The sequence below is a fragment of the Anastrepha ludens genome, chromosome 3 (assembly GCF_028408465.1).
Source record: "Anastrepha ludens isolate Willacy chromosome 3, idAnaLude1.1, whole genome shotgun sequence".
NCBI classification, from domain to species: domain Eukaryota; kingdom Metazoa; phylum Arthropoda; class Insecta; order Diptera; family Tephritidae; genus Anastrepha; species Anastrepha ludens.
Window position 1 is genome coordinate 82984057 of NC_071499.1, and position 70209 is coordinate 83054265.

Genomic DNA, 70209 nt, shown 5'->3' on the forward strand with positions numbered 1-70209 from the left:
CGTCCCACAGCGAGTCGGTCGGTATCTCGTAGTAATAAAAAGTTGTGATATCACGCGTTCTTGCTTGCCAATCCACTGGTTCGAAACGAGAGATAAATTGCTAACCGAAATAACTACGCAGTAAATCCATTGTTTCACGGGCTGTATGGGGAGTAACACCGTCTTATTATAGCCAAGTGTTATGGAGATCACGAACTTTAATTTTCGGGATCAAAAAGTCGCTTATCATGTCACAATAGCCTTTGCCATTCACTGTTACATTGGTGCCAGCCTTGTTTTTGAAAAAATATGGGCCGATGATTCCTCCAGCCCATGAACCGCACCAAACGGTTGTTTTCAATGGATGAACTGAATGTTCTTGAATAGCTTCGGGTTGTTCTTCAATCCAAATTCGGCAATTTTGCTTATTGACGTTGCCATTAAGCCCGAAATGGGCCTCATCGCTGAACACCATTGGTTATCCTGAACGCGCGATGAACACTTTTCACAGAGCGTCGATTTTTGTAATACAATTGTAAGATTTGTAAACGTTATTGAGACACTCCAGCACAAAATTGCACTCCAGCTCTTTCCAAAGGTTTAATAGAGTTGCAACAGACCGCACTATCCTACGGTGATATTTCAACATAATTAAACCCTTCAAAAACAATGGTTTTCAATGCTTTTAAAAGTATTTCTGTGTTTAAAACAGTAGAACACGCTCCCAGAAAAAACAAGGTGCGAATTAACCAGATTTATAGGATGATCGTTAGATTGTCAACATAGAATCTTAGAAAGAGTGCTGCTGGCATCCATTGAGAAACTTTTGTTCACCTGGTAAAGCCAATATCGGAAAGAATAGTGGCTCTTCGATCGTCAGAAGTAGAGCTTCACGGTCGACTGGCACGGAAGAAGCCACTGATAACAGCATCGCAATAGCACCGATGAATTGGATTTGCTCGTGAGCACATATCTTGGATTCAAATCAGTGGCGTTTTTATTCAGAGATGTAACGAAAATAAGTACATATTTAGTAGTTAGTTCTATTGTAATTGCTTTGTCATTTATTTTAATTGGAACTGCAGTAAATTTTGTTTTCTTAGTAAATATAACCTGTACGGTGTTGTCTCCATTTATTTTTAGGCACCAGTTATCAAACCATTCCTTAACTGCGTTTGTGTATCGCTGCAGTTTTTAAGTAGTAAATTCACCTTTTGTCTGATGCTAATAGTATTGTATCGTCTGCGAACGTAACAATTGAAGAATTAGTTTCGTCAGGAGGTGGTATATCTGCGGTCAATAAAACAAATAGTAGTGGTCCAAGAACGCTTCCTTGCGGAACTCCAGCAGTTATTTGATGGATATTTGAACATTGATTGTCATATTTAATACAGAACCTTCGGTCGGTTAGGTAGCTTTTTATGATAGTAGTCAAAAGGTAGCACTTTATTTATTTTGTTTTGTATAAATCCAAATTGATGATCCGGTATTATACGTTTTTGGTCTAGAAAATGGCTTAGTCAATCATGCAGTAATTTTTCAGCAATTTTAGATATTGTCGATAGTAAGCTTATACGTAGATCTATATGTTGACACGGTAGTGGGATCTTTACCCGGTTTTAGCAATGCAATAATCTCTGCCATTTTCCAGAGTCTCGGAAAATATTGTAAGTGAAACATTGCATTAAAAATGTTTCGCAAAAATATATATGCCTTGGTTGGTAGCTCCGTTAATGCTTTTCCTGTTAGCTTGTCATATCCGGGTGTTTTATTCCTTTTTTGATGCAAGCTATTATTTTGTGCGTATTCGTCCTTTTTATTTTTATAAAATCATAGTGGAAGTTGTGCTGGTTGTGATTTTCTTTTCTTCGTCATTTGATAGAACTTTTTCGAAGTAATTAGCCAAGTGTTCGCTTTTGTAACAGCCCATGAATTGTCATCTTTTTTTAATGGTGGTTGATGTTTTATTTGAGTTTTTAATTTGTTAGTACATTTCCATAAAGAGTTGTTTGTATCTTGACAGGGAGTCAGATTCTTCAAATAGTTTTCGATTTGTTTGTTATTTCTCTTGTTTAAGGTATCTTTTAGAATTTTTGTAGCTAAGCTTAGTTTTCTTTTGTCGTCAGGTGATCTAGTTTTTTGCCATCTTTTTCTTAACTTTCTTTTCTCTATAATTTGCTTCTTAATAGAAATGTCAGTTGTTGCTGTGTTTGTTCTATTTGCTTGCTTTGGTGCCGATCTGATCCCAGCTTCTAGAACTACGTCGTTGTAATGGATAATGGCATGTTCAATGTCAAGTTGCGCTTTTAATATCACATTTGGTATAAGTTGATCGTCAACATAGTGGCGGAATTTTTTCCAGTTGGTTCTGTCATTAAGTATGCGAAAAGATGTATCTATAGATTTAATAAGACTTACATATTCAGGTAATATCGGCGAGTGATCAGAAGAGAGTTCATAGCACGACTGAATTGTCAATTTGTTATGGCTTATGTTTTTGGTTATGTAGAAATCGATCAAGTCTGGAATTTTTTTCCCGTCAGTTGGCCAATAGGTAGGTTCTCCGGTACTTATAAATCTGCAATTGTTTTTGTTAATTGCGTTAATGAGAATACGCCCCTTTTTGTTGGTAAGTCTTAAGCCCCTATCAGTGCGTTTTACATTGAGATATCCAGCTGCAATAAATCTATTGTTAAGCGTCTTTATGTATTCGTCATATTGATCCGAAATTATTATATGTCTAGGTGGGCAATAAAGGGAGGAGTTAGATACTCGTCCATTTTTGTCATAGATTTGTAGTGTCGTGGATTGAAGATAAGGCGTTGAATACTTTGGTGCATTAAATGAAATAATTATAATTTTTCCTTAAATTTCTTAAATAAAAAGCTTGACACAGATTGAAAAATTTAAATTTATAAAATAAAACCTGATATGAAAACAATTAGGTGTTTTATTGAAAAGAGTTTCAAATGAAGAGAACCGGGTATCGCTCTTAAGTAATTCGAGTAAATTCAAATAATTTGTGAAATGCTAAGCTGAAAGAAGTTCTCTGATTGTGTATGATTTTTTTTTACTAACGTTAAATTTTCCCTCCTCAATAATATCACGACTACAACTAGTAATAACTACAATTGAACATTTTAGCAGCAATATAATAGTTCAACAACCAATTTACATATTAAAAGGCAACAATTTTAAGCCCTCATAATTGAGCTTTGGCGTATTTCAAAGAAAGTTCTCCTCTTCATCAACATCTCGTATCCATCTGATGATTGAAATTTGCTTACGTCAACTGTCTAAGACATTTTTAATTAAACCTAACTGCCACACCTTCTCAATATTGGACCAGCTTTTATTTCATCCTACGAAATGCAACTCGCTAAATGACAGCCAGCAACTCGGTGTTGGTAGTGGATTGAAAAATGAAAATTACTCATACGACACGTGGTACATGCAAGGGAATTGGTGGCCAGGCATCAGTTTATCCATTGCATTTGTCACTTTTCGATGTTAGAAGCCCCAACTGACATCCAACAAAAGCAGCACAACTATGGTTGTGACAATAAAAGCAACAACACGAACATAATCTCCAACGTCATCAACAGCATCTATTCATGTTGCCGCTGATAGAATCTTGTTATCGTTGACATCAACACGTGCAATATATGATGATGTTGCACTTACTGTGCGGCGCGCACATTCATTCACACATACGCACCGCAACGACCATCACCAGCAGTCAGTTCATCAATTCGTTTCAGCTTTGCTCACTTTTCCGGTCAGTCAGACGCATTTCCGTTACGTATTGTAACCGCAATCGGTGCATTGCTCACATCAGCATATTATTGGTATTTTTGTTCTTGTTTTCTTATTTTTTGTAGGCAGATGCTGCATGAGCAAATTTTAATGTCACTTTAATATGAAACGGAAATAGCATGAAATTGCTTCGCCCACATACCGTAGTGGATAAGAGGCTGCCACGAAGCGAAGCACTGCGTGAAAACGGTTGATGAATATACAAATAGACGAGCACATACGTACATATGGGTGTGTGAGTGTGTGTTTGTGAAAAAGTTTGTAAGTGCACAATGTACGCTTGATTACGTGACCAGCGATGGATCGCCTACATTTCGTAACAGTCAGCTGGCGACCAAACATACGAATATTTGCATGCATACATACACAAATGCATTTTTTTATGCTGGCCTTACTGTGCAACAAAACCAATTTTGCTTTGCCCCTACCAATTATTCTTTAGCTCCTTTCGGCACCTTCCTGATCATTCCGCTTGAGTCGATTTGTATTGTGCGGTAATATCCGGCGCATCGGCGCTCATCAATTCATTTCACGGAAATGCATCAGACCAACGTCAATGCAGCTGCTTGTTTGTCGTTTTGCTTGTGCAAATATGTGTATGCGCTGGAGTGTGCCGCTGTTTGCTACCAGGAAGCGAAAGTTTATTGTTTGCACCCCACATATTTTCATGTTTACTGTCCAGTGTTTGCAATTTGCTCTAGCCGGTCTTCAATTTTCAATAAAAACACAGCGACTTAATATTTTTATTATTTTCTATTTTTTTTTTTTTTGTTATATCCTTTTTTCCTTTATTTTCATTATTTTTCCTTTCGCTTGTTTAATTCGCTTCCTTTCATATTACGAGTAAAGAATAAATTGCCCTTTCTGTGAAAATCAAGCAATCGACGTATTTTGGTATTTTGTGGATTCGAATTTGCCATTTACTTCATAAAAGTTTTTAAACTGTTTGCCCCCTGCATCGTAGCTTAGCAGACAGTTGGTTTTTTGAGCGTCTGCTTTGTTTTTATATGTCTCCCTTGTCCGCCAATTTCTGAAGCAGTGCGTTTATTCAATCCTGCAAGCTTCGCCATTTCCGTGACGCTGGCAATATTTCCGCTATTTTTTGTCCTTTCATTGGAAAATTTTTGTTGCGTTTCATTCAGACAGACAAGTGAAGTTTCGTTTCATTGTTAGTCCTTTGTTTTATTGTCCGATAGCTTTACCGGCCAAGTTCGTTTTGGATAAATTAATTCTTTAATCTAACGTTTTGAAAAGATCTTCTGAGTGTATATATTTTAGAAAAATAGTACTCTTCTTTTCAGTAGTTAGCCAGCCAACGGTCTGAAAGATTTTTAATGTCAATGATATGCGATTGGCCCGAATATCTCCCGTTTCCCTTACCAAATTCCTTGAATCAATATTGGATTAATTCATTTCTTCGCATATTCAGTTACAGTCGAGTAATAATACCTTATCGGCCGAGCTTAACTAAGCCTATGGTAATAAAGAGCTCATTTAACCAAAAACAAATGCACATCCATACAAAATAAATAGCTTTTTTCTCTGCACTTCCAACGTTGCTTCTGCGCTCATACAAAAATACAAGAATTAGCAAATCGCATGGACTGGCCACTACTAGAAAGAACTTTCTCTCTATCACTTGATGTGGTATGCTAAGGGCTCCGAACCTATTATCGCGAAAACCTACTCGAATATAACAGCCGCCGTGCGTGCTAAAATAGTGTTAAATAGTTGAAATTCTTTATGAAAAACGAGTTTTTTGCCGCTTTGTTACTTTTGAATTTTATTCTGAAATAGTTCGAATTTCTAAGGTCAAAATCTCGTACAATAAACCTATATGTACCCATAATTCTGAAAGTTGTATGAGTCATATATTTCTTCTTTCGAGATTTTTAGTGAGTTGCGTTGAACGAGTTAAAAAATATTTTTATATTGTACAACATTTTAATTTATAATTTTCTTAGTCTTGATGCATGGAAATTTATTATCAATATGAAATTTTGTATGGATTTCATACGAAAAATTTTGGTTTTAAGGCTCTAATTGACTTAGACCATTTTCAAAATTAATTGAATGTCCTATAAATGACTTAATGTAATAAGGAACTATGACTTTTGAAGCAATAACTTTAATGAAATAATGCAGGAACATTTATTAATTATTTTTAAGAAGTAATCCATTTTTATACAATAATTTTTCTAGTTTTTAAGATTCTTAAAAGGTTCATGATAAACTGGAGGGATGTATGGTAGTTGTTGACGCGGATTGCTTGAAGAAAAACACAACCGTTTCGTTTCAATAGATTCTTATATTTAATTTAACAATTAGCGCGGCTGCATTTATATGCATTCCCTAAAGCGGTAATTATGCGGTAAAATATGCGATAATTGCGGGATGAATAACAAAAGCAGTAAATAAAATCTAAGTTCAAAGACCTCTAATTAAACAGCAATAGGTACCTACGCATGTACATATGTGTAAGAACAAAGGATATAGCAGAAAATAGAATATAATAAAAGCGATTAAGTGTTTACATTGCTGACATTAACCCTTGAGTAATATTATAAAATTAAAACTTAAATTAAATGCATAGACGGACTCAACAGTAGTAAACATATAATATCTTTATGTTTTTCTTCCGTTACTGGTTTAGGAGTGGTGTATGATGGAAGTAATTTAATATTTTCGTCTATTTTTGGGATTCCTCTTTTAGGTGACGGATACAAAACGTGGAATTTAGTATTATCTAAAGAAGATTTGTAGAACATTTTATAAGGTTATTTTTTCAAGAAACGCATCCATTGAATTTTCAGCCAAAAGACAGATTCGCACGCGCTATTTTTACTCTTTTTGTTATTGATTATTCCAGTGACTTCGTCGAAATGAAATCCGGCTGCGACATTCGTTTTACCGAAAATAGCTCCTTCCTTCTACACTTTTCTATCACTTCATAATAATGCTCAGGGTTATATAAGTAAGTTGCTTTTATATTTTCATTTCTATCAAACCGAAATCACGGTCATTCGGTAGAAAGGAATGATCCGATATCAAAAATGTGTGGTCTACCGTTTCAATATTTTATTATTTGACTGAGCAATATCAATGGCGGCCGCCGTAGCCGAATGGGTTGGTGCGTGATTACCATTCGGAATTCACAGAGAGGTCGTTGGTTCGAATCTCGGCGAAAGCAAAATTAATAAATAACATTTTTCTAATAGCGGCCGCCCCTCGGCAGGCAATGGCAAACCTCTGAGTGTATTTCTGCCATGAAAAAGCTCCTCATAAAAATATCTGCCGTTCGGAGTCGGCTTGAAACTGTAGGTCCCTCCATTTGTGGAACAACATCAAGACGCACACCACAAATAGGAGGAGGAGCTCGGCCAAACACCTAACAGAAGTGTACACGCCAATTATTTATTTTTATTTTTATATCAATTAATTAATTTAACGCTACTTTAATGTACGATTTAGGCCAGAACAGGCATCACTGTAAGCTACTACGTAGTTATAATATCCTCCATATACGCTAAATTATAGGGTGGGCCATGTAAAATTTGCTTTTTGAATCGGCTATAAAAAAAAAAAAAAAAATCAATATTTCTTTACAATTTTTTTTTTTTTTAAAGATTGAACATTGTCATTTATGAATGAAAAATAATATCGTTCGTGATCAACCCAATTTTTAAGCACATTTTCGATTGTTTGGGCTCCAATTTCATGAATGGCAACTGCGATTTCGTGTTTTAAGGCATCAATCGTCTCTGGATGGATTGCATAGTCCTTAACAACTCCCCACAAAAAATAGTCCAACAGGCTTAAATCACAGCTCCGAGGCGGCCAATTGATATCGGAATTTCGGCTGATTATTCGGTTTTCAAAAACGGTAGCCAAAATTTGGCCGTGTGACAAGTTGCACCGTCCTGTTGAAACCAAATGTCGTCCATGTCATCCTCTTCAGTTTTTGGAAACAACTCGTTGAGCATGTCACGGTAACGCTCGCCATTTACTGTAACCGCGGCTCCTCGCTCATTTTCGAAAAAAATGGCCCGATGATGCCGCCAGACTAAAAACAGCACCAAACAGTGACTCGTTGTGGATGCATTTGCTTCTCCACAGTAACGTGTGGATTTTCTGAGCCCCAAATCCGAAAATTTTGCTCATTGACGTAGCCACCAATTTGAAAATCAGAAAAGAAGAAGAAGACTCACCACTTTGGAAATAGGTTTTCAATATTTCCCAATTTTGTTCAAGCGTATAGCGTCCCATTTCGTAAATGTCAAACCCTTAAGTAAATTATGAACACATTTGACATGTCATTTGTGTTACCCTTCTCAAAAAAATAGGTGGTTCAAAAAGCAAACGCTATATGGCCCATCCTGTGCTTGATGCTACTTCCTGTGCACCCCTTGATGCTGTTGTCATTATGCAAATTATGGAAGCCCAAGTTATAAACATGCATATTTCGCTAATGACAGGCTAACGAATCAGTTGCGGAAGTGCTTTTTGTAAATCAAATGAGAATCCATAGTATTCGCTGGAATTTTCTTTGGCTTTTTTCTGGTCCTCTGCAAGACAGTTCCTAGCTCCTTCGTCATTTTGTAAATGTACATCATGACTTTCTTTAAGGTATAATTTCTCGTGTTGTTGTTGTTGTAGCAGCATAGACATTCCCCCTAAATAGAAGTATATATGGGGAATGCTGCTGAAGTGACAGTCCTTGGCCGAATATAAATCCGGGTCGTTCCGGTAACATAGAACCGACTGTCGTTCCCACGTTCATTATTGCTTGCTTGGATTTTTCTATTCAGTAAATATAAATTACATGTAATTTCTTCAAATTTTTAACTTAGACCACTTTCATAATTAATACTAAATGAATGCAGTATAACTTTGAAATTACATCCACAATCTATTTTTGACGATATCGTGAAAATTATATTTAAGATAATTGCAGCCTTGAAATCCAACGAAGAATCTCTCTTGCCAACAAGTGCTACTTTGGACTAAGTAGGCAACTGAGCAGTAAAGTCCTCTCACGACGAACAAAACTAACACACTACAAGGCTCTCATCATGCCCGTCCTAACATATGGCGCAGAAGCTTGGACGATGACAACATCCGATGAAACGACGCTTGGAGTGTTTGAGGGAAAGATTCTGCGTAAGATTTTTGGACCTTTGCACGTTGGCAACGGCGAATATCGCAGGCGATGAAACGATGAGCTGTATGAGCTTTACGACGACATAAACATACCGCAGCAAATAAAGATCCAGCGGCTACGTTGGCTGGGTCATGTCGTTCGAATGGATACCAACGCTCCGGCTCTGAAAGTATTCGATGCGGTACCGACTGGTGGTAGCAGAGGAAGAGGGAAGCCTGCTCTGCGTTGGAAAGATCAGGTGGAGAAGGACTGGCACCAGTTATCACGAGAAAGATATGCGGTTCACTAGACAGGGCTAACACCCTTCTCCCTCTAGACCCAACCTGTCGAAACAGCATGTTTCCTGGGCCTATCTTTAGATGAGCTAGACGAAGACGACCAGTGATATACCCTACACTGACAGGGCTTGTATTACTGCTACAACAACAACAACAGTCACGAGAAAAAACAACTGGCGCGCTTTGTTAAACTCATTACTCGGGATTCCCGAGTCAGCTGAAGCTCTTCGTCTACAATAGGTGGGGTCGGAAGCTTAGGAAAGTGGTAAGAGTCTTCTGATGGATGTCGTTTAATATCTCTTTATATACTGTCCGGTCCAGCAGTTGTAGTAGTGTTCGTCCAGGATCTCGTTAATATAGTTGAAGAGATGCCTTGTGACATGTTTGCGAGATGGCCCAGTCTCTAGCAAATGTCTGGAGTTACAGACATTTTCGCCAACATAGGAGACCAGTGACACTCTCTCTGGTAGTTGGGGGAGCGTCGAGATGTAGAAGTTGAAAAGCAAAGGTGAAAGGCAAGATGCACCTTTATCCTTCACTGTTTTGAGCTTTGATCTCGAAAGACGACTGAAAAATGCCGGCACCTCTTTAGTCCCGACGGGCAAGTCGACTGTGGAATATCATCTAGTAGCGTGGAGTAGCTGACTGTGCCGAAAGCCTTCTTCAGGTCCAGCGCTACTAGTACAGTGCTCTCGCAGGGGCGGTTTTGGTTAAGCCGCACTTTATCTAGAGAAAGTAAGTGGCGCACGGTTGTTCGACAGTTTGTGCAGCACAATGCTTGGATCTGGCGACAGAAGGATGCAAAATAAATTGCCGGCTAAAAAATCTAGCGCCTCTCTTCGGCTCCGACGAGGTACAGCCGTTAAAGGTGTTTGCCACCTTGTCATTGACGGATTCGATAGGGACCTTACAGTGGACGAAAGCTTACTCTCACCAGTGATGAAGTTGCATGTCTTTAAGTTCTCCTTCCATTTGGCCCGCTTAAGCTGGGTGACCAGTTGTTGAATCTCCAAATTGAGATCCCTTATTCGGTGATTCCCACGCTAGTTTGCTAAAACGGCTGCGTCTGCTGGAAAATTGGGATCCTTCCGGGAAGCCGGCCTAATTATAGTTTTGTTAAAGTTAACATAGGTTCAGTGATTCGCGAAAACAAAGGGTACAGGTCTCTTAATCGAGACGATAATGGGCACATGGTCTGATGCCAGAGATAGCAAAATTTCATATTGTTGATAATTGTTAATAATAAACATTCCAGCATATTAGTTATCAGGCAACGTTAAAGTAACTGTTATGGGCTGCGGAAAAACTATTTATTTTATGTATATTAACAGTTATATATATACACTCTTTTTGGGAGTTTGGCCTCCTATTTGTGGCGTGCGTCTTGATGTTGTTCCACTAATGGAGGGTCCTACAGTTTTAAGGCGACTCCGAACGGTCGATTTTTTTATGAGGAGCTTTTTCATGGCAGAAATACACTCGGAGGTTTGTCATTGTCTGCCGAGGGGCGATCGCCATTAGAAAAAACTTTTTCTTCATTTTGGTGTTTCACCGACATTCGAACCTACATTCTCTTTGAATTCCGAATGGTAGTCTCGCACCAATCCATTTGGCTACGGCGGCCGCCGTAAACAGTTATAAAGCAACAAAAAAGGGTTAGGATAAGATTCCTATTGATGAACTAAACAATATTTCTAATCTAATAATTGGTATATAACTTTATGTACCTTTATAATCAGCATAAAAATTTCTCTCGAATCTCATTTTCGAAATTTTTCTGGTGAAACCATAAGTATTCTTTACTTCAACCAAATATTTAGGTTTATTTTAGGTTTTTCGTTTTTCGTTTTACTTTTATTTAGGTATATATATTTTTTAATTTATTAATGTATTAATAAGAACGGCCTTAATGTTCATACAGTTGTACAAATTCATATAAATATATACAAGTATATGCCCGAAGATAAATATACAAATGTACATATACATAATTTGTTATATGCAATTGTCTGAAATGTGTACATAAAACCGGCACCGTTGATCAAATTGCAATACTCGTCGCCTTCGCTCTTTTACTCTCACTTTAGCTTTATTTATTAAATTTATTTTTTTTTTTCGCCGGTCAGGCAGCTGTTATTGTAGATATTTAATCTAACGTTTTATTGCCAGTATTCTTATAAACAAATATCGCTCTCTTTAAAAACTTAATGTACGCAGAGAAGTAGACTCCTTGAGCATACGGTTGCTTTATTGTATCACTTCGCAGCTCCTTTTAAAATTTGCAAATTTTCATTTTTTTTTTAACTGTAGGTAATAGACAAACGGTGATTGACTTTTTTGCAGGGCATTAGTCTGTGAGCAATCGTCGCCGTATCGCGTCTACCAGTGGCTAGTCAGTGTTTTTTGTTTTTAATTAATAAAAGTCCAATAACAACGTAATCTAAAATACTTGTCATAATGTTAAGTAAGTGTACCTTAATTGCAGCCATACGTTTTTAAAAATATTCTTATAAATACCTACATTGATACATAAATACATACTACCTCAGGAGCACCCAGCAGACTTACCTTGAGTGTTGCTATCGGTGTTGGTGTAACCCTTGGCTACTGGTGCTACTGGTGGTACCGGCAATGGAAGAATTGCAGCTCAATGCCAAAAAAATGGCGTCGTATTGGCACTTTAGACCAAATCAACATATTTCCCCTAAACTTTGGTGCACCATTACAATTTGATGCTGACGCTGAGGTCGATTGCGATATGTTTGGCTTAAAATTAAATGATTGTCGCGATCGTGCACTTGTAATAGTCAGCGATGAAAATGACATGATCACCGAAGAAACTTATCCACGTACGATGTTGATTAACACAAAATTGGTGGGATCACAGCTGGAATTGAGTGCGCCCGGTATGGAGACGATTACGTTGGATGTGAGCATTTTAAAAACAGAAAGAGAACAACTTGAAATGATGACGCGGCGCATATACATAAAAGTGTACTTAGTTGGAGCCAAATATGACAAATGGTTGTCCAAGTTTCTTCTAAATAAAGATAGTGGCATACGACTGGTCCACTATCCAATAAAGGAACGCGCTAAGCCAATTGATTCAGGCATGGCTCAAGGGCCAGCTATTTTGAAAGATGATGATGTGAGTTGAAAAATTGCCTTTATTATTGAATTTCTATTCTAGAAAATATTTGGTTTATGAAAATAAAAAAAGGGAACCTTCAACGACGCCATCAACTTCGTGCTAATAAATTTATCATCTATTGAGCAAATAAACGCTCGCTTACGACAATCGGTAGATCCGTTGATGTTTCACGGCAGTTTCCACCTGAAAATGGACTCTCATGATCCCTTTGCTGAAGAATCCTGGAAGTGGATAAAGATTGGGGATAATGTAATATTTCGTGTGATTGCAGATAACGAACCGGGCATTGCGATAAGAAAGTGGGTTTCAAACATAATTTAGTAAAAAATTGTTACTTCTTTTTTATTTTGGGATGTCGCCTTTCCAGAGATCTTCCTTTTACATCATTTATCGTTTACTTGGGCTTACGCGCCGCAGGAACTATCAAGAAGGGCGCAGTGATTTACGTACCGAATAAGTGAAGAGATTTAATACAGCGATAGTGCCTAAGAATATTTATTTTTTCTTACATCATTTTTAAAGATTTGCATATTGTATGCACACATCTCTTAAACGATCTAAATAATAATTAGAATGATTCTATAAATAATTAAAATAAAAAATAATACTCATTGGAAGAAAATATAAATTTAATATCGTCCAGGTACAAAATTGAAACTTTTGCACAGTTTAATTTTTTCTTGAAACGCTGGAAAAATGCATGCTTCATTTGCGTGAGCATCTACCAAGTATTCCATTATTTCTGAGCAAACGCGGCACCGTTGATCAGATTACAATGCTCTTTCACCATTGCTCTTTTACTCTCACTTTAGTTTTATACTAATGCATAGTTAGTTTTTTGTTTTAAAGCCGGTCAGGCAGGTATTCAATGTACATATCTTCTCTAACGTTTTATTGCCAGTATTCTTGTAAGAAAATATCTCTCTCTTTAAAAATTAGTGCACGCAGAGAAGTAGATTCCATACCCACATATCGTGATTTATTACACCACTTCGCAATCCCCCTTATGAGTATATGCATTTCTCTCGTATTCCAGTTAGCAAAATTGTATGCTCTCAAATTTCCAGTTTACTTTTAGATAATAGACAAACTGTGCATGACTTTTGTTGCAGGGCATTAGCCCGTGAGCAATCGTCGCCGTATCGTCCACATTAGCGGCTAGTCAGTGTGTTAAAATTAACAAAAGTCCAATAACAAACGTAATCTAAAATACTTGTCATAATGTTAAGTAAGTGTGCCTTCTTTCATTGTTAAAACATAAATATATATGTACGCACTATCTAAGGAGCGCCCAGCGCAGTTACCTACAGTGTAGCCGTCGGTGTGGGTGTAACACTCGTTTACTGGTGCTACCGGCAATGGAAGAATCGTATATCAATGCCTAAAAAATGGCGTCGTATTGGCACGTTGGACCAAATCAATATATTTCCCATTAAATCTTGTGCGCCATTAAATCTTGATGCCAACACTGAAGTCGATTGCGATATACTTGGCTTAAAATTCAATGGTTGTCGCGATCGTGCACTAATGATGATCAACAATTCAAATGAAATGATCACCGCGCGTGTTTATCCTCATATGGTGTTGATTGCCACAGAATTGGTGGAATCGCAGATATTACAGATCAGTGCCCCTGGCATGAAGTCGATACAATTGCACCTGAGCACTTTAAAATCAGAAGGCGAACAAATCAAAACGATGGTGTGGAGCACATCAGTAAATGTGTATCTAGTTGGAGCTAAATATGACGAATGGTTATCCCAGTATATTCTAAATAAAGATAGTGGCATAAGGCTGGTTCACTATCCATTGGAGAAACCCGTTAAAGCAATTAATTCCCGCATGGTTCGGCAGCCATATATTTTGAAAGAGGATCGTGTGAGTTGAAGAGTTCCTTAATAATTGAATTTTTATTCTAGCAAATATGTATATAAATAAAGGGAACCTTCAATGACGCCACCAGCTATATGCTACTTAATTTATCATCAATTGAGGAACTAAGCACTCGCTTATCACGATCGCTAGATCCGTTGCAATTTCGTGGCAGCTTCCACCTGAAAATGGACTTTCCCGAGCCTTATGCTGAAGATTACTGGAAGTGGGTGAAGATTGGTGATGATGTAGTTTTTCGTGTAGTGGCCCCATGTACTCGTTGTATATTCCCTAATATAGATGTAAAGACAGCAAAGCGTGATCCCGATGGTGAACCGTTCAATACGTTAAAGAAGTGGGTTTCGAACATATTTAAGTAAACCATTATTACTGATTTCTTTATTTATTTTAAGGTATCGCCTATTCAAAGGCTATGCTAGTCCAGCACTTGGCATTCACTTGGGCTTACGCGCCGCGGGTTCTATCAAGGAGGGTGCAGTTATCTATGTTGAGGATAAGTGAAGAGATTTTATGCAGCTATAGTAAACAAGAATATGTAATACACAAATACATATCTTAAGATCCAACAAGAAAATTAAGTGGAACTGTGAAAAATATGTTTATTTAACGATCTACATAATGATTATAATAATTCTATAAATAGCTAAAATAAAAATAATACTGGTTGGAAGAAAAAATATATTCAATGCCCTTCGTAACGTTTTGTCGGCCTACCAACTCCACGTTGAAAAACAGTGTAGATCAAACAATAGGTAAAATAGGTAAAACCTTATTAGTTCAGTTGGACAGAGGTAGCTCGGAAGAGAGTTTAGTTAATTACTCACTGAGTTGAAAAACATACTGCAAAAATTGCAAATCAAATAAATGCTTTGCACTTTATTTTGTATTAGACATAGCCTAATCTCATACCTACATATATTATATGCTTGAAACCTTATAAATTATATAATGTTAAAGAAAGTACATGAATTTATTACCTTTTGTATTTAAACTTATGTATAATTGGTTATCAAAGTACTGAACAAACAAAATTGTAAATAGAAGATGTGCAATCTTACGGTTTAAGGAATAAGGACGATTTCATAGATACTATCTATAAATCTAATTAGGCGCAAAGTGATTCAATAAACAAAGACCGAAAACTATTTAATGAATTACCAAGTAATATAAAACATTAAGACGGATAAAAGGTTATATTAACGAAACGTATGTTATTTAATAAATACTGAAAGTTTAAAATAGATAAACAAATTTTCTAACGAAAAAACGTAATAGCAAGACTAAGTTATTAACACCGTCGCGACGAGTCAAGATTAAATCAAAAAGTAGGAAGTGGGATACAAATACCAGAGCTCTCACTTAAGCTAAGCTTCCGACTGCCATACCACTGCATTGTTTTCAAGCTGAGCATGCAGCAATCAGAGGGCAACCCTCCCCATATAAAATCAGCCACTAGTTTCTGAAATAACCAAGCGACCATTAAATCGCAGCTAAACATTTGCGACAATTAATGGACCAAACAGTGTTAAGAGAGACAATAAACGGCATTCAACGGGAGAAACTTACCACTTTCTTAAGCTCGCGGCCCCGAATGCCGTTATCGGAGTCCAACCCCCACCCATTGCAGACAAAGAGCTCCAGCTCCCACGAGAGTCCCGCGTAACCTTGGCACAATTACGTTCTGGATACTATAGCAGGTTAAACTCCTACCTATCCGAAATTGACCCCGACAACTCAAAATTTTCCAAAACTGAGTTTTTTGCATAAATTAATTCAGAGTACACATTTCTAACTGCTGCAAATATTTCGTTCACATAACTATCTTCTTTAACTGGAAAAATACTGTTATGTCTATTTTTATGTCAAGTGTGTTGCTTTTACACAATCAACTAAAGAGAATTATTTTTAGTTGCGTTAATGGGCTCACAGCTGATTACTTTTATTACACATAAAGAGTTTTATTTTGAGTTCTGCCTCTATAGCTGCAAAAAGTGATAAATTTCGTGGTATATTATTTTGCATTGTGCTTCTTTAGTTGTGAAAAGTGAGTTCAATTAGGTTAGGAAACTTATAAAATTAAAACATTTTATCAGTTAAAAAGGCGCAACTTAAGATAATATCACTAGTTAATTGAAAAAATTTCAGCTAAAGAGTCATAAATCAAGATTTTGTTTTATTTTCGCAAACATAATATAAAATTGAAAAAAATATAGTAGAACCTTCTTCAATGTTGTATATTTTCATGATGGAACAATATTTTCTTTAAATATTAGAATAATTTTTACTTAAAACGTTTTTCGTCTCTCCTGAAAATCTTAGTATTTTGAGTTGTGACCCTTTTGTATTTAGGGTGCGATATGTCGGGCATGTGAAGGGACCCCCTCGACACTAACCACCTTTTCACATGCCCCAACCAAGGTGGATTTATTAAGGTGACAGCATTCACCCAGCTGAATTTTTCACCGAAGGTATGGCTTACGTCAAAATGATATGCTTTGTTTGTATGTATTGGTATTTTTACATTCGTATGTTTACATTTGCTTGCTGATTTTGATGTGATGGTTGCACCAAACGCAACAACAAATACATGTAGGGTTTTACTTATACATATGTGTTTGCTGTCACCTGTAATAAATTCGCCTTGGCCCCAACAAACCCACTCTCCCTCTGGACCTAACTTGTCGAAACAGCAAGTTTCCTGGGCCTACTGTTAAATGAACTAGACGAAGTCGACCGGCGATTTATACTACACCGACAGGCCAATTATACTGTTACAACAACAACAACAACTGCCACAAAGCCTATCAAGCACAAACGAGAAAAGGAAACTCCCTCTCTGACGTCAGTAAAGGCAAACGAAAGATGGTCGGTGAAACTCACTTAGGACAGCATAATAAATCTGAGATAAAAGCAACAAGGCAACATCTGAACATTTTACTTACTCAGAGCGTCCTCTTCTTCATGAAATAATGGAAATTGTCTTTGCGGCTCTAACGGGCGCTAGACGACTTTAACTTCATCACTGGTTATTTGGTTGGCTATGGAACCTGAGTTCAGCAAAAAACCTTATTTTACTTTTTGGGAGTGCACGAATGAGCATCTAAAACGATATTAAAACATACAAATTGAGACTAAATCCAGAACTATCTAGGATAAGGATCAATACCCTTACCCATTCTTAAGTTCTTCGGTTCAGTTAGTGTTAGTTTATTCAGTAAATTTTCATGTCATAATCAAATCTAATTTTCATATCATAATCAATCAAATGCTACAGAACAATATTTTCCTAAATTTTCTCTACAAAATTGGAAAATTGAGCGAGTGACAGTGAATTTCCGGAGACGAAAAAAATTGTTTACCGAATTTCAAAAAAAAAAGTATAATTTTCTATTGTAAAGCTAATAATTATTAAAGTATTTACAAATAAAAAAAACTGCGAGTAACACTTGGTGAGTTGCAAATTTTCACAACGTTGAGTCCTGTAGAATAAATAACAAATTTCAGAAAAACGCTTTTAAGTGGAGCAGGATGGGCTAAATATTATGCGTTCATTTAAAAAACCCTAAAATAAATTTAAAAAAGTTTTAGCACCTTATCCCGACGCCGTTAACCTTATTTAAAATCTAACTACATACATGAATAATATGCCGATATCTCTTAATTGACGGCGAACGTGCTACGAATTTCGTAGGGCTTCAGCAGAATGGACCTGCGTCTCACTAACCATGGCAAATTCTTGCCTTTTAAAATAGCATCTAGTTCAACGCAAATATTATATATGCATTGTATGTTAAAACTCATTAGCCGCCGTAGTCGAATGGGTTGGACCATTTGGAAGTGACCGGGTTCGAATCTCCGGGCACTAAACACCAAATGATAGAAAATTTTTCTAACAGCGGTCGCCCCTTGGTAGGCAATTGCAAACCACCAAGTGTATTTCTGCCATGAAAAAGCTCGTCATAAAAAGCCATCTGCCGTTTGGAGACGGCTCAAAGCTATGGGCACTAAAGTATATTCCGACCAGTCAAAGCGTTATTGAGATTCGTCATTTTTTATTGGGGCTCCAAACTAAAAAAATTTGCCTCAATTTGTATGGTGCTAAACATTAGACCCTTTTTGCGGAGCGCCTCGCTAGTATTTAGACACACTTGTTTTTTCGTTTTCATGTTTGCTCATTTTTAAACACTGGGCTACAAGTCTGTATACTAAATATTGTATGGGCGGATGCTGCATCAAAAGTAGCTAGATTGGCATATTCTGCATTCTGTGAAAAAAGGAAATCATCGTACTCTTGTGCTAGGTATTGCTTCACTATTTTGCAATAGATTAGAATTATTACTTTTTATTTTATTACTAGCGGACCCTCTGCCTGTTTCGCTAGGAAATGAATAATGAACACTCGATTTAAATTCACTCTATGTGTATTTATTCTTTTTTTACAATATAAAATTAATGTTAATTTTAAACTTGAACTAACGCAAAGCCTTTTCGTAAACTAAATACATTTTTTGTTTTGCCCTGAGTTGTGGTATAAATAAACAGAACTGATGGCTCTTCTACACGTGAACATGACACATATAATTGTCCGTGGGAGAAGCATGGATAATCTAAGTCAATTCCGCATAATTCCAGCGATTGTCCTTGTGCTTTGTTTATTGTCATTGCAAATGCAAGACGTATTGGAAATTGCTATCTTTTGAAGTCAAAAGCTAAATCTGGTGGAATCAGAGGAATACGCGGAATCAATACGTCTTCACCTTTGAATTTTCCTTTTAAAATTGTTGCTTCAATAAGATTATTCATGACCTTTTTGACTGCTAATCTTGTTCCGTTACACAATCGTGGCTGATTTAAATGTTACAATCTCACCAGACACATTATTTAAAATATGCGCAATCAATTGACCAACATCCTTATTTTTCGCAGCCAGTATTGCTCTTTCAGCTAACCAATTGTTATTTTGATAATTTTGCGCAATATTTGGAAAAGTACTTGAAACTATATTAATTCTTGTTTTGTGTGTGCGAAATTACAAAAATTATCTGGCAAAGTGATTAAGCCAGTAGCAGCATCAATAGGAATTTGTCCATTTCCTATCTTCAGAAGTTGTCTTGAAAATTCGTCAGACGATGCATAATTTTGCAAATAAACTCGCAGATTTGTTTTTAAAGTCAAAGTTTTTACGTGCCTCCATAAATGGTATGTCTTTAAACATGCTTTTAATTCATCTGCTGGTGTTGAACGGGGAATTACTGGCAAAGTTTGACGAAAATCACCAGACAATAATATTAAAGCGCCACCAAATATTTCTTGATTATTACGTAAATCTTTCAAAGTTCTATCCAATGCTTCCACTGATTTTTTATGTGCCATTGTTCATTCATCCCACCCAATTAATTTGCATTGTTTGCAAAACTCTTCCCATTCCAGAATTTTTTGAAATGTTACATGTTGGATTTTCATTAATTTGCATATTCAATGGTAATTTAAGTGCGGAATGCGCTGTACGGCCACTATCTAATAATGTAGCAGCTATTCCAGACGATGCAAGCGCTAATGCTATATTGTTTTGTGATCTTACAGTAGTAATAACAACGAAATCAAAAACGTTTTACCGGTGCCACCTGGCGCATCTAAAAAAACATTCCTCCACTTTTGTTTTGTATAGCTTGCATTATAGTGTCATATGCATGTTTTTGTTCTATATTCAATTTCGGCAGATTCAATTTATAAATGTGTTAAGATCATTTATATCGTATTGTTGTTCACGTTGTATATCTTGATTAAATACGTCATGCTTTGCTTGATTAGGAGGTGGTAAACCTAATTGTGACAATAATTTATTTGCAACTGCTAAGCACATATCTTCAATAATAATCAATGCCTCGTTATACATTTCAAGTGTAATGAGTAATTCCTGATTTGCATAAATACGACGCATTCTATTCAAGATATTTTCGGTCATATAAACACGATAACTTTGCCACAGTTCGGTCCATATTGATGGATTTCAAAAAATCTATAGATTCAACCGCTGAATAATTTCGAATATTTTAAATCCATCTAAACTTTTACATTTGCGCATTTATATATACATATGTATTTAACATTTAATTTAAGTAAACGTTTCAATATTTGTCCAAAAACTTTGAACTTCGAAAAATACAGGCTTATGGTTATTAATGGAATCAAATATATTTAACGAATTTTTATTTTATCTAAATCATAAAACGTTCAAATGAAGCTCAAAATATTTTTCCAGTTCAAAAAAAAGCAATGTGCTTTGATGCCGTGTCCCGCATGCATAAAAAGGAAAGAAAAGAGAGGACAACTATTGCGTTACGAATAATACAGTCGCATACGTCACTCGACATCGAAACAATGTTATTCATGGCTGTGTATATTCTATTCATTTGCGTGTATTCTCATTCCGTATACGTAATGTCCGTATATGGGAAACACGCAAATATTGTATTTTTCACACTTACACAACGCACGCATACTTTTACAGATTTCTTTAAAACTTCACATAAACCATCTATGGACCAATACCAATGATCTGTGAAAGTTTGATTGGAATCGGTGAATGCGTTTAGGCGTGAATCGGCGACTAACGAACACAAAAAACCGTCTCCATTTTTATATATAAGATTATGCTACATCCTGGTGTAAGGAAACAGGTTTCATTATTTGAGTATTTGCCAATTTCGTCTTTCCTGGTGAATATTTTATGCCCAATTTTCTTTTTCCTACATTTCAGCATTTTTCTTTCAGTTTTTTTTTGATTTGTAAACAAGCAAGTGTGGGCAAATTTGGGTTGGTGAACAATTTTGCTTTTTCTTCTCTTTGGGAGAAAGTTCTCGTTTTAGCTCTTGATTGGGATTGATGACTAGTGATGGCTATTTTTTTTCATCAAACACAACTAATATTTATAACATTTTAAATATATATTACACAATATAATACATGCGTACATTGTTAAAATCTAAACATATCTAGAACTACAACTGATCACCTCAAGTTCTTGTTTTCTACGAAAACATATTTTTCTACATTGTTTACCTTAATTGTACATTTCTTATATCTATATATATTGAACATAAATTGGATCGCCTATTTTTAACAGGCCACACTTATAAACATTAAAATAAACTCCCATAGACGGTTCTTTGGGACTTTGACGTAGGCGATATCTACAAAATAAAATAGAGGTAAACTTATTTCACCAGTTACGTACTCTATATGCGCTATATTTACTTCTTTAATGTTCGAAGAGGTTCAAAATCAGGATTTCTGGTATAATCCTCCACGTTTACGTTAATCAGAATACAACGCAAGCAATCGGAATTATAGCTCATGATCGTCGAGCATTCTACATCGTTGCCTATTTTCAGCCACATCCAATTATCCTCATTATAAGGTTGTACATCTGTATTACTGTCAACAACTAGATTACCACGAAACTGTTGACAATCCACTGGTTTGTTTTGCCCACTCAGACGTTTATTCAAATCATGTACTGAACGTTCATGCATTACCATAACGGGGAAAAAATCCTAAAATGTATGTGCAAAAGTAATTTAAAATTCACCTTATTTAACGAATTTGTTACACAATCTCACCCCTACTTTCCCTTTTGAAGCCTTCAATTTCACATAAAACTTCAAGCCGCTCTCACGCTGCAGTACGGCACGCGATAGCCACTCGTGATGTTCGACCCGACATTCAACTAAACGCTTGTTTCCTTTTTCCAACACTTGATATGGCTCTCGCAATAACTCATTCAAGTCCATAATAATTGATGGCATATTCGGCGCCTCTAATCGCAACACTTTTTCTCTCACGATCACTGATCGTATGCTCAGCGTACGTGGATAGGAACCAGCAAACACCACAGCACCGGAGTCATCGTAAGCAACCAAGCAACGTTCCCACAAACCATTTAAATGCAGCCCGAATTCTGCACATTCCACTTGTTCCAAGCGTAAGGGTGCACCACCTTTGACAGGATAAAAATTTATGATTTTCAGTGAGCCCAGATGTTGCCATCCATCGGCATTGGGATGTCGTTTACAACTACGACATCGCTTGCGGTATGCCAGCCAAACAGTAACGCCACCCACCAAAGCCGCAATGCTAATGCCAAACCAAGTGTTAACCGCTACGGAATGCATTTCTATACTAAATTTAAGAATATACTCGTTATATTTATTTATACTATATATGAAGAGTTTAATTATCGCATGAACGTGGATGTGGATGTGTATAGCTGATAAGGCACTAGTCTCTGCTAGTCAAATGTATGTGCGTTCATAGAAATTTTAATGAGGGGGTCGTAATATTAAAATAAAACGCTCTCAACTATAAGTTTTACAAAACTAAAATAAATATTGTATTATGCACTTTCATGCATACATACATAGATAATTTTTGTAACAGGTAAGTCAAGTCGTTTCTCTTCCATCTGGAAGAAAACTCAACTTTTGTTGCTGATGGACTTCATCGAATTTGTGAAGAAATAGGGTAGTAGTTTCTTTTGGTTGGCCGACAGATACCTGTAAACGGCCATATTTTCCCTGATTTTCATTAAAATTATTTAAAATAAAGAAGTCCATATATTTTTTTCAAAATTGGCATACAGTTCATTTATACATTAAAATAATATACAATTTTTTTTTTGTTTTTGTTTTAACCATTTAAAATGGCGTATGTACACTCAATTCTTCCAGAAAGGTCGCAACGGGGCTTCTCAATCGGCAGTCATTGTAGCATCGGCGTCAGTGACCTGAATACAAAAAACCAAACAGTTTTTTGTTTATTAATGTCATAATTTCTTTTTTCATAATTTCTACATGAATTAAAAACAAATGAAAAACAAAAATGAATTTTAGAGCGAATTTTCCTACTATTTTTGCCTCGAAAAAATTATTTTTCCAAAAATTTTCGGAAACTTGTAAATTCGCATAGAAAGTAATATCATAAAAAAGATGTGTGCAAAATTTCAGGGAGATCGGTCAATAACTTTTCGAGTTATCGTGTACGCCAATTCGAAAAATATAGTTTTGAGGAAAACGCGTCTAAAGTTTGAATACTTGAAAATTCAATGATTTTTGTGACTTACCGATTAATCAGCAATTTCAGCGCCATATAATTGTCCTTCTGAAGCCTCGTAAACGCATTCTGTTCAATTAGTTGCTGTTGACATGCTTTACGAGCTTCTTTAGTGGCTAATGAGCTGAGCCGATTTCCTTGAATCACTCTCTTTTCATTTAAGATTTACATTGTCTGCCCCTTATTATATTTGTTTCTAAAATCGGTGTATATCCTTCATTGAATAATCCAGCAGCAATGTATGAGACTATTTAAAAAATTTTTGAACCCGAACGTAGGTATTTTGGAGCGAGACAGGTAGAAAGGTGAAGATATTCAAGAGACAGGTAAAAAGTCGGCAACGGAACTATACCTCCCCCAGCACTCGAACGCAAAGAATAGAATCGTCACGGTTGACGATCTATAATATAAGGAATACTTAAATTTACGTTCTAAAAAATTTTTGACATATTCTTAAAGGATTATATTAACAATTTATGAAAGAAAAAATTTTACAGGTATCTGTCCCCTTAAGCAATCCGCTCCAGATCTACCTCGCTCCACCCACAATAATAGCACTATGTGGGGCATGGCGTCAAGCTTTAAGATCATCAGTCAAATTATTCACTCTCTTAACTGTGAAGGTGCGATTAAATTAGCTCCGGATTTATTGCGCAACAAAAAGTTTCAGCAACTACAATTAATTTTATGTAACTATTTTAGTTGTCAACAAATATTTAGTTTTCGATTTGAGCTTACTCGTATATTTATTTCGTGTGGCCAAGGCCAGATTAGCATTAAAATAATTTAAATTACTGTTTTTTGCTTTTATTTATTTTTATTATTTTTACACGAGTAATTACAATTTTTTTGCCAGAATCAATTTTGAAAGTAGGAGCAACAGTTGTGACAAACAAGCTAAAATCAGTTTCTAAGAAAAAGAAGGACTTTGCTATATGAAAAATTATAGCAAGCCAAATTGAATCCGGCAATTCAATTCATCTGATTGAAAATTATTGAACGACTAAAATTTCTGCGTTTTAGTTTGCGCCAATTACCAACGTAGTTGAAAAAGGTGTTTTCCATATTTCAGAAAGTATTTCGCAATTGCAAGCAATAACTTATTTTTGAAAGTGAAATATTTTTCACCAACAATTTTTTGATTAAATTCTAAAATAAAAATAAAATAAATAATTGGCGCGTACACTTCTGTTGGGTGTTTGGCCGAGCTCCTCCTCCTATTTGTGGTGTGCGTCTTGATGTTGTTCCACAAATGGAGGGACCTACAGTTTCAAGCCGACTCCGAACGGCAGATATTTTTATGAGGAGCTTTTTCATGGCAGAAATACACTCGGAGGTTTGCGATTGCCTGCCGAAGGGCGACAGCTATTAGAAGAATGTGTTTCTTAATTTTGGTGTTTCACCGAGATTCGAACTAACGACCTCTCTGTGAATTCCGAACGGCGGCCGCCTAAAATAATGTCAGTAAATACGTTTTGAATTAGTAATATTTTACTTTTTAGAACAAAACTAGAAATTTGTAGAAGAAAACTTGTTCTATTTTTTTTTTAGATGCATATTTCAACATCTTTTTGATTTGTTTCGTTCACATTTATGCAAATTTTCGGCGTTCACAATCATGTTATACGGCATAATTTTGGTTGTCCAAATGATTACTCGTACTATGGGTTGGTGCGTAACTACCATTCAAAAGTGTGCAGGCTCGAAAACCTGGGAAGGAAACACCAATTGATTGAAAAGGTTTTTTGGAATAGCGGTCGCTCTCCGACATGCAATCCCAAACCTCCGAATGTATTTCTGCCATGAAAAAGCTCCTTAATTGGACCTTATCAGTGTGGCTTTAGAACTGGAAAATCCACAATCGACCATATATTCACAATACGCTAAGTTTTGGAAAATACCCATGAAAGTAGAATGGACACACACCATCTTTTTGTCGATTTTGAAGCTGCATTCGACAGCACCGAAAGAATTTGTCCGCATGCCGCGAAGCCTAAATTTTGTATCACTGCAAAACTGATACGGCAATGCAAAATGACGTTATTCAATACCAACAGAATTGTGAAGAACCTCTCCGAGCCATTTGATACCAAATATACTCGATGCACTCGCGTATCGGCACCCACGTCACTGCTGACAGTTATGATTTCGAGGTTCTAAGAGACTTCGTTTATCCAAGAACCAGCATTAACATATTTAACATGTCAGCCTTCAAATCCAATGGAGAATCTCTCTTACCAACAAGTACTACTTTTGACTAAATAGGCAATTGCGTAGTAAAGTCCTCTCTCGACGAATAAAACTAACAGTCTGTAAGTCTCTCATCATGGCTGTCCTAACGTATGACGCAGAAGCTTGGACGTTGACAATATCCGATGAGGCGTCACTTGTAGTGTTTGAGAGAAGGACTCTGCAAAAGATTTTTGAAAGTTTTGTGCGTTGCTGATGGCCAGTATCGTAGACAACGGAACAATGAGCTGTAAGAGCTGCTTCGTTGTCCGAATAAATACCCGTAGATATAGCCGCAATGCTGCAGGTGCTTCTATAGCTTTGACTGACCGGTTTCGGCTAGTTATGCTTTTCCAAAAGTTGTTATGTAGAGGATGCGACTCCGTTGTGATTGATTTTGCAACCAGCTTTGCGGATCGACTTCGGAGTAGCCATTGAAAGTCGTTGTAGCGCGCTTAGCTCCGAGACACGCTTATTCATGCTGTCTTGTCACTATTTTGTCAAAAATTTTCGATAGTACAGAGAGTAAGGAAATGGGTCGGTATCCTTCGGTTGAATTCTGGTTCTTACCCGTCTTCGGAATGGGCGTTAGTACTGCTTGCCTCCAGTCATGTGGATAAATACCTGTTTTCAGAATATTGCTGTAAAGTTTTCACAATCTTGTTTGAAGGGCACTTGACGATTTTTTTATCATGGTATAAATAGTTTTGTCCTTGCCAGACGATGTTCCTTTTGCATTTTGGAGTGCAAAATGTAATTCTGAGAGTATTACTGTGTCTATAAAAAGGTTAAGGTTGTTTCCAGAGCATTACAAGCTGTCAATGTTCATATTTAATTTTTGTTGTTCTATCGAATTTGGCGTTTGCCCCTATTGCGCTTCATGCTCTTGCTAGGTGATTCTCTTTTTGTTCCGGGAGTGAGATAACGGTGTTTTCTGTAAAGATTGGTGGAAAACTGGATATGGTATTGGATTTAATCTTCCTTACTTTGCTCCATATTATTTTAGCATCTATCGTTGGGCTTAAGGATTTACAAAGCATTTCCATGTTTCTTGTTTTGCCTTTTTGCAAGCTCTTCTAACCTGTGCACACAATCTTTTGAAGTTAAGACTTCATGTTGGAGTCTCTTTTTCGCTAACATTTTTCCAAGCTTTCTTTTTTTCGCGTATAAGGGTGCTAATTTCTGCGTTAAACCATACTGGGGAGTTTTTTTGTTTCGGGCATCGGCTGGTTGGCATGGATTCATTTGCACATTTTCTAATTATCTTTTTAAGTAAGGCAGCTTCTTGGCTGACATTATTTGATTTAAGAAATTGATTGTCAGAAAGTTCTGTTTTATTTCGGCAAAGTTCCCAGTTTGCTTTGTTTTCCTTGAAACTCCCTATGAATTTTTTCTCGATCTTGGTGCTTCCATTCTGTATAAAAATTGGGAAGTGGTCACCTACGATAGGTTGGGATGGACAGCTCCAGAACAAGCAGCCTGCCAAATCACTTGAAGCCAAAGATACATCTACTGAAGTAAGTGTGTTCCTTGTGTTGAGGAGTGTTGGTGCACCATTATTTAAAAATACTAGATTGCGAGCATGTGCAAAGGACTGCCACATATTTCCTCTTCTTGAGTTGCATTGAGATCCCCAAAGAGTATTTTGAGCGTTTAGGTCCCCTGCGACTATATGATGTCCTGAGTTTATTTGTGGTAAGTTTGCAGCAGCTGTTGTGTTAAGTTTATTTCCGCTTCTTTGTAGATATTTATAATATGTAAGTCGTTTAGTCCGTGTATGGTTATGGTTTAATGCAAAAGTTGGTTAGTGGATGTTTTATTATTTTTTATTAAATTTATTATTAATAAATCCCTGAATATTCCATTGTATTATTGAGAGGTTTAGGCCAAAATCCATTTACGGTATTAAAAGAATGAATCGGTTTTTTTTCTATATATTTCGGCGGTGTCTTTCAGTGTGTATTAGATGTGATGTCGTTTAATTCAGGTAGTACTAGTTCCCTGCTTGGCGATGTTTCCATATTATTCTCTTCTGTGGATATGTTATTGTGTCTGGTGATCGTGTTGTATCTGATGGTGTCTGCATTTGTTACCTTAGTTGCTTTGTTTACATCAATATTCTTTTGTGTGCTGTTAATTGTTTAGTAGTTTGTTTGGGTTAGTTTTTGTGTTTGTTGTTTCGTTTTGTTTCTCTGGGTTTTTTGTTATTTTAGGTTTGGTATTTTTAACTATTTGTGCATTGTTGGTTTTGTTGTTCGCTTTGTGAAATTCTCGAATTGGTAAGCGGAAGGGTTACTGCTATATATCTTCCATGCTTCTCGTGCGGTGCAGCGACGTTGGATTTTTATTTTGTAGACTGCTTTGTGTTTTAGGAAGCTGAGGCAGGCCTAATCATAGAATGAGTGTGTGGTGCTGTCACAGTTTATACAATATTTTCCGGTACATTTTTCATGTGAAGCGGGCGTTGCGCACTCTTTACAAAGTACCATGTTTCGGCATCTTTTTTTGGTGTGTCCAAGTCTCTGGCAGTATCGACATTTGGGTTGGGAATATATTCTTGTACGCGAACCCATCCAAGCTAGATTGTGTCCAGTCTACGAACCAGATCGAAAGTAACTACTGCTGCTCCGGTTGGTATTAGTTTATCTCCATACTTTTTCATGATTTTCTTTACCTCAACCACTTTTTGACTAGATAGACCTTGAACTAATTCTTCTTCTAAGAGATTGTTGATATTCCTGGAGAAGATTCTTCCTTGTGAGGTGTTAAGTCCTTTATGTGAAACAATCTTTACCGGAAGTATTCCTATTTATTTTCTGAAACTTTTGAGTTTAGGGTTTTGATGAGTAGATCTCCGGATCTTAGTGGAGACACTTCAGAGTAGTCAACGCATATGTGTTTAAGCCCTTTGTCGATCTGGAACACATTGTATGACGAAAGAGGTCGAATTTCTTCACAAACTTTTGGTCCCACTGCAGTCAGTCACGAGATATCGCGAATGTGATCATCATTCTGTTTGTGTTGAGGGAGAGGTACGAAATCGTCAAATCTCGTGCGTTTGCCAGGTTGGTCAATGTCCGGGTCAAGTAGCCGAAACCTGTTTGAAGATGGGGGGTCAGCCCCATTCGTTTTCACACTGCACTGGCTTTCAACTGTTTGTGCTACTATAAATTTTAACCGAAAAAAAAGAGTGTGGTGGATTTGTAAGTGAATAACTAACACTAAGCACTAAGGGAAATCAATAGTTTTTTTTTAATCACAACGGAAGAGCGAAAATAACACGTCTTTGCGCGGAGATTGCCTGAACTAGACAGTGATGTATTATATTATATTTTATGAAATTCTGAGTAAAGCTGCAATTAGTGGTGCAATCCGCTGTTCTGATCAGGCATATGGGCATCACTGTAAAGCGCCATAGCCATAACCGTAATCGTATGCATCTATTGAGTCTATTGCGGCTATTGCGTTATGGCTAGGGCACCACCAAATACAGCTTAAAGTCCAAAGTAGAGGTGCCATAACCATAACGCCATAAATTGCTGATCGAACCAACAAATGGCCAACACTGTAATCGATTAAAGGTGTCATGTCATAATTCCGTAGTCATAACCATAACCGAAGAGGCCAATTGAAGTTTGGTTATTCGCCGTAACCGTAACCAGTTGCATGGTGTGGCATTGTGATTTGTTGCATTGTAGTAAATTTGTTGTTATCTTTTCTTTGGTTTATACACTTCGAACTACACAAATGTGATATAATATGTAAATATCAGCTGCTTATGGCTATGACACCAATAATTTATGACATAAATATCGTTGTGGTTATGCCGTTACGGTATGGCACCTCTACTTTGAGCTTAACACAGTTTCCCATTCATGAGTTGCCAGGTCTATGCAATTTTTAACTTCACATCACGGACTGCCAACACATACTTTTAGTTAGATTTGTTTCGAAATGACTTACGGTGCTCACACTCACCAACGTAAACTTACGCCCGTATCAGCTGACACGATGAAACAATCATCTACGATACTACGGAACGGACCGGTGGTGAGAATTATGCTGAAAACAGTGAACACCGCACGGAATCCCTTACCGTGCACAAAAACTCACCCTCGAGAACAACTGTGTTCTTTTAATTACATATTTACACAATACATCGGTTTGTGTGTGTATGCGTTTGGTTGCATCTATACAATGCTGCCATTAATATTTTTGCTTACACACTTTTTCACACATCCGCGTTATCAGTTACAATTTTTCATTGTTTAATAAACCAAAGCCAAAAACCAACAAATGCAAATAGTTCATTTATCTATAATCAACATTATTCAACAGTATTTTTAAGCTATTTTAACAAAAACTATCATTTTTCTAAGCTTATTTTGTAAATGATTTCGAAATGTACTGCTTGGCAACACTGTGTGGTGAGAGAGCAATCAGCTGAAAGGGGATAAAATCTACGGTTCTACGATACGGAAGGAACTCATTTTTCATATACATGGAGTTCTCATTAGTTTGATCGGAACAGCTGACTGGGGATTGCGTTTACGGTGTGCACTGTTTTCATTACAAATAAAATCTACGGTACTACGATACGGAAGGAAGGAACTTTTCATTTACATGAGGTTCTCATTAGTTTCATCGGGATTGCGTTTACGGTGTTCACTGTTTTCAGCATTAATTACATGGGGCTCTCATTAGTTTCATCGTGTCAGCTGTTACGGGCGTACGTTTACGTTGGTGACTGTAAGCACCATTATCGAAAGGCGCATAAACACCCAAAGCCCGTTTACTACCCCATACATCCGCCCCTGCTTTTGTATTTATTTAAACAACAACGAAAGGTGACATACATACATTTGCAAATATCCATATGTATGTATATATGTAATTTTTTGTATATGTATGTAGAGTCTACATTGGAGAGCAATGTAGATTAAGTTATATTGTCATGAGGAGGACCACCATGAAAAGTGCGAGCAAAATTCACGTTTTCTCAGTCGTTCATCAGAAACAGTTAAGTGAAGCCAACCACATTTGTGTTGTAATTTAATACAAGAAATCAAGTGGCCCCCACATCAAAAACAAACTGCGCAAAATGTCCAGTAAATAAGAATCGATTCAGTACATTTGCTTTTATACGTTTTTATTTCACGCCTTCTACCCTCAGACCCATCGAATGGACTATCCACCAAACTGCTGGTCAGTATCGGCATTGGTGTTGGTGTAACAGCGATATCAAGTGCCACTTACCTATATTACAAATACTGGAAGCAAGATGTTATGCCAGAAGAATGGCAACGAGTGGGAACATTGGAAATGTTGGAATTCTTCCCATTGAAATCTTGTGCACGGCTCAAAATACCAGATGGCACCGAACTAGATTGTGACGTGCTTGGCCTACGCTATCAGGGTTTTCTCGATCGCGCACTAATGCTAGTGGACAGTACTGATGTAATGATAACGGCTCGTGGCTATCCTAAAATGGTACTCATCACTTCGACACTGGTAACACCCACAAAGCTTGAAATCAATGCACCCGGCATGGATACATTGGAATTAGATTTTAAAAAGCTCGTCAAAGAAGCACCGGGTATAAATATACACACAGCAGTGTTTGGTGCCAAATTAGATGCTACGTTGTGTGGTGAAAAATATGACAAATGGTTTTCACAATATCTATTAGGTCAGGAAAGTGGATTGAAGCTTGTCTATTATCCATATCGCAAGCCGTTTAAGCCAATTGACAAGGATATAGCCAACGAACCGCATATCACAAAATCAGATACGGTATGTATTTTGTTCGGAAATCTTAGAATATCAATTAATTAAGTTGGAATATAAATAAAAATCAGAAAACTAATTTGAGAACTAGTTTTCGGTGCATCTTATTGTTGTAACAGCATAAACATTCGCCATACATGTACGGGGAATGCAGCTACAGTGACAGTCCTCGGTCAGATATAAATCTGGGTAGTTCCGGTAAAGTAAAACCGCCTTTTGCCGTTCGTTGCCTGTTTACCTATAATGATTTTTTTAACTCAGTTTGATCCCGGCTTTTAAACTAAATGTAGTTGACAATCAAAGTTGAATAAAAATACAAACAATTGGCTTACAATAAGCCGATACACTTTGGAAAAAACAAAACTCAAAATTATCTTATCACGTTGTTGAGACAACTCGTAAACAATCACACGTTCACAGTGTGCAAATCAAATGTTTTAAATAAATTTTAATACTACCCTACTAATAGAATTTTTATTATTTATAGGGTGCCTTCGCGGATGCCACCAGCTACATGCTGATGAATTTATCCTCTATTGATGATCTCAATAAAAGACTACCACGCCCGGTACAGTCAATTCAGTTTCGTGGCGGTTTCTATTTGAAAATGGATAAAAGTGAACCCTATGCTGAGGATGCCTTTGATTGGATTAAAGTTGGCAATGAAGCAGTGTTTCGTAAAGTGGCACCATGTCGTCGTTGCATTTTACCAAACATCAATCCAGAGACTGGCGAGCGCGACCCAGAGAACAACCCTTTAAAAACGCTTAAGACGTAAGCCGGCTTGAATACATTTTCACAATTTCAGAAATGTGTGCAAACCCACTGTGTTTTCCTATTTCAGGTATCGTTGCTTTGAAAACAAACCCAGTCCTGTTCTTGGCATACATCTAGGTTTACGTAAGGCAGGAAAAGTGAAGCGAGGAGATGTGATTTACTGTGGCGTGCAAAAGTAGTTGAGATTTATTTGATTTTGGACTTGTTCGAGTTGCGATGACGACCGTTGTGTTGCACGAATTTTTAAAGTATCCCGTTCGCTGTGCAATTCCGGCAACTTTAGCTAACTCAAAAATTCAGCACGATTGTGTTATTCTTTTCTTTGTAATTCACCGTCAATATACAAATTATCATCAAAAATATTTAGAGAAAGCTCCATTATATTTTTTTACAGTGTAAAGTTTACAAGTGCTGACTACTATTTGATTACGTGCCTCGAACGCGGCCTTTGCTATTGCCTTTCATTTATTATATTTACTGCCTTCCACACAATGCATTAACCAAGTTATCTATACAGGATGGTTTTTCATTTTGATAATAAATTTTAATAGTATATAATATTTAAGCGGAATTGTTTGTTTTACTTTTTATTTAATTAAATATATTTTTAACTTGCACATACTTGCCTACATATGTGTGTATGTACCAAAAATACATTCTCTGATTAAATATAGCAATGAATATTGGATTATGTTTCATGCACTGAACCTTGTCAATGATTCGTCCCGTGCATTCGCCGATTAACAAATGTGTTGTTTAATTAAAAAGAAGCATATACATAAATAAAGATTACAGATACAAACAAAAAATTAAATGAATATGAATGCGGGTCGCAAACGTAGTAACTAAAGATATTTGACGAGATATATATTTTATGTCGAACTTTTTATATTCTCCATTTTTTTTTTTTTTTTGTTTAATTTGCAATACAACTCTGCCATGCCAGGCCACCACAAAACATACTTATGATCACATAGATAACAAAAATTATTATGAGCACTACCACGACGTAGACGCGGACCTTTTTCCAGAACATTTGTCGTGCCAAATTTCGAGAAGCTTTGCGGAATGCAACGGACTAGAAAATGAAATACATAAGCATGATAGTGAATTCATATTTGTATACAAAGTGTATATATTACTTACATTATTACTAAGATTTTCGGTTTTATTAACGAGCAATTCCAGTCTTTCACCTCGATCGCGCAGACTATCTGTTAGTATGGGAAATATAAAGGGCATTTAAATTTTGTTTTACTAAAAATTGCAATATAAAATTACACAACTAAAAGGCTCTTAAAAAGGTTAATCTATTTCCCACTACTACTATTTGGGTGCATATTGTGCCAATCAACATACCGATATTTTTTACCATAATATCTTTCAATTCATCAATTTGTCCATGCACTCTTGAAATCATGTCCACCTCGCGCGATTCACTGAAATGTGCCATCTGTTGCGCTAGAACTTTTGAAAATTCCGTATTCATTGCATATGCAATAGCGGTCGCTACTTGTAGTCCATAAGTTTGTATAAATTTCTGTTTGATATCAGCCAGGAAAAGGAAGGCGCGCGTACGATCGAATTCCTGAAAGTAAAATTGTTCGTATTCTATCAATTTTTATATGCATTTATTCCATTTAGTTCTTACGTTGTCGGTAATACACATATATATAATGCGATTCTCACAAATGTAATGTATTAAGTATTCTCCATGCGAATAAGTCAACTTATGATTTTCTATCCCTATTTTCGAGATTATCTGTTCGGTGACTTCTGCGAAATTACCCACACATTCGGCATATTTAGCCAGCACCGTGCTACCTCGAGATATTACACTATAAAGAAGAGGCATTTTGTGATGTTGTTGGTTCTTGTATTGGTATTGGCGACAGGAAGATCCAGCTTCGGCGTAAACTTGGTCACTCCAAGAAGCCACTCGGTTACTTAAGCACTATGAATTTTATCAGCGAGAGTATTTTATTGTTAATAATTCAGTGTCGGTCTATATATTTTCCCTTTGCTTCTTTCTGTGTTGCTACAAGAATGCTGCGTGGAATAAACAAAAAATAAAAATTGAATGACAAATCGCAATTGAATGTTACAACTCGCTGGCCAACCAAGGGGACTCCCCTTTGCGATAATACACAGAGGCCGTCAAATACTCAGAGTACCCGTGGATTATCATATTAACTTATACATATATATATATATAGGCTCGGAACTTCAGAGCCATCATGACCGCAAATTTATTGACATAATTAATGCAAAACACACAAAGCTGTCTATTATGAAAGTTTAAGACTGCCATGACAATTTACTGTTGATATCAGAAAAAACACGAAAACTAAAATGCATATTTGGAAATTTGTTCAATTTTGCCTATTTCTGTCCTTTTTTGTCCGTACATTATTATTTATCTTTTATTAAATCATTTTACCTCAGTTTGCTTACTTAATTGCTGAGCAAAAAATTGCATTATACTAAATTCGAAGAAAATAAAAAATGCAGATGCACTTTTCCACTGACAGTCAAAATATTTTTGCGTTGTATTGAACAAAAATGAATCCAATAAAACAAACTACAGGGTAACTATGATTAAATAAACATACAAGGAGACTACATTGGTTTATAAACGTAGTGGATGTCTATTTTAACTTACTTTAAAGTACATTCACATATGCATTAATTACTCGTTCACATATGGCAGATTAACAGCAAAGTTGACAATCAGCTGTCAATACTGTTGTGAAGCGTTTTTCTTCATAGAAATTGCTTTGGGGGAATATTTTGGTTTGTTTAATTATTATTAACGATATGAAGAAAAGACATGGGGAAGGAATAGCTAAATTAATTGCGCCATTGGCAACTACTAAACAGTTGGAGGAAATCCGTAAACGAAGTTAACTAAGGTTTCAAAAAAGTATGGCAGCAATACGCATTCGAAATTCGATGTTACATTTTATAATAAGTAAAAAGAGGCCACACGCTTTTTTTCTGTTATATGAATGCATGGTTTATCAGACCTAAGAAACATTTTATTAGAATTATATCTACAAAATTGTTTTCTTTGCCGGCAGCCATTTTATTTAGTTTTTACTTTGACGTTTTTCTTTACACGCGTAAAAAATTGATCTACTACATAGAAAACACAGGGTTGTATAACGAAAAGTATGGTTATTATCTAGGATTATTTTATAATCTCAGATTCTCGCCAAGGTAAACGTACGTTCCGCGTCAGCTGTCACGAAGTTACATTTAATAATAAGTAAAAAGAGGGCAAACGCTTTTTTCTGTTATATGAATGCATAGTTGATCATACCTAAGAAACATTTTATTAGAATTATATCTACAAACCTGTTTTCTTTGCCGGCAGCCATTTTATTTAGTTTTTACTTTGACGTTTTTCTTTACACGCGTAAAAAAATGATCTACTACACAGAAAACACAGGGTTGTATGTCAAAAAGTATGGTTATTATCAAGGATTATTTTATAATCTCAGATTCTCGCCAAGGTAAACGTACGTTCCGCGTCAGCTGTCACGAAAATCATATGAGAGCCCATATAAATGAAAAGTTACCACCATTCCGTTCTATAGTATCGTTCCGTAAAAATATGCCAGCTGATTGCTCTCTCACCACACAGTTATTTATAGATAAATGAAATATTTGAAAGTTTTGGTTTTCGACTTTGGTTTATTAAACAATGAAAAATTGTAACTGATAACGCCGATGTGTATAAAAGTGTGTATGTAAAAATATCAATGACAACATTGTGTCGATACAGCGAAACTCAAACCCATACTAACTGAGGTATTGTGATTTATCCAAACTCAAAGTTTTACTCAAATTTGTGTATATCACGGGCAACAGACAGAGACGACGACAATGTCGGTGAGTGTGGGCTCCATAAATTTTAGATGTTTTTAATGATCAATTGCAATGAAATAGCCTATCGAGACAGCAAATTGAAGGAAGTGGTCAATTTATGTTATGAAATATTAGGCCTCTATGTCTATGCTTGATTAACTTGACGAAAAACATGCGGGTGAAAGCAATAACAAGCTTAGCGAGTATGGATATACCTCTTTAAACTGGTATAACTCACTTTTTTACAAACATATGTAGCTTAAGACAGATCGATTCCCGCGCTGCCAAGATATGTTCATATATACCAGTAGCTTTATCTATTCACCATTTGCTAAAATGAATAGGCCTATTTTAAGACATATTTTGCTAACATTAATGAAACAATAAGCCTCTTCTTTTCACCAAGTGTTAGCAAGTGGAGATTAGATGAAACAACTGGTATAAATGAACATATATTGGTAAGGCGAGAATAGAGCCGCCATAAATTACACGTGTTTGTAAAGCAGCGAGTTATACCAGTCTAATGAGTTACAACCATTAGCCATAACCGTTAAAAACGAGAAATAATAATAATTATTACAGTGTTCTTGAAATTCAAAAAAAATTGTAATATTGATTTTATGATAAATTTTACTAATAACAATCATAAACAAAACCACTCGCTACAATTCCACTTTCAAAATAGGCGCACACATAGTACGGAATGTAAACAAGCTCAGATTAGCTCAAAGGAAAATTTGAATGGAACATGGCTGGCAACCCATTTTGTTGAAAGACCGTTAACCAAATTTTACTCTGGCAGTAAATTAAAACTTTAATCAAAAATCGCCTTATGTAAACAGTTTGCTATTTTCAACTAATTGGGGCATTTTGTGAGTGTTGGCATCACTGCTACGCGCTCAATTCTTTTGTTGTGTTTTCTGTCGTTAATTGTTTAGGATTTTTATTAGACTTCATATTCTTTCTATTTTTATTCTCAATGGCAGAAAAATTAAAGAAATGCCCGTATGGCGAGCAGTGTTACCGGAAGAATCCCATACATTTTGGCGAGTTTTCACATCCTCATTGTATGCAGAATTTTTATTATTGACGACCGTGTATTAGCATGTATATACATACATATGTATTTCTCACGTTACATTCCTTTGTCTTTCAGTGGACAAGATTTATGAGAACGGATTGGACTCCAAAACTAGCAAGTATGTTATACCTGACGACTTATTTATGTCGGCGGAACTAATAGAAACACAATTAAAACTGTTGGAGAAATTATTTCCAAAGACAAAGAGTAGGGGAAGTAGCAGCGAGATTGGAAACTCTGATGGAAAAGGTATTGATAGCATTAGAAGTTCCCGTTGTTTGGATGGTGGCAAAATTAAAGTGAGTACCCTGTTAACACTTTTAATACAGAGTATTTGAATACAATGTTTTAGGCTGATTCTGTAAAGCGTAGCAAATCACCAGTGGCTAGTACATCTGCTAGCTGTGGGCTACCATCTAACGCAACAAGCATTTCTTCAACTGACAATTCCAATCTTTCCAAAAAAGCCAAAATAACTAGAAATATCAAAGACTACATACCAGTAGTTTTGGAAAAGGGTCATGCTGCCGATAAACTTGAACGTGCTGCACCATATAATTTCTTTCTTACGGCAATTACGGATGCTAAACTTACTCATCATGAGCCACTCACTATAACATTTCAAGGTTGGAATTAGTGAAAACAATTTTAAGGACAATATAATTGTTTTTGGTTTTTTTATGCAGAAATTCTAGATGAGAGCTTAGGCGAGATTGAATCATCCGTGCAAATAAACTTTATGGTAGAAATCGGATGGTTGCTTGGACACTATTATTTCGCTGGCATAATGTAAGGTCATACATGTATTCAAATGTTTATTTCATATTTAAAAATAGAAGACAATTTTCACTATAGTTTGAACTGGACAAAATATTAATAGATACTTAAACGTATAAGCATTTCATAAGTTAATCATTCTATAGGGGTACTCCGCTACTTATTCTCTATGGAGATGAAACACCAGAGTTAGCAAATATATCAAAAACTCATCCGGAGGTCACAGCCGTCAAAGTTAATATGCCAACGCCATTTGCAACTTCTCACGCTAAAGTAATGCTTCTGGGCTACACAGATGGCGGCATGCGCGTCGTAATCTCAACAGCGAACCTCTATGAAGATGATTGGCACAATCGTACGCAAGGTATTTGGATAAGCCCAAAGTTACCAGCGCTACCTGCAAATGTAGATACAACGGCTGGGGAAAGTCCCACAAATTTTAGGCACGATTTGATGTTGTATTTAGTGGAATATAAAATAGCCAAACTACAACCGTGGATAGCCCGAATACGCAAAACAGATTTTAGTTCCATAAAGTAGGCATCAGACAGAATATTTATTACATGACATAGACTTTTAGTAAGTATTTTTTCTTTTCAGTGTCTTCTTCATAGGTTCAACGCCTGGTGGCTTTCGCGAAGGTCCCCGTGGTTACTCTTGGGGCCATGCACGTGTCGGCGAATTATTACAGAAATATTGCACAGCAGTTGACGCAAGGGTGCCAGTAATATGTCAAAGCTCAAGCATCGGTAGTTTGGGTCCAAATATACAAACTTGGATACAACATGATTTTCTCAATAGCCTGCGCAAACATTCCGGACCACCAGGGCTTACACATTTTCCACCATTCAAAATGATTTACCCCAGCTTTGGCAATGTAAGCAACAGCCATGATGGCTTGCTAGGTGGTGGATGCCTGCCCTATGGCGCAAGTACTAATGATAAACAGTCGTGGCTGCGGGGGCATCTATTTCAGTGGTGCTCAAAACAGCGTTACCGTTCGCAAGCAATGCCGCACATAAAAAGTTACACACGTATGAAATTGGAAGACCAATCTATTTATTGGTTTATGTTGACCTCGGCAAATTTATCGAAAGCAGCGTGGGGTGCCTTCAATAAGAATGTTAACATTGCACCATGTTTAAGGATCATGAACTATGAAGCAGGTGTGCTGTTCCTGCCGAGATTCGTGGTATGTGTTCTACAGACGGCTAAAACTCGTTTCTACATATATGTTATATTGATAAATTACAAACGGACTATGCGGGCAGGTTCTGTAATTCCGAGTAAATTCCAGTGCAATTGCCAGAAAATTTGTGCTTAATTTGTTAACAAATTTTTGAGTTATAGAAAAAAAAAATACCATAAATTGCCTTTAGTTTTTTTGCCTTAGGTTTTTTGTTGACCAATTTTCCATTTTATTGTTTCTGACTATAAATTAAAAATTTCAAACCGCCACAAGGACGAAATTGCACAAAATATCAGATTCAATAAAAACTAAATCTGTTTACTTGCACAAAATCATATGAATCAGAAGTCATATGTTTCCGAGATGGACAATTTTTGCTGGCTAAAGCTTTTCCAGCTCAAAATGAGGTACTCTCTTGCATCAAACTGTCACTTTGATCTGTAAAGTTTTGAGTGATGTATATTTTTTCTTGAAAAATTAAGAATAAAATTCTATGTTATCGAACACGACTTACCCGAGAAATTCACATTTTTCAGTCAATGTTTACTAATTGCTTTTTTGCAGACCGGTGAGGAGACGTTTCCCTTAGGACACGTTCGTGATGGTATACCAGCATTCCCGCTGCCCTATGATGTGCCACTTACACCATATACACCTGATGATAAACCATTTTTAATGGATTATCTGCATCAGTAGTAACACCGTTAATCGTTATTATTCAGCTTAAGTCATACACCAACTCATTTACACATACACATACATATATAAGTACATGAACTACATAAAATATAAAATGAAAATTGCTGTTACATGAGCAAGCGCTCGCTTTTATTATTCAAATGTCTAATTAAAAAAAAAACTAATTTTTGAACACAATAAATGTACTTACGATTTTCAACAACTGCCCAATGTTCCGTTTACAGCCTGAGAAAAACCAGTTGTTACACTAACATTTTCATGGTAGCATGTAATAAAAGAAGTAGCGGTAATTAAGCAGAGCAATGTAACATTGAGAAAATGTTTATTTAATTCCACGGTCTCTATTTTGACTATTTAAAGATGCACATTCAGCAAAATAAGGTATATTTATAACTTGGTTTTTAGTTCAACGCTAACAGTGCATTGGTGTAGATCGTCAAAAAGATTGCTAGAGATATGTACACATTTCCATATAAAATCATAGATGTTGAGCCAGACTTAAATGCTGAGCTATTACGGTATTTCAAGGGTATATACATAATTTACCTGTATTTTGCTTTTGGAATAAAATTGTGACTTATATTATTACAGGCGAGCGCACAGGATTTGTGCAGGTGGGTCCTGAAAAGTATTTTTTTCCTCATAAATTTAAATTGGAAGCGGACAAATTTTATAATTTTCAAGCACGCCCAGATGATATCTGGGTCGCGACGTTTCCTAGATCAGGCACTACATGGACTCAAGAGTTAGTTTGGCTAGTGGCAAATAATTTAGATTTTGGTACAGCCAAATGCCAGCCGCTCACTGAAAGATTCCCATTTTTTGAGTAAGTAAAAAATTCATTGGTGACTATTTAATGGTTTACGGCACATGCATGTTCATGTACGGTTGACTATAATACACGCTTCCTCATAGATTTTCTTTGTTCGTGCATCCTGAAGTCAAATCGGAGTTATTGTCTGAAAATATCAATGACAAGAGCAAACAAGAATTCATTGAACATTTATCTGCACCAGGCTACAAGACTTTGGATAGATGGCCATTGGATAGAAGACGATTTATTAAAACTCATTTGCCATTTTCTTTGCTGCCACCTAGTGTTATGGAGAATAAATGCAAGGTACTTTTAAATACAGTGTAAAACAGTAAAAAATTTAGAATTAACGCTGAACAAAAAATATACATTTAGATCATTTATGTGATGCGCAACCCCAAAGATGTAGCGGTTTCCTATTACCACCTGAATCGCTTATATCGCACACAGGGTTATTGCGGTGACTTTACGCGATATTGGAGCTACTTTTCACGTGGTTTAAGTGAGTTTGTTGTTATATTGGCTATTTCAATTTTATGCATGTATATATTCAAAATTTTAGACCCGTGGCTGCCATATTATAGCCATATTAAGGAAGCGTATACCCATCGGAACTTGCCTAACATTCTTGTTCTGAACTATGAAGAAATGGTGTCAGATTTGAATGGTGTCATATTGAAAGTGGCTGCCTTTTTAGATATTACAATTAGCAAAGAGAGATTGAAGGATGTTAAGGAACATTTGGATATTAAGAATTTTCGCGAAAATCCAGCAGTAAATGGAAGTGAAATGTCAGATATCGGAGTTTTGCTAAAAGGTGAAGCTGGTTTTGTACGTAAAGGTGGAAATGGAACGCGGGAAGAGTTAGTGAGTGATGTAGAGTTAAAGAAATGTGTAGATGAGTGGATTGAAAAAAATATAGCAAAGCCTGCTGCAAAGGCAATACTTAGCGTATAGTTAAAGCGATTCATAGCAAAAACAATTATATGTATAATACACTAGCTGATACCTGCGGTTTCGGCTGCGTATAAAATAAAATACATTAAATGCAACTCTTTTTTGTTGAAATGATTCTCTGTATACAATACTTTTAGTTTTATTATCGGCATCGCAAATGTTAGGCCGACTTACTCGGGAATATCCAACATACAACGATGGACGAAAGTCTACATATGGTTTGGAATTCCAAAAAAATTTTTGAAAAATGTGCATATACTATGCAGTTTTATTTGAAACCTTTTTCTAATCAGAATAAATTAAAAAAAGAGGTTGTCTGTAAAGTCGGTTTACTGACGATAGTTTAACGTGACAACGTCATAAGAAAATATTGATGGAATGGTTGCAATTTTCAAAACCAAATTTTAATTTTATTTGTTTGATAGATATTTTGTATGGATATAGAGGAGGAGGTAAATGGAATTGCAATGGAATAGGTCAAGTTACATTTACACAAACGTGAAAAATGACGAAACACTTATCAAATTCATGAAAGATATCTTCAATTTCGATTGTGCATCAGACGTTAATAGGTCAACAACACTAAGAGGCTGATGGTGCCTCGATTTGCCTTTTTCAAGACACTTTACACTCGAAACACTCCCTTTCATTTCCTACTTTTCTACCATCGTCCTATTCTCAACAGAGAAATGGTTCATTACCATGCACACAGCAAGAAGGCATATGCAAATACAAGTATGTGAATTTATATACAAATGCGCATATACATACATATGCATACATATATAATATATGCTCACTCAAGTAGGACAGAGCCAGATGTCGAACGTTGCCGAACGCGGGGCCGATTATGCTCTTTGTCGTTCGTTCCGCGCTCTCGCTTGCAGTTCAAGCACGGGTATATTCAATAACGCATTATAATGCGCAACGTACTTTTGCAGTGTTGGCAATGCGTTCAGAAATGCAAATATGGCAGTACTGCAAATGCATCGCGTTCCAAAACGCCATTTTTGTATCAAACGTCGCGCATTATTTGCAGGAAAAATTTTAATACTGCCAATCTATCAATTGCAACACTTGTCACATTGGCAGTGCTGCCAGCGCTGCAATTACTGCGCATTTATAATGCGTTTCTGAATATACCCCACATTAGCTTACATTTGCTTGCATACGGAATAGATTCGAATATTTGATATGTCCATATGATTTGTATGCATCTTTACATGTAGATTTGTTCTTTTTGAAAATTGCGCGAAATTGTATATGTATATGCATGTTTATATACATATATTAGTATACAACATATCGTATAAGGTATATGGTAAATATTATATTACCATACATTTATTCCTTCATATGTAATAAAAAAATTCGTAATAACGTTATCACGTCAAAAAATCTATTCTTTAACATAAAATAACAAGAAACAGAATTGGCAAAAGTCTACATACAGAACGAAGTTCCTGTCTAATACACTGGTATGCTGTGTTGTGATAACGGTGAAATACCGACAGACGGACAAAATAACTGTATACACTTAAATGTGATATATAGGTAAGTAATTGGCGCTTACACCCTTTTTGGGTGTTTAGCCGAGCTCCTCCTCCTATTTTTGGCGTGTGTCTTGATGTTGTTTCACAAATAAAGGGACCTACAGCTTTAAGCCGACTCAGAACGGAAAATGGTTTTTTTATGTTAAGCTTTTTCGTAGCAGAAATACACGCGGAGATCTGCCATTCATTGCCTGCCGAGGGGCGGCCGCCATTAGTAAAAAGTTTTTCTTCACTTTGGTGTTTTACGGAGATGCGAGCCTACGTTCTCTCCGAATTCTGAATGATAGTCACGCACCAACCCACGGCGACACGTAGCATGGAGCCTCTTCTTTTCGCCAAGAGTTAGCAAGTTGCGAATAGATGAAGCAACTGCTATAAATGAATGTGATAGTGGCGCCTAATATTAGGCCTCTTATATCTATGCTCGTTTAACTAGATCAAAAATTTGCATGCGAAAACATCAAAAAAGTTGTCGAGTAAGATTCGCCGCTAGCGAGTATATCTATAGCTCATTAGGATGGACTGCCTTACCAGCACATATAATTTAATGTAGTTATCTTCCCGCGATGTCGACATACGTTCATTTGCTTCATCTAATCGCCACTTGCTAAAGCTTGGCGAAAAAACAGGCCTATTATTTCCTTTCTTAAAATAACCAATTTTATTACTTGAAACAACATAGCTTAATTTGAAAGAAGAGAAATGTTGTTATCTGGTGAATGAAAAATGTATTTATCTCGCTTGTGCACTTTATTGTATTTTGTAAGTTTTGTGTCCCTAATTTATTAATATTGTTAATTTTTGTATATTGATAGTAATTAATAATTTTAAATATATATTTCACACTTAAAAATGGATAGTGATAATGGAATTTGGCTGAAAGAAGTGTGGAGTTGTCCACTGAAAACCCCTTCTTCCTCCCGAGTCATTAACTAGGCGAACGCTCCATCTAAGCTCGCTTCCTTGTTCCTTTATATGCTTCGTAAGGCCCGGAACAGAATTGTAGCGTGTACCGTTAACCTGTTACCCGATGCCACTGCAGTTCTGTTAAAGCTGTGTTTCTTATTTATTTATTTGTTCAACGGGTAAGCTGTGTTTCTTATTTATGCATTTTCACAAGGCGAATTGAGTAATGATGGTGGCATCAGGTTATCGTCACAGGAGCAATCCCTTGCAGCAGGTTTGCTGCAAATACATACTTCTCTTCTGGGCTGGCGGTGAACCCAACCCTGGACCAGAGGTATTTTACTGCTGCATCTGCCACAAACGGCTCCACCTGAACTCCACCTCGGTTAGGTGCAATAAAAGCAACGGGTGGTGCCATCTTAAGACCTGTTCAGACCTTAAGACTCATAGGGAGTGGTCCACAAGGTATGTGGCCACGTGTTGCTCCCGCCATCAGGCGGCCCCTGCGTCAACGGCGATACCGTCATCATTGCCGGCACGTCAAACTATCGCCACCAACCATACCTTAACGGTAAGGAGCCCTTAGGCGAAACACAACTCCCCCACTGACCCACAACCTTCTTGTTCCTACCCCAGTGCAGGGACAAACCAGCAGCAGTCTGTTCCGTGTGTCAGACCAAAGTTCCTCGGAACCTGACAACAGTTCAGTGCAATTCTTACAATGGCTGGTGCCATTTTCGGAAATGCTCTGGCTTGCGCACCACCCGTGAGTGGACACGCGACTACGTTGCCCCCTGCTGCAGAGCTCTGCACACGCAACCGACCGCTGTGGCGCGGCCACCTGTCAACATTAAGCCAAAACAACTATTGCGGAGCCCACAGCAAATCCAACGCAGACAACACCACGCGTCCCTCACTCCCCGAGTTACGACCACACCACCGAGGAGTTTTAGACTCTTACAATTGAATTGCCAACGGGCTTACGAGTAAGTTTGACGAGATAGTCGACTTCATGAGCCGACATGGTATCAAGATAGCTGCGGTCCAAGAGACAAAACTGCGCTCTAACTCCTTCCTGATCACCAGGGATATCTACAATGTGCACAGAAAGGACCGCAGCGAGACAAAGGTGGTGGCCTAGCGTTCATAGTCCTCTATACAGTGCAGTATCGTCTCATTGATGAAGGCATCGACCGCAGGGACAGCACCTTAGAATTTCAAGGGATAGCTGTCCGGTCAGACCTGCTATTGCCTGATATTGGTGCGCTCATCAGGGGTGAAAACCAATTGGAAGTAGGTGACTTTAATGCACATCACGATCTTTGGCATTCAAGCCTGCCAAACGATCTTAGGGGGCAGCTATTGGCAGAACAGATGGACGATTCGACATTCAGCACTGTAAATGACGACGCCGCCACTAGGGTAGTGGGAAATTGCAGCAGCTCGCCTGACATCACCTGACGACCTATGCTATCGCTTGCATCAGACCACTTGCCCATTATCATCTCGATCGAGAAACCTGCCGACTTTGTTTCACCGGTCATATATCAACTTTAACAAAGCTGATTGGACTAGATTCGTGGAATTTGTCGAAGACATCTTCGCCCCTCTCTCCATTCCCAACGATGTGCGCGCAGGCGAACGCGCATTCCGCATGGTGATCACAGCCGCTGCGGCTCGCTTCATACCCGCTGGAAGGATCCGGGACATACGTCCCAATTTCCCAGCTGTTCTGCCGAACGAACGTGATCTTCTACGCCAGGCCGATCCCGGGGATCCTCGGATAAAGGATCTAAATTCGGAGATCCGGCAACTGGTAACCCATTATAATCGGACCAAATGGGAAGAGCATCTGAAGTCCTGCAACTTCACCTCTGATGTGAGCAAGCTCTGATGTAAGGTCCTTGTCGAACCCGACGAAACACAACGACAAGGTGGATATCACCTACAAAGGTGGTACTTCGTCGGATCCGAAGAGATGCGCGAGCTACTTTAGCCGTCAATTTATTCTGCATCCTCCGACCGAGAGATCCAATCATAGTGCTACCAGACGGCTGCACAAACTGACATACAACAGTGCGCCACTCGCTTTCTCCAGCGATAAAGTTCAGGGGGCTCTTAACTACATGAAACCATCAAAAGCCATTGGCCCTGACGGACTAAACATGCTGATGCTGAAAAAGCTGGGTCCATCGGGAGTAGAATACCTCACCAAGGTTTTCAATTTGTTTATGGTCACTCTCATCATTCCTGATAAGTGGAAATTAGGAAGAGTGATTCCACTATTGATGCCTGGGAAAACCGCCAACCAAGGGGAGTCTTATCGTTCGATAACTCTCCTTTCCCCAGTAGTGAATACTCTTGATGCCCTTCTACTCCCACTCTTTACGAAACACCTGACCGCAGCCTCACATCAGCATGGTTTCCGAAGAGTGCATAGCACCACCACGGCAGTCACCGTCATTAACACCCAGGTAAACCGCGGACTTAACCAAAACCGCCTCTGCGAGAGGACTGTCCTAGTAGCGCTGGATCTTAAAAAGGCTTTCATCACAATCAGCCACGCCACGCTACTAGATGACATTTTACAGTCGACACTCCCGCCCGGACTGAAGAGGTGGGCCGCGAACTACCTGAGTGGTCGTCATTCGTTGGTGTTATTTCGAGAAACATCTAACAGTAGAAAAAAAAGCAAGTAGTTCCGCAGGGTGGTGTCCTTTCACCCTTGCTTTTCAATTCCTATATCTCGAAACTCCCCTAGCCACCAGAGGGAGTCTCCCTGGTCTCTCCTACGCCGACGACTGCACGATAATGGCGTCGGGCAATGACATTGATAGCCTATGCTCCAAGGTAAACGACTACCTCGATGAGGCCCACATGCTGCCTGTGAAGGAGCATAACAAACTGCTCAGAAAGCAGTTTCTGCAAGGGTGTTTCCGCAGGCCTTACCCATGCAGACACTTGCTTGAGCCTGAGCTACCTCCTAGGCACGTCAGGAGGCATTTCCTCAATTACGCGGACGAGATCCAAGACAAACTAGACAGACACCTAATGGATATTACAGTGTACAGACACTCCGTAAACGACATTCGTCGGGAGTGAAAATTCAGTGTATTGCTCGGAAATATTGTAATTTGTGAGATTTATACTAAACAAACTAATGAAAATTAAGTGCCGCGTGTTAAATTGTGGAAGCGCAAATTAATATAATTCCTCCAAATGCAGCGTTCTTGTATTTTTATTGGTTTCGCCTACTCTTCCTCTTCATAAACAAGTAATTCCACTGCCTTTTGTTCGTTTATACATGGGCTCTGACGACACAGTGAATTCGGAACACGCAACCTTGCATTCTATTATCCTTGCTTAATAACTATCGTACTTTCTAGATTCGGCAGCTCGATTTTTGTCCCGCTAAGTCGAGTTCTTGTTTTTGTTTTGGTATCTTTTTCGATCGGTATTGCCGCAATTGCCAGCTAATTTGGGACCATTCGCGTTACAATATGTATGTATTAAAAAAAAAAATCGATAAAAAGAGCAATTGTTAACATTTTCGGGAAATATGTAGTATAATGCAATCTTTAAAAAAGGATATACAGAGGCGACAGTGGGGTATATTTCCATCTTAAAACTTAAAACCGCACCCTCCGGAGGCTTATAGTTTTTAAGTAATTTATTATTAAAGTTGTGTAATTTAGCAAAAAGTTGGTGCTGCCAGACACCTCAAACAAATACGAAGCTCATATGTGGAGCCGTTCAATAGAAGAATGTCTGGAATATGTTATAAACGTATATAACTTGAAAAGAATGTCATAAAAGGTATAACAAACAATAATAAAGTAATTAAAAACCAAAAAGAACGTAGGAACGGTTGTTGTTGTAGCAGCATAAACATTCCCCGTGCATATACGAGGAACGCTGCTGAAGTGACAATCCTTGGCCAGACATAAATACGGGTCGTTCCATTTTCGGCCGCGTTTAAAAAAACTAACACTCATCAATTCAACTCCGGCTACGCCATCCCCATTATTCCTGCGTAGAACTCCTTTCAACGTTAAAGCCATTACAAAACAAATTAAAACGTCATATGCGTGTTTGTAGTAAGGATGGACAATAACCCCCATCACCATTATCAATTCAACTCCAGCTACGCCATCCCCATTATTCCTGCGTAGAACTCCTTTCAACGTTAAAGCCATTACAAAAAAAATTAAAACGTCATTTGCGTGTTTGTAGTAAGGATGGACAATAGCCCCCATCACCATTATCAACACTGACTGAAATATAGGGGTTTTCAGTAAGAGCGCTTCCACTTTTGAACTTTTTTGAATAAAACACAAACGGTTTGACTTTATAACTAATTTTTTTTTTTATTATCGAGTTTGAACATATACATTTAAGTATGAAATTCGATTTATGTTGCATGACCACCGCGTGCACGTTTTACGAAGTCCAATCGTTGAACCCAATTTTCGACCACTCTTTTGCATAAATCGGCCGAAATTCCAGCAATTTCGCGTTCAATATTGGCTCTGAGCTCACAAATCGTCGCCGGCTTGTTACTGTAGACCAATGACTTCACATAACCCCAAAACGGGACGGCTTGTTAAATGGACCGTAAAATGGCCGTAATGCTCCTAAAGTAGCAGCAACATAACGATTATTTTCATAAAAAATTTGCACGATTTGCAATCGTTGCTCAAGTGTGTAGCGTTCCATGATGAAATGTATACTAATGAAGTTTACAAATGACAAGCGAAAAATAAAAAATATTGCGTCGTTCGCCCTCCCTATCGGAAAAAAGTTGAAGCGCACCTATTGAACAACCCTATACTTCATTTCTATTCATTTAAAATTGGAAAGTGATGATATTGATAAATGCGTTTGCATTTAATTTTCAAGGATATATTTCGATTAGAAGTATAAAAATAAGTGAAACCACGCGTGTGAGTGTATATTTTGTGAATTTTAAAAGAATATATGTATATTATAATGAAGTTGCCGAGGGCACTTTGAAAACAAATAATTACAAAACTATTATTTCCGGAATAATTGGGAGTTAAAGTTGGGAGTTGGGAGATGTTCTCCACCAAGTTTCATTAAATAAGTCATTATACTTTGCCTAAATTGCCCATATTACATTATACTAAACTCGTCCCTTAATAATCTTATTTCAAGTTCTAAATTCATAAACTGGACTTATTATGTCTTAACATTATAATTCTAAGCCGGAAGAGCCTGGGCAGTTCAGTTTTCCCAAAACTAAAATGTTGCAACACTGGCTCTAGAATATGGTACATGTGCAGTTGTGGAAGCTATTTTTTATGTGTGAAATATTACCGCTTCATCCAAGTATTTAAAGTAAACAATATTTCGCTGCGATACTTGTTAGACCGTGTTCACACAGAAGAATTTTGGTCTATGCAACCGTGCGGATTTTCTTTTTGCCTTTATCGTGAAGTTTAAATAGGGTCACTCGTATTGCAATAATGGTATTGGAAAAAATGACGGGATGTCAAAATTGTAAAATAATGAAAAAATTCGTTACCACGTAATTAATTAAACAAGGAAGAGCTATTGGAATAATCGGAACACTTTGATTAAAATATGAATTGATTGAACTTATAACTTGCACTGCGTGTATTTATTTTCAAGTGTTTTTGGTTGTTGCTGTTGTTGTGGGCCAGCATAAACATTTCCCGTAAATAATTGAGGAATTCTGTTCGAGTGTCAGTGTTTGGCCAGGTTACATAAATCCGGGTTGTTCTAGTAATGTAGTCATGACTGTCATGAGAATCGAAGAGTTTCTGTTGTTTTTTAAATGCCAACCGTTCACAAATCCTGAATGAAAATGAAAAAAAAAAATGTTTGCGAGTTGGTTGGCATTAACGCATTGTAGCATATATATGCATTCAATTTTATTTGACACTTACTGCGTGACGCATTGCCAGCAAATGCATTTTATGTACCTTTACGTTTATGCGTTCATCGAATGATTCGAGTGAGACTGACAAAAGTATTTGGAAAATTAAATGCAAATAACCGTATATCAAATAACAAAGGCTTTATAAATGCAATTCTTTAATTTTGCAAACCACCAAATGATAACAAATATCCAAACCCTGTTTCGATACATTTTGGTATTTTTTCCCCTTCTCTGATAGCCTCTTTTACAGTTGAATAATTGTCACAAGTTTTGTCAGACAACAACTAAATATTTATGTGAATGCACAAAACATTATTTTCGCCTGGCAATCATAGCCCAAGTTTTTGTGGACTGCGGTATTTTGGTATACTTATTTGTTTAGTGGTTTGTGGAGTACTTGTATTCCACATGAGATACACAAAGTCCACTCCATGTTTCGTTACTAATTTCTTAAGCTTCGCGTCACCTCGCGCTGGTAAACTAATTTTCAGAGTTTTTATTTGTTTTAATAATATCGGAAAGTATGTCTGATGATCATAGTCGTGGTCGGCGTAGACCATCACGAGAGCAACGGTATTCTAGGTCGCGTTCGCCACTAGATACCTATTCCAGCAATACCGGTGGCGGTGACTCTCAACGAAGACGCAGAGAGCGACAACCGTCAGACGAATCGCGTCCTCCTAAAGTGTATAAAAAAGAACCTGTTTCACCGGATAGAAGTTCCAGTTCATCGCGCAATGGAAATGGACGCAGAGAGCCCAGAGATCAACCATCAACATCAGGTGCTGCAGGTGGTGGGGGTTTTGGTGCAGATGGAGATGGTGGAGACAGCGCGGACCATGGCATAAAGAAGGAGCGCTATGAAATTGTGCATACACGTCCTTCCGATATTCAATCCAAAATTGGTAGTGGTGGCACCCCAATAATATTGCAAGCTAACTACTATCGTTTGTTGACCAAACCAACCTGGCGCATATTCCAATACCACGTTGATTTTACACCAAAAGTTGAACTGCGGCGTGTTCGGGGTGGTATTCTTTCTGAACATCGTTCAACATTGGGTGGATATTTATATGATGGTACAAAAATGTTTACTTCATGTAAGCTACCGGAAGATAAAACAATTATTCATGCGAAATCTAAAGTCGGTGATAGTTACACAATTGTAATTAAATATGTTGGTGTAATTTCTATGACGGAGTGGCAATCACTTCAGATTTTGAATTTAATTTTGCGTCGCGCTATGGAGGGTCTCAAATTACAGTTAGTTGGCAGAAATTTTTATGACGCGATTGCAAAAATTGATCTGCGAGAGTACCGTTTGCAACTCTGGCCGGGTTATCAAACATCAATCCGCCAACATGAAAGTGACATTTTACTCTGTGCTGAAATCGCTCACAAAGTTATGCGCACAGAAACTGTTTATGATATTTTGATGAAATGCACGGAAACTGCTAGAGATTACCAAGAGGAATTTCGACGACATGTATTAGGACTTACTGTTCTAACCGACTACAATAACAAAACTTATCGCATTAATGACGTAGATTTCAACAAAAATCCATCAAAAACATTTAGTTGTAAAGAGAAAGATGTGTCTTTCATTGATTATTATTACCAAAAATACCATATTCGCATACGCGATCCAAAGCAGCCTTTGCTCATATCTAAGCCTAAAGAAAGGGCAATGAGAACTGGGGGCAGTGATATAATCATACTTATTCCCGAACTTTGTAGGCCTACCGGTCTAACGGATACCATGCGCAATAATTTCCAACTTATGCGTGCTATGGCAGATCATACACGTATGAATCCTGATCGACGTATTGACCGCTTAAGAATATTTAATAATAGACTTCAGCAGACTGATGCCAGCATACAAGTACTGAATGATTGGAACATGACCTTAGATCGCCATTTGGTTGAACTTAATGGTCGTGTTCTTGAGCCACAACGTATCGTATTCAGCGAACACAAAAAGGCATCTGCCGGTGAACAAGCAGACTGGACTCGCCTCTTTCGCGATAACGGTTTGTTTACAACTCCATCTCGTGGCCTTGACAGGTGGTCTGTTATTGCGACAAATCGTAACTCCAGAGAATTGAGAAATTTCGTCGAATCTTTAATTCGTGCTGCTGGCGGAATGCAAATGCGTATCAATCGCCCTCGAGAAGTTATGTTATATGATGATAGAAATCACTCGTATATACAGGCGATGGAGGACTGCAGCCGTCACGACCCCCAACTTATACTTTGTTTGGTGCCGAATAATAATGCTGAGCGCTACGCTTCTATAAAAAAGAAAGGTTGCTTGGAACGAGCCATTCCAACGCAAGTAATAACACAAAAGTCGGCAAATAACCAGCGCGGTCTTATGAGCATAGCCACAAAGGTAGCTATACAAATCAATTGTAAATTGGGTTATACCCCATGGATGATTGACCTACCACTTTCCGGGTTGATGACAATTGGCTACGATGTAGCCAAAAGTACCCGTGATCGATCAAAGGCGTTTGGGGCATTGGTGGCATCAATGGATATGAAAACTAATGCCACCTTCTACAGCACGGTTGCAGAATGCAGTTCCCACGATGTTTTAGCTAATAGTCTTTGGCCGATGATGACTAAAGCTTTACGTCAATATCGCAAGGAACATGACGGAAAATTACCAACGCGAATTCTATTCTATCGCGATGGGGTAGGTGAAGGCTCCTTGCGACAAGTCTACGAACACGAGGTTAAGGACGTGGTTGAGAAACTCGAGCAAGAGTATAAGCGTGTTGGCTCTGAAAAACCACCTATGTTTGCATATGTTGTGGTATCGAAAAATATTAATACCCGACTCTTTGCACGAGGCCGAAATCCGCCTCCTGGTACAATAGTCGATGATGTAGTTACGTGTCCAGAACGTTATGACTTTTTCTTGGTATCTCAGTCTGTGCGACAAGGAACAGTGTCCCCAACAAGCTATAATATTGTATACAGCAATATTCGTTTAACACCAGATCAAATGCAGCTTTTAACATACAAAATGACTCACTTGTATTACAATTGGTCTGGTACAACACGTGTTCCAGCTGTGTGCCAATATGCTAAAAAGCTTGCAACTTTAGTGGCCACAAGTCTCTACCAACCGCCTCAGAACGCACTTGAGAAAAAACTCTATTATTTGTAAGGTTCCTTTTTTTTTGTAAATGATTAACAAGTCTATATTAGTAAGCGATTTTTCTTAACATGATTTCAAAATGTCTTGTGAAAACAGTTTTGTTTTTTAATTTTTTGAAATGCAAAGGCACATGTATTCCATATAGATGAGTGAACTCGAAAGAAATCAAATCAACATACATATAATATGTGTAACAAAAAAGGTCGAAGTAATGAAATAAAATCCAAATGAATTAAAGAAGCATTAATAGCATTAATAACGATCAATACTGAAGTCATTTTATACATATATATTTATATGTAATTCTTGCAAAAATAGATGTGGGGTAAACAAAAACAGACTCGACTTTGAAACTATGTCACCCTGAATTTTTAATTTAAAGAAATAAACTTGCAGATCATTCGATTTACTTGTGTTATTTATTGTATCAATAGAAATATGCTGAGTTTATTGATACGAGTATTCTACACAATAAGAGATTAAGTGATTAAAAGAATAAGTAATACAACTTTTCTCCGATTTCCATCTTTTAAAATGTATCGTAGTTTGCATTCTAAAATAAAACCCATTTGTTGTTTTTAAAGTTTATGAATGAATGAATTAAATAGAAATGAGGTTTGCATCTTAGTAAATTGTATGAGCTCTACTCATCATATTACCTTATCTAGTCCTAGTTCGCTCGATTGACCTAGGATACAGCTGGGTTGAGCTGAATATTTGTACCATTCTTCGGACTGTATAAGGCTGAGATGTCCACTCTTCGCTATGGTATCGCATCGCAGAAGCAAGTGTGTTGGAGTTCCTAGGCGCTGGTCGCAGAAGCAATACAAGTAGATGAACCACGTCTGCGTCTCAGTAAGCTAGTGAGCATTTTCAGTTTGTCCTCAAATTTATGACTTACGACAAAGCCTCTGCCCGCGTCAATGTGCCAACTCCAGCAAAGGAGAAGGCCTCTAATGCATAGTTTTTAAAGCACGTAATTCTGATATGCAGAAGCTCATAGAATGATTTTGCATAAAACTTTGTATGGATAATTGTACCGTTAAATAAAAATAAAAACCAAAGTGCGTGGCATCGAAATTCTGGCACACAGGATTATTTTGCTTTTTGTTTTAAAACGTTATTCGAATAATATTCGTTTATTTGTGTTTACCTTAATTGGGGCTACTAAAACGTAAATACATATAATTGAGGAGGTGAACGTGCAATTTTCCATTGGATCCAGTCCGCTCGGCGTAAAATTCAGCGAGTTGTAGCAATTCTACTCAAAGTTGTAGTTAAAGTCATGTATAGTCAAGGCAACTAGGAATTTGGGGGTGTTCCGCCTCATTTGACTTTTACCAGTTTTGTTGTTTTACAACCGATTTTCATCGGAGCAAACTTGAGCGAGTTATAGCAGCTCAACTGAAAGTTAAACTTAAAGTCATGTATAGCTTCATTTGACTTTTCACAGTGAAATTTCGGCCCGCAATTGCAGAAGCGTCAGCCTTTCCAAATATGCAAGAATCATGAAAATGGGTTGGCAAACAACAAAACTGTGAAATCTCCTCGGAAAAATGTCTGTAACTCCCTCAATTCTGCTCTGATTGGCCTGAAACTTTGACACATTACCTTCCAGTAAAAGCGCTCTAACTCGCTCATCTTTGCTCTGATCGGCGTGAAATTTCGGCACGTAATTGCAGAAGCGTCGGCCTTTCTAAATGTGAAAAAATCATGAAAATCGGTTGGCAAATACCAAAACTTAGTTTAGCTTTAACATTAGTTCCAAGGTGTAGCTTCACCATAAAGAGATAACGCGAATACAAAGAGAAAAAAATGCAAGAAATAAATCTCCGCTACTGCAAGTATAAATAAACATTCTCTTAAAGATTCCATTAACGTTCTCTGGTTGAAGGGTATCTGCCATCGTTGACTGCATTAGCGACTGGCGAATTCGAACGTAAAGGGATATGCGTAGAGAGCTTTTAGCGGAGGCAAAAACCACATGTGAACTAAACTAAACTAAATTGTGTAAGTATGAATACCTACAATGCCCCAGAGAACGTAAATTCATAATCAATTTACGTTCTATGAATGCCCCACTACCGGGTGGTGGAAATGCAGAAGAAATGAATTTACTGCAAATTTAGAACGAAGACTTAATGAGTAAAATCAAAATTTAGTACACCTAATTCTGTTTTTACACGGTTTTAAAATAAAGTATTTTTAATTTTTTTACCCGAGTTTATTCCATTTAGCACGATTTAAAATTTTTATGCTTAAATTTTTTTTTTGTCAAATTGAATTTTTGCGAAATATGTTCATATCACAAAATTAAGGGAATTCCCTTCTTGTGCATACAAGCAAATTTACTGGTCAGAGCAATTGAAATGTGTTAATATTTTGAGAATTATCAATGCAATCAGACGTTTTTGGTAAAGAAATTGTTTATTGGCAAATTTATTTTTCCAACGTTACATTAAATTTAACGCATTAAGATAAAAGGTAAGCCAAAAAATATTTTATATTTATTCAGTTATTTATATTTTTTAAATTTGTTAAATATTTTATGTATCCCTAAAAGAAAATGTCAAATAAAAAACTAAAACGTAAAGCAATCTCATTGGAAACCAAAATTGAAATTTTAGAACTCCTTCGAAATGGAGTAGGACAAACATTTCTTGCCAAAAAGTTCGATTTAAATGAAGCCACAATAAGAACTATACAAAGAAAAGAAATTTGAATTAGACAATCGGTGATTTCGGGAACGAAACTATCTGTTAAGTCTTCATTATACACCAGAGATGCTACTAAAGAAAAAATGGAAAAAGCACTCATAATATGGCCTGAGGACAATGCACAAAAACAAATTCCCGTAGACGAAAAGAATATCAAACAGGAAGCAATAAGGTTTTATAAAATGATAAAAGGCGAACAACCGTCTACATCCATACAATCAACTCATGAGAAAAGCTACGTATTTTCTGCAAGCATAGGATGGTTAACGGGATTTCTCCAAAGGCTTCATAACATAAAAATCAATGGCGAGATTGCTTCTGGAGATCAGAAAACTGCCAAAGAATTTCCACTAAGACTTTAAAAAAATAATAGCCGATCAGGTTTTTAACGCCGACGAAACTGGTATTTTTTGGAAAAACTGCCGAGAAGAACATATGTGGCCAAATCGCAAAAAAGCGCTGGTGGTTTTAAAGTTGAAGAAGATCGAGTCACATTTTTATTTTGCGGTAACGCTTCTGGAGATCGGATGTTAAAGCCTCTGATTATCAATCGTGCACTTAAGCCTCGAGCAATGAAAGGTGTCGATTTTGGTATATTGTCGGTTAATTGGGTGGCCAATAAAAAATCATGGTGAAAGGAAATGGCCTTTCGAATTTTCTTTATTTCATAAACGTTTTATTCAGCTCTTCGACATTTAAAAACTAAAATATTTTCAGTGACAATTTCAAAAAATTAAATCTTCTCCGGCCTTAAAGAAATGGCCTACTGAGTTTTCTTACACTCGGCCTCTCCTGACATACTGGTGCGACCCCGCTCAGGTTCCGTAGATTCTCCTGTAGTCTCATCTTCGTCTGTTTCGATATCGTCGCATGGTGGTAGGTTACACCACAATTTCAGCTTATCAGATGCGTACACCGATGAATAATGTCTCTGCTTCCTGTGTGAACCTGGCAAGTCCTCAACCACATACCGATCATTACCAAGAGACGCCGTGATTATGAATGGTCCTTTGTAATGTGACTCTAATTTTCGTGAATGCCCGGTACTCATTGGTTCATTGTCGACGAACACCAAATCATCTACATTGTATACTGTTGGTTTATTGTGCTGATTGTCATATTTGAGTTTGGCTTTTTGTCTTGCCTCGTTGATTTTGACTGCTGCCGTACGTCGGACCTCTTCCAAATCAGTATCGTTAACTGCACAGTGTTCGTCTTGTATTGCTAATAATATTTTGTTTTGTAGGACATCTCGGGGGGCGTAACCCAACAGTAGCTCTTGAGGTGTCTTAGTAGTAGTTTTGTTTTTCATTGAGTTTATTGCCCACTGTATTTCTCGTAACCTTTCGTCCCAACATCTATCTTCGGTGGTAATTGGCAACAGCATTGACAAAATTGTTCTGTTTGCTCGTTCTGCGTGTCCGTTTGCTCTGGGAGTACGCACAGCATTCTTGATGTGTTTTATACAGTTGTCGTTGCAATACTTCGTGAATTCTTTCGAAGTGAAAGCGGTACCTCTGTCTGTCACAATTCGTGCTGGCATACCGACGTAACTACTAACTTCGTTTATTATTTCTAGTACAGGTTTGGTCTTGGTACTCTTGACCGCTCGTATGACTGTGAATTTTGTAAAGGCATCAACTAAGACCAGCAGATGCTCGTTTCTCTGTTTACTTTTAGGGAATGGACCTAAATGATCTAAGTGCACTGTCTTGAACGGAATTGGTTCTATATCGTCGAAATGGTATTCCCCTTCTCTTCGCCCTCCTCGATCTTTGTTATAGGCGCATTCTACACACGACTTGATGTACGATTTGACATAATTTCTCATCCTTGGAAACCATAAATAACTCAGTAGTCGCTGGATAGTTTTGTCAACACCTAAGTGACCTGCATTATTATGACAATCATACAGAACTTTTGATCGAAGTGCCTTTGGTACAACCCACAATTTCGCACCTTCATATTTCTTGTACAAACGACCATTCTCAAGTATATATTCATCTAACGTTTTAATATCTTTTGACTTCACTTTATCGACTATTTGCTTGACATCAACATCCTGTATCTGCATACTAAATAACCAGTCCTGCTCGTCTATACCTGTTTTCAAAACACACAAGGACGCTTCGTCCACTTCACGCGATGCTTCTACTGGGGACCTACTCAACGCGTCGACATGTTCCATCCGCTTACCGGAACGATGCTCTATTTTTATGTCGTACTCTTGCACTTTGAGCCACCAGCGCGCTATGCGCGGGATGAGCTCTTTCTTGTCCATTGCTGTTTTGATTGCATTGCAGTCGGTTATTACAGTAACCTCTTTCCCGTAGACATAATATTTAAAACGCTCTAATGTTTCCACTACTGCAAGAGTCTCCAACTCGTAACTATGATACTTTTTCTCATTTTCGCTCGTGGATCGACTAAAATATACTACCGGCTTCCAATCGTCTTCTTCAAGTTGCAATAACACGCCAGCTAATCCAATGGAACTTGCATCGGTATGGATCTCATGCCTGGCTTCAATTTTATATGACGTCATCACCGGTTTGGACACCAGCGCCAACCTCAGCTCATCGAAAGCCCTTTGCTGTTCTTCGCCCCATCGAAAATTTTGTTCCTTACAAAGTAAACGTCGCAGTGGCTCTGATTTAATGGCATACCCTGCCACAAACTTTCTAAAGTATCCACTCAACCCCAGAAATTGTCGTACTTCAGTTACATTCTTAGGTATTGAAAAATTTGTAATAGCTATTGTTTTTGCTGTACCTGGACTAATTCCGCTTGGAGTTAATGTATGGCCCAAGAATTCAATTGTTTCTTTTGCAAACTCGCATTTCTTCAAATTCAAAGTCAAATTAAGCTCTCGTAATGCATCAAGTACACGCCTCAATTTGGCCAACATTTCATCGACAGTTGAACCCCCTATCATAATGTCATCCATGTAGTTCACCATATCTCCATTCTGTGTTCGTTCTTTTACCTTTGCCATCAAGCGTTGGAAGACTACTGGGGCATTCTTTAGCCCAAACGGCATTCGTTTAAATTGATACAACCCCTCTGTGGTTACGAACGCAGTATATCTACGACTATCTGGATGTATCGGTATCTGATAATACCCACTATTCATATCTAATACTGTGAAATATTTATAACGTTTTGCTTCATGAAGCTGTTCTTCAATATGCGGCATTGGATAAATTTCTTTTCGGGTATGTTGATTCACCTTACGATAATCTACGCATAATCTCGATTCTCCATTTTTCTTTTTCACGAGTACAATTGGACTCGCATATTCAGATTCTGACGTTTCTATTATATCGTTAACTAATAACTCTCTAATCATCTGTTGAACCAACACTTTCTTCGGCTCTGGTATACGGTATGGGTTTTGTGCAATAGGTACATTAGTATCTAACTTAATTTTCATGGATAATGCATTTGTCTGTCCTATCTCACTGATATTATTTGCAAATATATCATTGTACTCGTTCAACAGTCTGAATAGCTTTCCCGCCTGCGCACTTTCAAGTTCTCCACATATTATTTGATTTTCATTTATAACTTTGCGTTCAGATACCGTCGTTTCTCGATTTTCCGCGATCGGTAGATATTCGAATTTCAATTGTCCACTGTTTATGTGCGCGACAATATTCCGATTGAAAATCTCTTTTCCAAGCAATACATCTGACGTTAACAACTCGTCATCCACTACATATAGTATTACATTTACTTTTACACTGTCAATTTTTATTTCAGTTTTCATCAACTCACTTGCATACCGCGCACCTCCACATATGCCCTTTATTTTTAACACGCAAGGCTCTGTTTCAATTTCGAATTTATCAGCACATGATTTCCGTATCATGCTGCATTCACTTCCTGTGTCCACGAATGCTTTTATTGCTTGATTTTTAACATACACCAGTTTAATACAAAATTCCTCATCGCACTCGACTTTACGGTTTGTCATTGTAGCATTTCTCTTATTACGCTGCACAACCTCAACCTTCGGGTCAACTTTCTGACCATCACCATACTGCGCTTTTCGTAGTGGCTTAGAACATCTGGTCGCTATATGACCTTCTTCAAAACAATTATAACACTTTATTTTACTTTTATTCTCAGCGCTACCTTTATTCCCGTCATTATTCGTGTTTCTATTTTTGTTTTGTTCAAACTTCAAACCCGGAGTACTATTACGATTTTTATCATACTCGTCAAGCGTTTCGCGCAAGTGTCTCATCGAATCAAATCGCATTGGAGCAATTGCCGTTTGCAGTTCCCGATTTCGTAATCCGTTCCGCGTATATTTTATAATCGCTGATTCACTCAAATTATATCGCTGCCCAATGGCACTCATACGAAAACAATATTCCATGACTTTTTCATCAAATTTACGCACCGAACTGTTCATTTTGTAATGTATCTCTGCCTCGTTTGGCTTAGTACCGAATTCTTCTATTAACCTTTCCGCGAAAATTGTCCAATTCGAGTAACACTCTGGTGAAGCATCTAACCATAGTTTGGCAACACCTTTCAACTTGCTAAAAACTGCTAGCATTAAACTTCTTTCGTTCCACTGATAGGCACTATGCGCTTGATTAACACGTTCTACAAATTTTTCAACCGGCAAAGAAAGTTCATTCGTTGGATCAAAGGTAGGTAAAGTTTCAGCAATCTCTTTCACCGAACACCTTGCACTCGAAGAATCTACCATTGATACCGGGGTAGTTGCAGTTTCTACACTCGCGGCCGTTTGTTTTACACTTGGTCGTTGCTCACGGCTTTGTTGTTGCAACAAAGTAGTGATGCCTTGCATCATTTCCCGCAACTCGTTAATTTGCTCTTGCATTGTACACCTTTCGTCCATATTTATTTCGTCACTGTTTTCAAAATCGCATAACCGCTGGACTAGTTCTGCCTTAGAACCAGTCGTAGGTTTTTCCCGTTCACGCAGCAGCGTTTTAAGTTGTTCCACTCTTAAATTCACTATTTTCGGCATTTTCCCCGCACAATATGTACATTCGTACACGCTTGCACCACTCGTTTTTTTGTATATCTGCTTGTTCCTTGCTCCCTTTCAACTCTCGCTTTCCACACATTAACACGCACGTATTAATCTGCTCATAGTTTTTTTCCCACGACCGTCGCATGTATTTTATACACTACGCCATATATGCATCTTGCCAACGCGCATAACAAAGCACGAATTTATGCGCATTCATACAAAAAAAATAGGAGTCAGTATCCCGCTTCTGACCTGAAAGGAAATGGCCTTTCGAATTTTCTTTATTTCATAAACGTTTTATTCAGCTCTTCGACATTTAAAAACTAAAATATTTTCAGTGACAATTTCAAAAAATTAAATCTTCTCCGGCCTTAAAGAAATGGCCTACTGAGTTTTCTTACAATGGGTGACAACTACAGTTTTGTACCATAAACTAGAAAATATATGAATGAAAAAGGCTTAGAATTTAAAGTTCTTCTGTTGGTTGGCAATGCACCCGGGCATCCTCAGTTGGAACACGAAAATGTACAAGTTTTGTTCCTGCCACCGAATACCACATCCCTAATCCAACCACTGGACCAAGGAATTATCGCATTATTTAAAACTTACAACATCAAAAGAACATTCAAGCACATTTTGGGCACTTTGGATAAAGATAAAACTCTTACAGTAATTGATGCTTGGAAAAAGTTTTCTATTAACCCTTCTGCTATGTTAGGAAAAAATTACACATATAGTGTTTTGGGCCAATTTAACCCACTTATAAAAACTCCACTAATAACACTATTTTATTGAAAGAATTCATATTATTTTTATTTGAATCAAGTTAAGTGTATGTTAATTGTAGAAAATAGTTGAGATATGTATGTTTTAACGGCAATTTTCACAAACTAAGCTGCTATGTTCCTTGCAAACAAATTTTTGGCACGTACTGCAAACAGCTGAATATTTGTTCGAATTTTTTGTATGATGACAGAAGAAACATCTGCAGATTTGGAGTTTTCTTGAATATTTTTACTATATTCTTAGCAGCGATTCCTCGCGGCAGTCTCTCTCTGCGGACAATATTTGGTTCGATAATTTGCTTTCCCAGCTCTTCAAGAAAAAGTCTTCGCTTATAAAGCTTGTTTTAGTTCCATGAGGGATTTATCTCTGTCCATATTACGTATGCGTTATATGCCGAAATATCTAACATATTCGAAAAGAGGGCAACTGGCTAACGTTTGGTCTGACGTTTACATGTACCATATAGTTAGCAACCAGCTGATCAAGCGCATCCACACCAGCTTTTGTTTTATTATAGTGAAGTATTATTTCAGGTTTTTTTCTGTCACCCTCATCAACAAGTGGAGAATGGTGAAGGGAGCTCAATGCCACAACAAATTTATATTTTTTTTTATCCGTAAATAAAAATTGGCTTTCTAAAACGTTCTTTTTCTTCATGTCGACAATTTCTCGTGGCAAAAAAAGCTTATTTTTCCTCACTGTACCGACTAAAGTAATGTTCCTGCGAAGTAGCTGAACGGCGAGATTGTACGTCGTAAAAAAGTTATCGCAAGTAATAGTGTGACCTCTGGGAAGGGGTTCTGATAGGGATAGAACAACACGTTCACCTAAAAATATTTGTATAGAGACGGTTTATTTATACTGTACATAGGTTTGAGACATACAAAAAGGGAATTTATAAATGCATTACCTTGGATCCTTTCCGGTTGCGTATTTCTTGTCCGTCCTAAATAAACTTCCATGTTCCAGGCATACTTGCTTTTTGCATCACATAGAGCCCATATTTTTAAGCCGTATTTTGCGGGCTTCGAGGGAATGTATTGCCTGAAGATGCAACGACCACGAAAAGGTACTAAATGCTCACCTATTGTTACATTTTCATGTAAGTGATAATATGACCTGCGCTGCCGATTCCATTGATCCCAAATGTTTCTTATTGGTGCTAATTTATCACGCTGTCTTCTCACATCCGTGTCTGCAGCGGAGTCAAAATGAAGGCATCGTGATATGTTCATAAATCTTTCCAAGCTCATTGTGGCCCGAAAAATTGGTCTGCCATTATTTTCATCCCACAAATGAAGTAGACTTTCATTGTGCGATTTGTATACTCCTGCTAAGATTTGCAATCCTATGTATGCTTCCAATTTTATAAGGTCTATAATTTTCCAATTGTCGCCAAAAAACTGCAATCCTTTGATGTTGCTCATTTCTACCACTATGTTTTTTATACTTGAGGGCATGAAAATATCAAAAGAGGATTTTATATCTGTGACCATAGAAATAGCACGCTTTGATGGGCCAGGACTTTGACATAAAATTTGATTTCGAGGAATTTTGCCTCTTGAAATTGGAAGTGGCTGATAATGCCATATTATGCTCTTATCTTTCGATAAAATATTTGGCAAATTGACTTCTTCTGTCGCATTGCTACCTTCAAAAACGACATCTACTTCACTTTCACTGGATGAAGTATTTGAATCGTCCGTTTCATTTGCTGCGATAGGTACAAAGTCTTCATCGCTATCACTTTCATCGAAAATATCCTTAGCATCAGAATTAATAATTTGGTGTATTTCTTCAATACTTAGTTTCTTTTCAAAAATAAAATTATAAAAATATGTAATAGCAACATAAACATAGTAAATTAAATAACTTGACTTACTCTCTTCCTTTGGGACATTGTAGAAATATATATTTAGCAATCACTTTCCTTATAAAAACTTTGATAAGCTCCTTACTGCGCGATAATAAATTACTATTGTAACTAAGCAAACAATCGACACTTACTCTTTGCACAGGTGCATAAAACGAGAGTTCCCCTTTTTCGAGAATATACATATAAACATAGAGCTGTGCAAAATATACTCGATCTCCGATAACTAACTTTCTTTGTCTGCGTTTTTGATCGGGTGATGTAATAATAAACGGCAAAATGTTTCAAAATACTAGGTGGGTCAAATTGACCCAACAACGTAATAAGTGTAATGAAATTACATTTGGCATCCTCCAGCAACATAAAAAACAGATGTTATATTAATTTTCATATTTATCTATTCCTTTTACTGCAGTTAACAAATAGAAGAAGAATCAATACAATACGACTAGACTAACAGGCGAATTTCGATGAGTTTTACTGAAAATTGGGTCAAATTGACCCAAACATAGTAGAAGGGTTAAAGATTGCGTTAAACATGCTGCTTTAGCATTATCAGATCAGATGGAGAGCACTTTGTCCAGAATGTGTAAAAAGTAAAGATCCTGTGGATCCAAATACAAAAGAATATCCCAATATAACTGGCGAACAACGCCTCATAACAGAGTTCATTGTTAAAAATGTAGATGCTGAAGCAAGTGAATGCGAATAACTGTTGATGACAGCAATTAAATTTATGTTCCTGTATTTATGATTATCACTTATTGTTTTTTATTTTTTTACCTTAAAAATTGAATAACCTATTCTTTTTGTTAACAACATAGCTGTTTAACATAATTATTGTTAGTTCCTGAATTTGCCATACATTTAATTCAAATTATTTTTAAGATTAGAGTGCATATCTTTTTTATCTTTAATAACTGTGCTTGTAAAAGTAAACATTGTACTAAATGTGATTTAATTAAATAAACATCAATACTTGTTCTTAAAAAATCCTTGTTTTTCACTAATTTTAATAGGTTTTAGAGATTAGGAACCAATCACCTATTTTTGCATACAATCAATGTCTTTTTTTACACGGCTTTTTCTGGAACCAATCTACCACGTAAAAACAGAATTAGGTGTATACGCTACTAAATAGTAGTCGAGATTACTGCGGTCAGCAGTGAAAATGAAAGATTAAAAATCATGCAAAAAATCTAAAGGGGAAAAAAATGTATATGGAATAGACGAGGATGAACTTTTCAGAAAAACCGATACTCAAAAAGTAAAGACCAAGCAAAAACGAAGGACCAAGTCTTCGCCACAAGTGGCTATTCAAAGGTGCATCCTTGGATCGTAATGTAAAGGAAAAAAACGATTGCCTTTGAAACTGTTCGGATACTTCGAACTATTCTAAAAATGACGTTAAAAAAATTGCCTTCCCAACTTATCGCAACCATAAAAAACAAGTTCTTTGTTAAGATTATAATATAAATAGTGGTTCATATCGAGTAACTACCTTTGATGTTCTTGTATATCGCTCTTTAGCAAAATTGATTACTAACGAAAATATTCCTTGGTTCAGTTACGAGGACAAACAAGCAAGGCCAATAAAAGTAATAGTAAAAAGCCTGCAATTGTTAAGATCGAATAAGATACCAAGAAGACCAATAAGATCATTAATTTGATTCCTCCGTGCAACAAACGTCAGTCCTTTGGTCATGCAAAAATTTCTGTGGAAAACCCCCAAGGTGTGTAAGGTTCATTATGACCAAATGACCATGATTGTGTAAAGCTATGCAACGCGCAGGCTGTAATTCAATTTCAACCGTTCAGCCGACTCACTGGTCATTGGATACAAAGAAAATTCCGGATTTCGTCTACAAAAACATTCAGAGTACCTATTTGTCTGTTACACCAACTAATATCGCAAGGTGCCGGAAATATTCAAATGACAACAAGGCTAGTCAAAGCTTTCACTGACTGGAAATATTTTCAAATTCAACTATAGCGATTAGTTAAATATAACTACATCACTACTAGCGAGCAGCTCGATGACGTAGCGCTCCATTTTACACAACATCTGCAGTTGAACCAGCCTCTTTCAGAAACTCAGTAGCAGAAAAACGGTAACTACACAAACGCTGGCAGCAAACCAGATCTCCAGAGATTAAAACGAAATTGAACTTAGAAAATAAACCGCACATACAGCGATCAAGGCATTTAAAAATGATGCATTCATTCCTATACTGTCTGGGTTCACAGCTGTTAAAAGCACAGAGTATTTTTTGTGAAAAACTACTAAATTTTTCAAGAGACCAATCCAACATAGCGCTCTTATTAAAACTCACGAGAGAAACTAGGATAAGACAAGCGAGCAAAAATGCGAATCTATTTGCTGAGCATTTGGAAACAACTAATGAAGGCATTATTGCAGTAGAACTTATTGGAAACTGTCCTGAGTACGATGAGTAAATTGTTTATACTACACCAGAAGAAGTTGATAAGGAAATAAACAAAATGAAGCTTAAAAAGTCCCCTGGATTTGATTTAATTACGGCTGTAGTCCTTCGTAATCTGAAATATATGCATTGTGTATTTCACCAGTATATTTAAAAGTGTCCAGCTTCAGTTACGTACCTACATATACGAGGGTGCCTTTTATATGTCGGGATTTGGCAACCCTGGTGCTGCAATCTGGCAACTGACAGCTGTATCGCAAAGTTTGACATTTTTTGGACGAACTTAATTCATTTTTTGGCGATGAAGCTCCATCAAGGACCAGTGTTTATCGATGGTATGGTGAATTCAATCGTGGTCGTAGTTCACTCCAAGACGAATTTCGTGAAGGTCGTCCAAAATCAGTTGTTGTTCCGAAAACCATTGATGCTGTGCGCGAACTGATATTGCAAGATCGTCATGTGACCTATCGTGAGATTGAGACAATCTTAGGCATTAGTGGGACCAGCATACATTCAATATTGCATAAACATTTGACTGTCAAAAAAATTTGTTCGCGTTGGATCCCACACAATTTGTCAATCGCTCAAAAAAAGGCGCGTGTCGATTGGTCGAAGGAAATGCTCAAAAAATACGAGCGCGGGGCTTCGAAACACATCTATGACATCGTAACAGGTGATGAATCATGGATTTACGCGTATGCGCCCGAAAGTAAACAGCAGTCGACTGTATGGGTGTTTCAAGATGAGCCAAATCCAACAAAAGTTGTTCGCGCACGAAGCACTTCCAAGCAAATGGTCGCCTGTTTTTTCGGAAAAACTGGACATTTCGCAACCATACCACTAGAACAACGCAGAACAGTAAATTCTGAGCGGTACACAACCATTTGTTTGCCAGTTGTCTTCCAAGAAATTAGGAAAATCAATCGCCAAAGACGGATCACTCTTCACCAAGACAATGCGAGCTCTCACACATCGGCTCAAACAGCTGCATTTTTGAGCACCCAAAACATCGAATTAATGGGTGGTCTGTCGTATAGTCCTGACTTGGCACCGAATGACTTCTTTTTATTCCCGTACGTAAAAAACAAACTGAGAGGTCAACGTTTTTCGACACCTAAAGAAGCAGTTGCGGCATTCAAAATGCATGTTTTGGAGGTACCTCATTCAGAGTGGCAAAAGTGCTTCGACAATTGGTTCAAACGCATGCAAAAGTGTTGAAACCCAACGAAGAATTTCTCTTGCCAACAAGTGTTGAATTGAATTTGAATTTGAAGAGGTCGAGCCAAGGAGCACCAGGAGATTTGGTGGCTCCTAAAACACTCAGGCTAAAAAGCCCATTGTATTTAAAGCTCTGGAAAGGGGGTAGATAGTTAAGGAGGGAGGGAGAAAAGTATCAGAGAAAGAGATAGGAAAGAATAGAGACAGAGATAGAGATAGTTAGTCCTGTGAGAATTTTCCAGATTCTTTGGCGAATCTGTAAATATCCTCCAGTTTTAGAGAACGAATATTACTCATTCCCATGACATCGGAACCCAATACCCGTAGTCGCGCTCTAGCAAAGGCAGGACACTCACAGAGAAAGTGCTCAGTGCTATCCGCCTCCTCCAAGCAGGACAGGCATACCGGGTCCTCGATGATTCCAATGGTGGTCATATGCTGACCCCATGGGTTGTGTCCTGTAATGATGCCGACCATCAACCGAATGTCTTTCCTTCTAAGTTTTAGTAGAAAGTTTGACAGTTTTCTGTTCGGACTTGTCACAAAACACTTTGCAGTTCTGCAGCGTTCTAGACCGGACCATCGCTCTTTATGTAGATTGCCTACATAATCGTTGATCCAGTTCTTGATTCCTGCGGGACTGATTCCGATTATTGGCTCTGGCCCCTGTGGGGGCACCGCTGATCCACGGTTGGCCAATTCGTCGGCAATTTCGTATCCTTGAACACCGGAGTGTCCCGGAACCCATATAAGTACAAGCCTGTTTTGTCTTGCGACAGAATTAAGCTTCTTCTTACATTCTTGAACAATCTTCGAGGTTTGCTTCGCGTTCTCCAGGGCCTTCAATGCAGCCTGACTGTCACTGAAGACTCCAATCTGTTTCCCGCTCCATCTCCTCTCGATTATCCATTCGGCTACTTTTAGGATGGCAAAAACTTCTGTTTGAAAAACAGTTGCCATTCCCCCCATAGCATAGTGATACTTATTACTATCGTTTAAGTACCATCCGGCTCCAGACCCTATTTCAGTCTTGGACCCATCGGTAAAGAAAATATCCGTCAAACCTCCCTGCATGCATTCTGGATTGCTCCATTGCTCACGCAATGGAAATCTGACATCAAATTTCCTTCCGAACGAAACTGTGGGTATCAGGTCATCTTTAGGTGCCAAGAACAGTGGATACTGCTCCGACAGCAACTTAAAGATTTCTCTGTGTCCCGAAGTTCCATCTTCGGGCCAGAAACCATATTTATGGAGTCTACACATTGCTTTTATTGCTTCCTGTTGTATCTTAAGATCCAGGGGGAGCAGATTAAGCATAGCATTTAGGGCATCACCCGAGGTTGTACTCATGGCACCCGTGATGCATAAACATACACTTCTTTGCAGCCTGTATAGTTCCCGGATTGTGGACTTAACCATGCTCCGTCGCCACCAGACCACAGAAGCGTAAGTGATGATTGGTCTGATAAGTGCCGTGTATATCCATAGGACCACAGCAGGTTTCAGACCCCAAGTTTTGCCAAAGGCTCTACGGCATTGCTGAAAAATCTTCAATGCACGATTCACCTTCAGTGAAACGTGTGTCTCCCAGGTCAGCTTCTTATCCAACAAGTGTTACTTTAGAGTAAGTAGGCAATTGAGGAGTACAGGTCACTCTCGACGAACAAAACTAACACTTAAATCTAATCATGTCGGTCTTAACGTATGGCACAGAAGCTTGGAGATTGACAATATCCCATGAGGCGTAAGTTCTAGTGCTCGGGAGAAAGATTCTGCGCAGGATTTTTGCACCTTTGCACGTTGACGACGGTGAAAATTGTAGGCGATGAAACAATGAGCTGTATGAGCTTTACGACGACATAGACATAGCGTCCGAATGGATATAAAGCTCCGACTCTGAAAATATTCGTTGCGGTGCCAACTGGTGGTAGCAGAAGGCCTCCTATGCGTTGGAAAAGGCCTCCTTCACTTGGTGTGCCCACTTTCTCCGGTTAGCGCGAAAATGAAAAGACAGGGGCGCTTTGTTAAGGTCGGCCAAAATCTCTTTCTTGTCATTGCGACGGTCTTTAGCTGCCTCATTCCAGTCTTGTGTACTTTTGAGTCCACAGTGGCTTGTCCGGTTCGTCTGGCTCTGGTGTATTTCCATCGGAGACGAAGACAGTCACGTCTCAGTTCGGCTATTTCCGCCGTCCATCAACAAACAGAGCTTTTATGTTTTTTCGCTGTCAGAGTCGGCATCGCTTTATTACAATCATCTCTTTTGTGGTACTTTTAGGGTTGCGCTTCCATGGGAATGTCCACCCACGATGGCTATTAGAACTTGGCAGTCAAGCTTTGATACATTCCACTTCCGGATACCACCTTATACATATTTGCCCCGGGTGCTTCCTTATGTTCTCCTCTGAACGAAATTGTTTGAATTGTGAAGTCTTCGATAACCTTCCATGTCTTTACTAGTTCTGCAATGCTATCAGATATGAGTGTGATATCTGGTGTTGTTTCTTCGCCACCGGGTTTTCGAAATGTGGTTACTCCTCCTGTGCTCATGATCGTCAATCGTTCATGGGTCATTCTTAAAGGTAGATATTATAATGTGATAATCTAAGAAAATACGGACTTTTTAATATTAAATAAATGTTAGCTTAGTCATTTGTTTAGAAATTGTGCCGACAGGATCCTGCTGTTGTTGTTGTTGTAGCAGCATAAAAATTCCCCATAAAAATACGGGGAATGCTTCTGAAGTGGCAGTCCTTGGCCGTATATAAATCCGGGTCGTGCCGGTTACGTAGAACCACTGGTGTGGGACAGGATCCTCTTCTCCAGTGCCAGCAAGGATCTATTTGCATGAAATTATGCTCCACAATTGAACAGAAGGAAATATATTTTTAATATAGAAAAAATCATCAAAATGTATTTCACGGCACATTTAACCTCTCCTTTGTAAATTAACAAAATCAATCATTACTTTTCCAATATCATACGTACATGTTGAGAGCACACAGGGTTCATTAATGTGCGCACAATGAATACATACACT

At 37.6% G+C, this 70209-nt stretch overlaps 8 protein-coding genes and 1 long non-coding RNA gene across 11 annotated transcripts; 6 read left to right on the plus strand and 3 right to left on the minus strand.

Moving 5' to 3' along the window:
* The first annotated feature begins 11528 nt into the window (after window positions 1-11528).
* LOC128858288 (uncharacterized) lies at window positions 11529-12996 on the plus strand. Its single transcript, XM_054094439.1, has 4 exons — window positions 11529-11698; window positions 11784-12382; window positions 12455-12684; window positions 12753-12996. Exons 1-4 carry the CDS (start codon window positions 11692-11694, stop codon window positions 12844-12846), a joined length of 930 nt encoding a protein of 309 aa, XP_053950414.1. The 5' UTR covers window positions 11529-11691; the 3' UTR covers window positions 12847-12996.
* Window positions 12997-13139: 143 nt separating this feature from the next.
* On the plus strand, window positions 13140-15423 carry LOC128858286 (mitochondrial amidoxime-reducing component 1-like). The gene is made up of 4 exons (XM_054094436.1): window positions 13140-13613; window positions 13671-14263; window positions 14326-14612; window positions 14671-15423. The coding sequence occupies exons 1-4, from the start codon at window positions 13607-13609 to the stop codon at window positions 14777-14779; spliced, it is 996 nt and encodes a 331-aa protein (XP_053950411.1). The 5' UTR covers window positions 13140-13606; the 3' UTR covers window positions 14780-15423.
* Window positions 15424-20415: 4992 nt separating this feature from the next.
* LOC128858287 (mitochondrial amidoxime reducing component 2-like) lies at window positions 20416-22470 on the minus strand. Its single transcript, XM_054094437.1, has 3 exons — window positions 21901-22470; window positions 21536-21834; window positions 20416-21471 (listed from the first exon to the last, which is right to left on the minus strand). Exons 1-3 carry the CDS (start codon window positions 22450-22452, stop codon window positions 21363-21365), a joined length of 960 nt encoding a protein of 319 aa, XP_053950412.1. The 5' UTR covers window positions 22453-22470; the 3' UTR covers window positions 20416-21362.
* Window positions 22471-30575: 8105 nt separating this feature from the next.
* On the plus strand, window positions 30576-32753 carry LOC128858285 (mitochondrial amidoxime-reducing component 1-like). The gene is made up of 4 exons (XM_054094435.1): window positions 30576-30726; window positions 30792-31411; window positions 31893-32179; window positions 32250-32753. The coding sequence occupies exons 1-4, from the start codon at window positions 30720-30722 to the stop codon at window positions 32359-32361; spliced, it is 1026 nt and encodes a 341-aa protein (XP_053950410.1). The 5' UTR covers window positions 30576-30719; the 3' UTR covers window positions 32362-32753.
* A 290-nt stretch (window positions 32754-33043) lies between these two features.
* Window positions 33044-34752, minus strand: LOC128858289 (vesicle-associated membrane protein 7). 2 transcript variants are annotated; one of them, XM_054094440.1, is made up of 5 exons: window positions 34623-34752; window positions 33834-34231; window positions 33542-33770; window positions 33329-33396; window positions 33044-33260 (listed from the first exon to the last, which is right to left on the minus strand). In XM_054094440.1, exons 2-5 carry the CDS (start codon window positions 34035-34037, stop codon window positions 33099-33101), a joined length of 663 nt encoding a protein of 220 aa, XP_053950415.1. In that variant the 5' UTR covers window positions 34038-34231; window positions 34623-34752; the 3' UTR covers window positions 33044-33098. The 2 variants fall into 2 exon arrangements, with proteins under 2 accessions (XP_053950415.1, XP_053950416.1); XM_054094441.1 differs by having other exon boundaries at window positions 34637-34748.
* Window positions 34753-36936: 2184 nt separating this feature from the next.
* Window positions 36937-40000, plus strand: LOC128858290 (probable tyrosyl-DNA phosphodiesterase). 2 transcript variants are annotated; one of them, XM_054094442.1, is made up of 7 exons: window positions 36937-37119; window positions 37209-37432; window positions 37486-37759; window positions 37820-37922; window positions 38057-38446; window positions 38511-39102; window positions 39664-40000. In XM_054094442.1, the coding sequence occupies exons 1-7, from the start codon at window positions 37032-37034 to the stop codon at window positions 39793-39795; spliced, it is 1803 nt and encodes a 600-aa protein (XP_053950417.1). In that variant the 5' UTR covers window positions 36937-37031; the 3' UTR covers window positions 39796-40000. The 2 variants fall into 2 exon arrangements, with proteins under 2 accessions (XP_053950417.1, XP_053950418.1); XM_054094443.1 differs by having other exon boundaries at window positions 37083-37149.
* Window positions 38731-39705, minus strand: LOC128858292 (uncharacterized). The gene is made up of 2 exons (XR_008453995.1): window positions 39614-39705; window positions 38731-39537 (listed from the first exon to the last, which is right to left on the minus strand). It is a non-coding gene; the product is annotated as an uncharacterized LOC128858292 (long non-coding RNA).
* Window positions 40001-40090: 90 nt separating the features above from the next.
* On the plus strand, window positions 40091-41696 carry LOC128858291 (luciferin sulfotransferase). The gene is made up of 6 exons (XM_054094444.1): window positions 40091-40179; window positions 40231-40327; window positions 40390-40624; window positions 40714-40918; window positions 40988-41114; window positions 41175-41696. The coding sequence occupies exons 1-6, from the start codon at window positions 40159-40161 to the stop codon at window positions 41567-41569; spliced, it is 1080 nt and encodes a 359-aa protein (XP_053950419.1). The 5' UTR covers window positions 40091-40158; the 3' UTR covers window positions 41570-41696.
* An 8662-nt stretch (window positions 41697-50358) lies between these two features.
* On the plus strand, window positions 50359-53522 carry LOC128858293 (protein piwi). Its single transcript, XM_054094445.1, has one exon. It carries the CDS (start codon window positions 50475-50477, stop codon window positions 53124-53126), a length of 2652 nt encoding a protein of 883 aa, XP_053950420.1. The 5' UTR covers window positions 50359-50474; the 3' UTR covers window positions 53127-53522.
* The last annotated feature ends 16687 nt before the right edge of the window (window positions 53523-70209 follow it).

What these genes read in the sequence shown, in the direction of transcription:
- LOC128858288 (XM_054094439.1), top strand. An exon ending in CTATTTTGAAAGATGATGAT is followed by an intron (nt 12,383 to 12,454) that starts GTGAGTTGAAAA and finishes AAATAAAAAAAG; the next exon opens with GGAACCTTCAACGACGCCAT. An exon ending in CCGGGCATTGCGATAAGAAA is followed by an intron (nt 12,685 to 12,752) that starts GTGGGTTTCAAA and finishes TCGCCTTTCCAG; the next exon opens with AGATCTTCCTTTTACATCAT.
- LOC128858286 (XM_054094436.1), top strand. An exon ending in ATATTTTGAAAGAGGATCGT is followed by an intron (nt 14,264 to 14,325) that starts GTGAGTTGAAGA and finishes ATATAAATAAAG; the next exon opens with GGAACCTTCAATGACGCCAC. An exon ending in CCGTTCAATACGTTAAAGAA is followed by an intron (nt 14,613 to 14,670) that starts GTGGGTTTCGAA and finishes ATTTATTTTAAG; the next exon opens with GTATCGCCTATTCAAAGGCT.
- LOC128858287 (XM_054094437.1), bottom strand. Translation starts at nt 22,452, where the DNA reads ATGCATTCCGTAGCGGTTAACACTTGGTTTGGCATTAGCATTGCGGCT. An exon ending in CTTCAAAAGGGAAAGTAGGG is followed by an intron (nt 21,835 to 21,900) that starts GTGAGATTGTGT and finishes CATACATTTTAG; the next exon opens with GATTTTTTCCCCGTTATGGT. An exon ending in CCTCTTCGAACATTAAAGAA is followed by an intron (nt 21,472 to 21,535) that starts GTAAATATAGCG and finishes TTTATTTTGTAG; the next exon opens with ATATCGCCTACGTCAAAGTC.
- LOC128858285 (XM_054094435.1), top strand. An exon ending in ATATCACAAAATCAGATACG is followed by an intron (nt 31,412 to 31,892) that starts GTATGTATTTTG and finishes TATTATTTATAG; the next exon opens with GGTGCCTTCGCGGATGCCAC. An exon ending in CCTTTAAAAACGCTTAAGAC is followed by an intron (nt 32,180 to 32,249) that starts GTAAGCCGGCTT and finishes TTCCTATTTCAG; the next exon opens with GTATCGTTGCTTTGAAAACA.
- LOC128858289 (XM_054094440.1), bottom strand. Translation starts at nt 34,037, where the DNA reads ATGCCTCTTCTTTATAGTGTAATATCTCGAGGTAGCACGGTGCTGGCT. An exon ending in ATATGTGTATTACCGACAAC is followed by an intron (nt 33,771 to 33,833) that starts GTAAGAACTAAA and finishes TTTTACTTTCAG; the next exon opens with GAATTCGATCGTACGCGCGC. An exon ending in TATTATGGTAAAAAATATCG is followed by an intron (nt 33,397 to 33,541) that starts GTATGTTGATTG and finishes CCATACTAACAG; the next exon opens with ATAGTCTGCGCGATCGAGGT.
- LOC128858290 (XM_054094442.1), top strand. Translation starts at nt 37,032, where the DNA reads ATGGCAGAAAAATTAAAGAAATGCCCGTATGGCGAGCAGTGTTACCGG. An exon ending in ACTCACTATAACATTTCAAG is followed by an intron (nt 37,760 to 37,819) that starts GTTGGAATTAGT and finishes TTTTTTATGCAG; the next exon opens with AAATTCTAGATGAGAGCTTA. An exon ending in TGTTCCTGCCGAGATTCGTG is followed by an intron (nt 39,103 to 39,663) that starts GTATGTGTTCTA and finishes GCTTTTTTGCAG; the next exon opens with ACCGGTGAGGAGACGTTTCC.
- LOC128858291 (XM_054094444.1), top strand. Translation starts at nt 40,159, where the DNA reads ATGCACATTCAGCAAAATAAG. An exon ending in TGCACATTCAGCAAAATAAG is followed by an intron (nt 40,180 to 40,230) that starts GTATATTTATAA and finishes GCATTGGTGTAG; the next exon opens with ATCGTCAAAAAGATTGCTAG. An exon ending in GCTATTACGGTATTTCAAGG is followed by an intron (nt 40,328 to 40,389) that starts GTATATACATAA and finishes ATATTATTACAG; the next exon opens with GCGAGCGCACAGGATTTGTG.
- LOC128858293 (XM_054094445.1), top strand. Translation starts at nt 50,475, where the DNA reads ATGTCTGATGATCATAGTCGTGGTCGGCGTAGACCATCACGAGAGCAA.